Raw genomic sequence first — 72089 nt, forward strand, 5'->3', positions numbered from 1 at the left:
CAGAATTTTGGCACAAAATGCTGTCGCATCTTAAAGGGTCATCTCCCCATTTTCACCCCTCCAACATTTCATGCTCCGATGCCCTCCCTTGTCCTGCGCTGTATAGAGCAGGGCAAGGGCTTTTTGTTTTCTTTGGTACACTGCTAGGTGGAGGCTTCCTCCTAGCAGTGAGCCTGGTGAGGTCACCGGCTCTGATGGGCGGACTTTAGCACTGCCCTAGCCGTTCTACATCCTGCCCATCATTGCAGGTGATGTCACCAGGCTCACTGCTAGGTTGAAGCCTCCGCCTAGCAGTCCCTATGGAGAGCCCAGTATGCCACCAGATCTCCATAAAAAGCCTGGGTGAAAATGGGGATATGTCCGGGTTCAGCTCTGACCCCTTTAAGCCAACCAATAGGTGATATGAAGTTGGACAAAAAAAAAAAAGTCTAGTCCTGCAGCAAATTTGCCGCAGACTTAGATGCTCTACATTCACGACGTCCACCTTTTAGACAGGATTCAGAAGTCGGCCATACTACACCTCATCTTCAGACACACTTCTTCCTCTGCTATAAATGTGGTCAACACCAAGTCATGGAAAAATTTTAATCAACTAAAAGTATAATACAAACAAATATATACAAAACCGCCAGATATCTGATGCGTGGGGGCTCAGTCACTGTCACTACCGTCACTAGATGCTGAGCCCTGCTCGCTGCCGCTCTGTTCCTCGTTATCTTGCTGGGAACGGTCGCTCCCGAAAGGACTACTGCTGGCACTGCGGCTCCTTCTGTTTTTCTCTTCTTCCTCCTCTTCGCTGCCGCTGTCCTCTGCCTCACCGCCACTCTCATTCTGGGCATCCTCATCACTGTCGTCATCATCGCTTCCAAAGATCTCCTCCTTGTCTCGAGCAGCTCTGTCCTCCTCACTGCTTTCCTTATCCTCCTCCTTCTCCTCCGGCACGTCTTCCCGCTCGCTTTCGCTGCCAGAAGCCTCGCCGGCACTCCCCTCCTTCTCGCTCTCACTGCCCTTCTCTCCATCTTCTGCATCTGTGAAAGAACGAGGCAAGAATCAGGTTAAGTAAAGTTTCAAAGCAGATGAAAATCTACCTACAATGTGCTAACTTATCGCCCTCTTGTGGCAAAAAGATATAACTGTAAGGAATATTCAGAGCAACATAAAACATAAGATTTTCCTGGTAGATCTGACAATTTAAGGTATGTGGGGGACTGGGCAATGTTATCCTGACACCTCCTGTAGCAGGGAAAACAAGGATCCAGCAGGCTGTTTTCCCAGAGATAAGCGGCATCAGGTGTATCTGTCAACTGCTTGCTTCCTGCCCTTTTAAATTAACACACACACTCCTGGCATGTTATCACAACGCTATTGCCTGTTTGAAGGGTTTCCTTGACATACCCTTAGGGTAAGGTCATCAATATCAGATCATCTGGGAGTCCGACTCCCAGCAATCAGCTATTTTCCTATAGAAGCAGTTACCAGCCTGAGCGGCCACTATATAGAGTACAGAGTTGTGTAACACCGGTATCCGAGCCTGTGATAACAGCTGATTGGCAGGGGTGCCAGGAGTCGAACCCATGCCAATCTGATATGGAAGACCTATACTACGCATAGGGCATTCATAAGTCCTGGAAAACCACTTTAAAAACAGGAAGAGAGGATTTGGATACAAAGCCCCAAACATGGAAAGTCGGGATAATAAATGAGAGAATAGTTGGAGATGTGTTGGGTTATCACTTACCTGATCCTGGAATTTCATGATCCACCTCAATCTCCTCTTCTTCCTCCTCAGGCTCATGGTTCTCCAGCTGAGCTCTGCGGGCTTCCTGCAAGTCCAGAGAAGATGATCAGAACCCCCCCGAAACACAGACTAATATCATATCAGAACTTTCACATGTTTGCATACATGGAGGGTGTCAAGGCATACTAGGAGTTTTATCTGAAGAGCCACAGGCTTCCGACCATTGCTCTACAGCATTTTTCCTTTTGAGCCCCTATTAGTACCTGAGCCTCCAACTCCTTCTCATTCATGTCTCTGTGTTTCACCACCAGTACAGCATTTGTTCCAGACTGGACGCCGGCCTTCACCCTCCTCTTGCTGAGACGCACTCTGCAAAATTGAAAGAAGCCTCCAGGTTTAACCACATACAGTCCCCAAACAAAACAGCCAAACATGAGCACCAAGAACCTACGCTTACCAATATCTCGACATGTCTGAGAAGAGGATGAGCAGCGGCGCAAGTAGGTAAGTCCAGATGTGTGGTATCTTTAAAATTTCTTTAATAAAGTTGTTTCTTTACAGGTGACGCGTTTCGGGGCCGAACCCGCCCCTTCATCAGACTAATCCGGGTATTTGGTCTGATGAAGGGGCCAGTCCGGCCTCGAAATGAGTTATCTGTAAAGATACAGCTTCAATAAAGACATATTTTAAAGATACTACGCATCTTGACTCACCTGGTTGTGCCGCAGCTCATCCCAAATCCTCTTCTCTGATCTCCTGAACCTCACACAGCGTGCCTGGCTGCACCAGCATCTGTATACAAACTATATACAGGCCTGCAGAGCGAAATCTGTGCTGTGGCCCCTTTAAAAAGGGATTTCTGGGATTTTAATATTGATGACCTATCCTCAGGGTAGGTCATCAATATCAGATTGGCGGGTGGTCCGACACCCAGCAACACCGCCGATCAGCTGAGGATTGGTAATCAATATTAAAATCTCAGAAAACCCTTTTAATTCTCAGGATCGGGGGGGGGGGGGGGGTAACAGATGTCCCCTCCTTAGCGATATACCATCCTCTTGTAAGATGGGGGATAACCATTTAAGGGGAAATAAACCCATATCTCCATTTGCTCGGCAGTTAAATGTAATTTATTGCTCCCTGGTTTCAGCTGTACAGGAGAATGAGCAGAGTGTTGTCAGTGCGATTATTAAAGTACAACTGTCGTATATTTTTTTTGGAGTATTGGATTGTGGTGATTAATCTCCTTGGTGGCCCTATTTCAACTTTTCACTGTGTATTCAATTACCCCTTAATTCCACATTTTTGTTCCCTGTACTGCCTACTTTTACCGGTGCTTAAAATAGGGTTGTTAGGCATGGTCCGTCTATGTGTTGCTAGGCAGGTCCGTCTATGTGTTGAAGGACGGAGGACGCAGAAGCACGCAGCCTGCAAGGTCAGATTACAGACAGCCAGGGACTGTAAGTAAATGATTAAAGCCAGGTCCTCCCCAGCAGCTGATAACAGTGCCTGGGCTGTGTGCACTTCTCCCTGTCCCTGCGCTTGGCAGACGCTCCCTCACTCAGCAGAGCTGGAGAATGCAGAGTGGAAGCAGCGCAGACCAGGGAAGGGAGGTCTGCCGTCTGCTCAGTGTATAGATGAAAGCAACATGTGGTAAGAAGACCCCTTTGTGCTGCAGGAGATTAACCATTTAGGGGGGAGGGCTCTGGTTACTGACACTTTTGGGGGGCTATTGTTACTGGCTAGTGAGGGCAGGCGGGATTAGCCTCAGGGTGAGGGCAGTGGCGGCCATCTTAACTGAATAGTGAAATTGCAGTTTTATGCAGACGGGTTGCTAAGGGCTGAATCTTATTAAATATGGGGCAAGTCAGTCTAATAGTAACTGATTCTGGAATATCATGTTATTAGTAACTACATATATGAAAATTGAAATTAGGGTCTAAGTGTGACAGTTAACCTTTAACATACTGCCATCCAGAAAAATGTCTATCATGATCTATGATTTTCTGCAGTGCGCAGACTGCTGCTCTTAAAATAAAAAAGTGGCGCAAAGTTTTACTGAAATGTACTAGAAATATAAGTTTTGTTGGTGTTTCTTTGGAAACTATTTGGTTAATACTTGCAGCTTTCAGGGCGACACCTGGCGGTAACTAAAGCTCTGTGGTTATGAAGTGCACCATAACAGCTGTGCAGCTGAAAAAGGTTTCCTCTACTGCAGGATCTTTGAGCAGGCTGAAAATCAGTATTACCCTGGGTTCACACCTGAGCGCTTCTCAAACGCGCGTTTTACGCGCGTTTTTTGTAATAGTAAACGCGCGTTTGACGCTCGTTTGTGTCATTGACTGCAGTGTCCTATGGCCACAAACGCGCGTCAAAACGCCCCAAAGAAGCTCAAGTACTTGTTTGAGCGTCGGGCGTTTTACAGCGCGTTCGTACGCGCTGTAAAACGCCCAGGTGTGAACCATTCCCATAGGGAAGCATTGGTTTTCATGTCTTGAGCGTTTTACAGCGCGTTTGAACGCGCTGTAAAACGCTCAGGTGTGAACCCAGCGTTAGGGATCTTTCACAGGAGCGGATCCCGTGCGTGGAATCCGCTGCGTGAAGGCGTGCCAAGCCGCACTCTGGACAGCAGAGACATGGAGCATTAACATGATTGATAATGCTCTTTGCCTATGTGATCTTTTTACTACAAAATCACTGTGACAACTTTATCTCGCTGTGATTTTGTAGTAAAAAGGTCACATAGCGGCACGGAGCATTATCAATCATGTTAGTGCTCTGTGTCTCTGCTGTCCGGAGCAGGGCTTGGCTCTCTTTCATGCAGCGGATTACCCGCACGGCGTCTGCTCGTGTGAAAAAAAGCCCTTATCCTCTCTTTCTGGGGAACGTATGATTAAGGGACCCTATGTGCATTTATGCATGTGTGGATTTCAGCAGCTCTTTACTTGCTTTAGCCTTAAAGCGTTTTTTCCGAGACCTAAACACAGATGACCTCTCCCCTGGATTGGTCATCAGTATCTGATCGGTGGGGGTCCAACACCCAGAACCCCTGCAGATTAGCCGATTGAGAAGGCAGCAGAGCTTGCAGTAGTCCTGCGGCCTTCTCGATGCTATCCCTAGACCAAGTGAGGACCCACGGCCTAGGTGTGAATGGGGCTGAGCTGCGATACCAAGCACAGCCACTATGCAATGTACGGCGCTGTGCTTGGCGACCCCCGCCGACCAGAAGATAGGTCATCAGTATATAAAATTCTTTTTTAATGCACCTTTAAAGTATAAATGTTCCCCACCTGGTCTCCAGCTCATTGTAGTAAACGCCGTCACCTTCACGGAAGATGAAGAAGTAGTTCTCTTCGTATCCCTTGCTGGCCTTGTTTTTGACGTTCCAGTTGTACTCTCTGGCGATCTTGTAATCATATCTGTAGAGAAAACGTTATCTGGTGAATGAGAGGCAAAGAAGATCTAACCACAAGACCATCACTGCCAGGCTAAAGCCAGCCATACACATTAAAGATCGTCTAAACCCAACGATCTCAGGTGACCGGCCCTCCAGCTGTTGTGAATTTACAAGTCTTAGCATGTTCCATTCACTTTTATGGAAGTTCTCAGAACAGCCAAGCAAGTGTGCATATTGGGGGCTGAAGTTTCACAACAGCTGGAGTGATGGAGGTTGCTGAACCCTGATCCAATCTGTATGGGGGGCCTCCAAACCCCCTTCCGACAGCAGATTTTAGAGTAAAGAAGGATTGGCATGATGGATTTCAACACGCCCAATCCATTTTTTCCCCTCAGTTGAGACAGCAGTTTACTCCACTCTGTTAAGAGAGCCAAGCCGAGTGTGCATGTGTACAAGGTCAGGAGGAATAGAGGTCGGCCAACTGAAGCGTAAGGCCAGATTACCACGTGAATGCCGTTCACTTACATATCTTCTGCCATGTAGTCCAGACCCTCATCTTGGTCTCTCTTCCTCTTCCGCATGGTTTCCTCACCTGGAAGAAAGTAGGCCACAAACTGGTTTCCTTCTTCATCCATCATACCCCTGTGGATACAGAAAGAAAAAAAAACACATGAATGATCTCATCTCACAAAGCCGCCTACAGACAATCCCAGCGTTATATGGCGGTAGTCTTCACCTGATCATGGCTTGAGACATCATATCCAGCGCCGCTGAGCCGGTCGCCTCCTTAGGAGCAGGATCAGAGTCAAAGATGACCTGAGCGCACGGATTGATCCACATCTGGAAACAGAGGGAGTCGGGGGATGAGCATCACATTTGCACATATGAGGGGGAAGCATGCAGACATAAGCAAACATCTGAATACCTTGAAATCAGGGAAGGCCGGCATGACCTCCACAGGGGTGACACGTGGCTTGCTGTAATGTTGAGTAATCTGATGGAGGGAAGTAAAGAGTTAATAGGATCACGATCACAAATATATGGGGGGCAGCCTTCCCATCTTGGGTTCTGTTCCTTTGCGCTTACAGCTTTCTGAGCGTCTTCAAAGGTTTTCTCGATAGCAGAGATCTGACTGTCCCTGTCCTTGTAGATGTCGTCCTCTGTGAACTGCTGCTTGACGGACACGCCAATCCTGGGCACAAGAAAATACCAAATATTAGTACAGATCCAATCACAGTGAACCCCAGGAAGACTAATGCCTCATCGAAACCAAAGATTTGGGGCGTTGACTGTGAAAAGAAGCCCAAAAGCAACCAAGTCAGAGCCCTCAGCCCTGGGAAGGGTTATTGCACCTGTGCTGCCAAGAGTGGGGATCAGTCACCAGGTCAGAGATTCATGGCAAATTCTATTAATATGCCATAAATCTCTCTTTAGGACCACTGCTGAGCTGCACATTAAGCTCTTGGGGCTCGGAGGTGCGCACCCACACAATGGCCGACTTAGAGATGTGGGGTCTGCGCATGAAAACATCAGCCATGTCACTTACTTGACCTCAGGCTTCTCATTGGAGATGCCGTATCTGTTGAACTCTGTGGAGATATACTCAGTCTTCCTCATCCACGGGACGACTTTAGCATGCTGCTGAGATCTGCGAGAAGAACAGAGGGTGAACACGGAAACAGGCAATGGAACACAGCCAGCCAGTCCTCTAGATTTAAAAAGGCACCCAAAACAAGGGAATCCTACTGAAGAAGTGCTTAACTTCCATTAAAAAGGGTGCCCCACCGTAAGCCAGGTGGCAGTGGGTCTGGGTGAACAGTGTGAAATGATCAGCATCCCCCCTCCTCCACACTATCACACAGGCAGATGTGTCACCAAGCATTGGCATCACCCTGATCTTCTAAAGCTGGCACCATAGGCATTGGATCCTTCAGACAAGGCTGTGCCTGCCACAGAAAAAGAACCAGCTTCCCCGATCACCGTTAGGGGCAGCTGTGCCAGCATCGAGAGCGCAATGCTCTTGGGTTTCCAGCGCTCAGATGCGTCGGTCACATTTGATCACAGCATCTGAGGGGCTTAAATGTCTGCCATCGGCGTTATTGCCAATCTCAGACATTAGCCCCTTAGTGAAACAGCAAGCACCCGCCAGCTATTGCGCTCACTCCGCTCTGGAGTGGGCGCCATCTTTAAAGAGATGACATCCACTGTACATGTCAAGGGGTTAAAGGAGCTCTCCGGGATATGAATATTGATGAACTGTCCTCAGGATAGGGCATCAATATCAGACTGACTCCGCCTCTCCACCTATGATGTCACGTCCATCGGCCACATGGCCTTTTATGCAGCTCAGACCCGAGTGGCACAGAGCTGCAGTACCAAGCACAGCCACTATACAATAGATGGCGCTGTGCTTGCTAAACTGTCCATTGGGTGCAGCGCTTGTCCAAGTACCACAAGCTCTTTAAACATCTGATTTTGTGGGTGGTGCGAGTCACATCCACACCTGTCTGATATTGATGACCTGAGGACAGGGCAACACATTAGTGTTCTTTCCCTCCTGCTAAAAACTCAGGGTAAGGCCTCATGCACACGACCGTTGTTTGTCTCCGTTCCGCCGATTTTAGCGTTTCAGATGCGGACCTATTCATTTCTATGGAGCCGTTGAAAATAGTCCACCGTTTGCCATCCGCGTCTGTGGTTCCAGTCCGTCAAAAAAATATAACCTGTCCTATTCTTGTCCGCGGAAAACCGTTTGCGGATCCATTCAAGCCAGTAGGACTGCTAAAAAACGCGGAGGCACACAAGATTGTCACCCATGTCCGCTTTATTCCTATCATTTGCATGGAAAACGGTCACACTTTCTTTTACCTTTCTTTATGTCTGGTGATCCTCCAAAAATAAAGGAAGACACACGGAAACGGATCACGGAACAACGGAACCCCATTTTGCGGAACGGAACACAACAACGGTCGCATGCATGAGGCCTAAGGCTGGATTCACACGTCCGTGGAACACGGTCTGTGTGATACCGGCCTGGATTTCTTCTGAGTGCAGGAGCGCACGGTGTCATTGGTTGCTATGACGCCGTGCGCTTCCTGCTGCCGCAATACAGTAATGCACTGTTATAGATCATACCAGTGCATTACTGTACTGCGGCGGCAGCAGGAAGCGCACGGCGTCATAGCAACCAATGACACCGTGCGCTCCTGCACTCAGAAGAAATCCAGGCCGGTATCGCACAGACAGTGTTCCACGGACGTGTGAATCCGCAATACACTCGGCCGGCACCCCCCATAGAACTGCCTATTCTTGTCCGCAATTGCGGACAAGAATAGGACATGTTCTATTTTTTTGCGGAGCAGTGGCCCGGAAATTCAGGGGCCGAAGCCCAGACGTTCGGGGGCCACGCTCCGGAAATGTGGAGAGCACGTAGTGTGCTCTCCGCATCCATTCCACTCCCATTGAGAATGAATGGGTCCGCACCCGTTCCCGATATTGCAAAACGGGTGCGGACCCATTTGCGGACGTGTGAACGGACCCTTACCAGTAGGGGGCCCATGTAATCTCTTATCTGCATGGCAGGACTTACCTCTTGGAGCTGCTGGGGGCTTGAATTTCCTCCTCAAGAAGTTTCTCATCGGCAATATCCAGAAGAACTGCAATCACAAAGAGGACAATGTGAGAGTCCATCACACGACCTCCGCCCAGCTCCGCTCCCGGCCTTACCATTTGTGTCGATACGGTAAGTATCAGGGTTGATGAGGTCGATGGTGACCCCCAGGTCCGGCTCCGTCAGCAGGTCATGTTTGTGCTGCTTCTCCAAGGAGGTGGCTTTATACTGCACAAACCTAGGAGAAGACGTGGACTGTGGTGAGAGGAGGCGACCTTCACCCCAAATATACAATTCTTCCGCTGACACTTACCTGTTCTGGTCAAAGGGGTAAGTGATAAACTTGGGGTCAAAGGGGATATCTGGGAGACTGTTGCAAAACTTCACTCGACAAACCACTCCCGACCTGCAGGACAAACGGGGGGGGGAAAGAAGGAAATGTCAACTCCAGGAACCAGAATAGATGTTCAGTTACGACTTTCTTCTCCATTCACATCTAAAGCTGCTTCCAGAGTCCTGCTGGTTTCCTGTTACCAGACAGCAGTCGCACATTTGCAACTCAGCGGTTCGGTTACACGAGGGGCGGAGCCAGATGTCCATGTTTCTGACAGCGGTCAACGGAATTCTGGAAACTGCTTTGGAAGTGACTGGAGACAACAATGTCAAATTACAGAATCGGTGCAACTTTGACAGTCCTGGTGCACTGCAGCCGGTCTATGTGCACGTCATCTACCTAGTGTCCCATTCACGCGGCCAAAAAAAAAAGCTGTAATGGCCGGAACCACCACCGTCAGTGTGCACGGAGATGAAGGCGTCTCAGTGATTGCATGACCGCCATGGCCTCTTCAAAAAGCTGAGGGTGGACCCCCACCCAGCCAATCCTGGGCACCCCTTTAAGAAGGATCTGTCCCCTCTCCTGACATGTCTGTTTTAGTAACTACTTGCATCCCCCATGTAATACCAACTGTGGAGCGTCTATTCTTATGACGATATGATGTGCCATACCTTTATTATTCCTACTAGAAATGTATGAATGAATGGTCAGCGGATGCTCCTGGGTGTTACCAGTAGTGGGTGTGCCCCTGCACACCGACACTATCCAATCAGCGCTGTCAGACTGTGCAAGGACCCACCCCTAACTGGTAACACCTAGCTTGGACCAGCTGGCAATTCATTAATAAATTTCTAGCAGGAGTAATAGAGGAACACCAAAAGTACATGGGGAATGCAAGTAGTTACTAAGACATGTATAAAGTAAAGCGGTGGCTCACTGTGGACGAAACTCAGGAACAGGTGCTGCTAGCCCAAAATGAGGGACACCCACCCTCTGAAGCAAAATGGATTTAAATAGTTAAAGTGATGGGCGAGCACACTTCATTTGGATCATAGAATAAAATTTAATTAAATCACAATGTTCAAACGTATCGGTCCAATTAAATAAAATACAATAAAATACGATATTAATAACAATTCAATCATACACGAATGAGGATAATGAAAGGGGCAATTGATTCATATGAACCCAATAGGTCTGGTATGACCAGAGTGCTAGACAGCATTAATGTCTTTTCAAATCCACAGATGTTCTAATAGTTTGGATAACGTTATTCCAGCATCAATATAGATGAATATGTAAAGATGTACAGAACAGTTCAGTCTCTGGTCAACTGGATAACTCAGATTGGTTCAAAAAACACATGTAGAATCGTTGGGTGCAGATCTTATGCACCTATTATTATATGGTGATAAACAGTCCCGTAGCTACTGTACTGATTTGGCTTGTGAGTTAAATAACTCCTTACCTCCCTCGTTGTATGCGGTCGCTTGTGGTCGCTTTCGAGCGTGAGTCGGGCAGCGCGGGATGCTTCCGGCGTCTTACTTCATTCAGCTGCAGCTGGCTTACCCGAAATCTCACGAGATTTCCAAGCGAAATTACAGTCCTCGAGGGAATACAGTATGCCTTTGGTATCGTCGCAATGAATATCAAAGTCCTGTGATCTAGTTGTATAGCATGGCCATGCTTAAGGTGCTTTTCTTACAGGTGTGCGATCCGGCCCATACGCGTTTCGGGAACACTCTTTCCCTTCATCAGTGGTCACGCCTCACCTGTTGACCTCCTCCTTATATATCCTGGATAGCACCAAGAAATGGACAACTGGATTTCTTATTTCCTGAATTTTCATGCGTTTTAATACATGCGTTTTTTGATGCGGTTTTTTTCTACTTATGCGTTTTTCGGCCCATACATTCAGATTATCAATCTAAACATAACTATGTAATCAGAATTAATAAAATCGATTGCATATGTAAGTTATAGAATTATTAAGTTCTCTTTGTCTGTGGGATCATTCCCATACCATTCTATATTCCTCTGCTTCGGGTTCTATCCCTTTCATCATAAATGAATAATGATAAAATATTAAGATTAGACCTTTTGTTAAAAATAATAAAATAGAATATCAGATAACTCCGTAATGTATTAACAAATTGTCAATATTTTCCATTTTCATTCTTTACTAAGGGTTTCAAGTGAGAAAACTGGACATAGGGATTGCCATTTTTCTAATGATTGATATCATGTGAGGGTCTGTGTAGTAAAGGGCTGGGGGCCCCCGTCCGAGTACAGGACGCGGTGCCGATCAACGGCCAAACAGCGGTCTGCAGTCAGTTCAGGGGCACCCAGCCTACAAAAACCCGAACAATTCCAATTCTGCATTTAGACCTGCTGGTATCATTGTTCCAAATTCATATATGCGTCTCGATTCTAGTTTCGACATTTGTTTGATATAGTTGCCTCCTCGCCAATGTCTCTCTACCTTTTCCAGTGCCATGAAGATTAATTTGGAGGGGTCTTTATTATGTACGTCCCTGAAGTGTCTCGATAGACAATGTTTGTCATACCCCTTTCTTATGTTGGCTACATCTGATTACATAGTTATGTTTAGATTGATAATCTGAATGTATGGGCCGAAAAACGCATAAGTAGAAAAAAACCGCATCAAAAAACGCATGTATTAAAACGCATGAAAATTCAGGAAATAAGAAATCCAGTTGTCCATTTCTTGGTGCTATCCAGGATATATAAGGAGGAGGTCAACAGGTGAGGCGTGACCACTGATGAAGGGAAAGAGTGTTCCCGAAACGCGTATGGGCCGGATCGCACACCTGTAAGAAAAGCACCTTAAGCATGGCCATGCTATACAACTAGATCACAGGACTTTGATATTCATTGCGACGATACCAAAGGCATACTGTATTCCCTCGAGGACGGTAATTTCGCTTGGAAATCTCGTGAGATTTCGGGTAAGCCAGCTGCAGCTGAATGAAGTAAGACGCCGGAAGCATCCCGCGCTGCCCGACTCACGCTCGAAAGCGACCACAAGCGACCTCATACAACGAGGGAGGTAAGGAGTTATTTAACTCACAAGCCAAATCAGTACAGTAGCTACGGGACTGTTTATCACCATATAATAATAGGTGCATAAGATCTGCACCCAACGATTCTACATGTGTTTTTTGAACCAATCTGAGTTATCCAGTTGACCAGAGACTGAACTGTTCTGTACATCTTTACATATTCATCTATATTGATGCTGGAATAACGTTATCCAAACTATTAGAACATCTGTGGATTTGAAAAGACATTAATGCTGTCTAGCACTCTGGTCATACCAGACCTATTGGGTTCATATGAATCAATTGCCCCTTTCATTATCCTCATTCGTGTATGATTGAATTGTTATTAATATCGTATTTTATTGTATTTTATTTAATTGGACCGATACATTTGAACATTGTGATTTAATTAAATTTTATTCTATGATCCAAATGAAGTGTGCTCGCCCATCACTTTAACTATTTAAATCCAAGTTACTAAGACATGTAGGGATAGGGGACAGCTCCTCTTCAAAGGAGATCAATGGCATATCACTAGGATTTGCCATCATTGTCAGGAGTGGGTCCCGCTCCTATTTCCAGAATGGGCCCCTCAAAAGTGAAGAAGGGCACACTGCGCATGTGCGGGTACTCTCCATTCACTGAACAATAGCCGAGCCAGTGAATCGGAGGGTGGCCGTGCAGGGTGTCCTCCTTCACTTCGGAGGGGCCCGTTCTGGAGATGGTCCTATCCGATAATGATGACAATTCCTAACATCATGGATCTTAAAGGGGTCGTCTCCTCTGGAACATTGATGGCAACTGGTGACTGAAGGGGTTAAACGTCACTCACCGTTCTGGGACTGTCCGGTGGGAATTGGACCTGGAAGACAGAAGATGACAAGATGAGAAAACAGAAAACGTGCCTGTATAAAGCAGGGAGGGGACTACAACTCCCAGCATGCTCCAAAAGCCTGCGGTGGACCACAGAGACATTACTGAGCTGTTCTTGTTCTAATGAAGCAGTCCCCAACCTCTCCAGCTGCAGCGAAACTACAACTCCCAGCATGCACTGATGCCAGTGACTACTGCTCTAGTCCAGGATAAGTAAACATCCTGAGCCTTGTCTGAATACGGGCTGAGACCACAAAGTCCAAACACCGGTAAGGGGCACATACCGTAACTACCGACATGATCTCACGTCATTACTCACCGGTGACCATCCTCCCGCTGGGCCTGAGTCTGTATAGTGGGCGCCATGTTACGTTACAGCACGGAGCCACCAACCGTGCGCAACTCCGGGATTTGGGGTCCTCACTAGCTCCGCCCTCCTCTAATTTTAGACCAGGCATTCGCAAAAGACAGCTCTAAAGGCCCCACGCCTACAGAGGCATGACGGGATATGTAGTCTCGGCAGAAGCACGTGATCTATTGTGGCTTAACATAGAAGGAGCGTAAGGGAGGGACTATGCTAATCCAACAGTGACGCCATCAGCCGTTTGAGTGGCAGTAAGAGCGTCCTATCAGTTGCCGGCGCTTTGAGTTACGGAATAGTGGTTCAGTGATGGCGGCGCCCATGAGTCAGTCTCTAGGGCCTCAAAATCCGGGTCCTAGCGGAGCTCCCGGACCCCAGCTTGTCCCTGGAGGAAGCCAACAGCAGCAGCAACTTGGTCTCGCCCAGCAACAACAGGAATTCGATCCGGTGCAGAGATACAGGATGCTTATCCCGCAGCTGAAAGAAAGCCTTCAGGTAAGAGGGAGGGAGGGGCGCAGGTTCTCCCGATCAGCCAATCAGATCACTGCTTTTATTAGCACACCATTTTAGGAAAACGAAAGCTGCCGTCTTATTGGTTGCTGTGAAAAGCAGCAGGCGTGGTCCATAGCAACCAATTAGATTTCCGCTCTTATTTTTCTAAGGGGCTTGGAAATGAAAGCAGTAATTTGATTGGAAGAGTGGATCTTATAAGCAGCCAGCTGATTCATGGGGGGGGGGGGGGGTCAGAATTATTCTTATTGACTTTTTTCTTTTTCTATCCGTCGTTCCAAAAAGTTGTATAATTTCCTGAGGTACTTTGCTGGTCTCTTCCAGTTTATACAATCTCTGCTTGCAGTCATTGAATGGCCCTAGACAGCTCTTTCCTGGCCCGGTGATGTGGCTCTTCACATGACCAGCAAAGACTTGGGGCGTGTGGGGGAAACCAGGCAGGGCCGTTCATGCGGATGAGCCTCTGTGCAGAATTGCCCTGGCCCCTGCCTTGTGCTGATCAGTTGGGGGGCCCCGAGGGGGTTCTCTGGGTGTTTAGTCTAATTAACCTATGATGCTAACCTGAGGAGGGACGCCTTTTTACATGGTCTTCATGTCTTCTGGTTCTCAACTTCCAAACTGATGGGGTGACCTGTCCCTGAGCGGACACTGCTGCGTCATGTGATGCTTGGGGTGACACGTCACAGCTGAGGCCATTCATTGGCTGCAGCAGCGCCAGGAGTGGATTGGCCATAGACCTTACAGGGAAATTTCCCGGTGGGCCGATGCCCAGGGGGCCGCCTGAGCCCTCCTCATGGCCAGTCAGTGGAAGTTTTTGGGGATGTATTTTGTGCTCCTGGCAGTATTTTGTGATGGACTGTGGTATTTGGCTCTGTAGGGGCGGTATAATGTGCCACAATAGGGTATTGCTGTCCCTGCCTTCCGTCAATTTGACCTGACTACAAAACGGGGCCACTAGTTAGTGTTTTTTCCAGGGCCCCTTTAAGTTCCCAGCGCACAGGACCTCTCCCATGCAGGAAGTAGACTGACAGGTGGGGAACAGAAGTTCAGTGAAGGGAGTCAAGATAAAAAAAAAAATATATATATATATATATAGTTTTCCAGGATAATAAAATAATAATAATAAAAAAAAATTTTTTATGTATGTTTTTTTTTTTTTTTTTTTTTTACGCATGGTGATTCTTTTTTTGTCCCTCCCCAATTAAACACTTACATTATATGCACCACATATTGTCACGTGTAGAAATAAATTGCCCCTCAGGTGCCAGCACCCCGTATTGCTGCGTTGGTGTAAAAAAAAAAAAAAAAAAAAAAAATAGATAAAAGAGTTCAAGAGGGGCCTGGATGTATTTCTGGAGTGTAATAATATTACAGGATATAGCTACTAGAGAGGGGCCGCTGATCCAGGGAGTTAGTCTGATTGCCTGATTGGAGTCGGGAAGGAATTTTTTATTCCCCTAAAGTGGGGAAAATTGGCTTCTACCTCACAGGGGTTTTTGCCTTCCTCTGGATCAACTTGCAGGATGAGAGGCCGAACTGGATGGACAAATGTCTTTTTTCGGCCTCATGTACTATGTTACTATGGAGAATGCCAACATTTTACATTATCCTAAAGGGGTTAAAGCTCCCGTGTTACATTGTTTAATTTTTTTATTAATTTTTTGTTCTCCATTTTTCCAGAATCTCATGAAAATTGCGGCTCTGAATCTGGCCCAGAACACCAACATTGATAACGGGCAGTAAGTATCGTCATCCGTCAGCGGCTGTAAAATTGGCTTTGTTGCCCCTAGCAACCAATCGGATGCCACCTTTCATTTTTCAGAGCTTGTTTGCAAAATGAAAGGTGGAATCTGGTTGCTAAGCCAGTTCTCCTTTACACCAGTTTTGATAAATCCCCCCCCCCCCCCCCAGTGTTCAGCGGAGCTCACAATGTCGTAGACCTGGACCGCTTTTAGGGGTGCACGATCCACAATTTGGGGAATTCATTGAGTTTTTCCTATTTGATGTATTTTTTTATTTATTAATAAAAAAATTTCAGTTCTGTCACAGAAGCGAACAAGGACTAAACATGGCGTACGCCTGTTACATAGCCAGAGCCTTCTGTTACGTAGCCATATATCCCAATGTTAAATTCTGGCTGCCACTAGTGGGCGCTCACTACATACGGTAGATGTTTCTACAGCTTCCATGAAAGTCAATGGGAGCAGGATGTGACGGCTCCCCCTAGTGGCAGTGGCTCACTTGCTCTGCCCTCTATTTTGGGAGACTCCCAAGCAATCTGATAGATTAGGCTCAAGGCTTGGGGCCGAGCTACAGGACTCCTGATGTCTGTGCTTTTTATGACATACAGGTAATCCGGCACAGCCAGGCGTGGGATGTTCTGCGTTGGGTCCAGATTTATGCCCAAAAATACCTGTGTCTGTAGTTTTGGCGTTAACCCTTTCCCACCCTAGTTCGTTGCTGTGAGTGGCTTATGACGGGGCAGTGACTGTGCAGCCTCAGGAGCTGTACCCGTGGCAAGGGTGGGTCAAGTTCTAATCTGATGACCAGGTTTGGAGGTGACAGTGACCTTCGCCATTTAAACCCCTAGATACTGCAGTCAGCAGCAAACATGACACTTACGTGGTTTTAAAGATGGAGGGGGCCCGCTCTGTAAGCACACAGTGCGATGGTGAGGGTGCCAACGGGTTGCCTTGGCAGCTGGCTTCTATATATGTAAAAAAAGCTCTTTTTCCCTTTACCATGTACTCTAAAGGAATAAAAGTGAATCACTCTGACTATAAGGGCTCATGCACACGAACGTATTTTCTTTCAGTGTTCGTTCCGTTTTTTTTTGCGGACCGTATATGGAACCATTTATTTCAATGGGTCCACAAAAAAAACGAAAGTTACTCCGTGTGCATTCTGTTTCCGTATGTCCGTATTTCTGTTCCGCAAAAAAAATTGAACATGTCCTATTATTGTCCGTATTACGGATAAGGATAGGACTGTTCTATTAGGGGCCAGCTGTTTTGTTCCGCAAAATACGAAATGCACACGGATGTCATACGTATTTTTTTGCGGACCACAAAATGCATACGGTCGTGTGCATGAGGCCTAAGACATGGTTTTTATCAAGAATAAAAACTTTCCTAAAAAGTCGCCTGTGTCTTACAGTCCAAAGTCACTCAGTGGAGACCAGAAGATACTAAAGGGCTCTATCTCCAGCTGTATGGCAGCTAGAGCTGTGAAATAGGGGTTGTCTCACTGCCGCAAATGGCATTTATCGTGTAGAGAAAGTAAATACAAGGCATTTACTAATGTATGGTGATTCTCCATATTGCCTTCTTTGCTGGCTGGATTAATTTTTTTCCCTTCACCCATGACAGCACCATTGAAAGAGATGGATCCGCCCCCTCAATTGGACAGAAAGCAATCAAAAAGGGAACACCCACTTCCTCCCTCAGTGTGGTTTCCTGTCCTCCGGACAGAGGAGCCTGGAGCATGCAGCCGCCAGGGCTGTGAAACAAGGAACACCTTATGATGGATTGAACTTGGGTTATACAGCAAATATTTGTGTTATGTGGTTGGTATGAATCTGGTTGGCTGCCTCATGGCTTCGGGGCCTGGTTGGCTCCGAGTGGGTGTCTGTGACCAGCTGTGCCTGAGGTGTTGCCATGTCTCGGTGGCGGTCTATCTTGGTGGCCATGCATGCAGGGTGAACTAGTTCTGTGGCTATGTCTGGTTGTCAATTTGTAGTTTAATGGTCTACAACAGGGATGTCAAACTCGTGGCCCTCCAGCTGTTGCAAAACTACAACTCCCATCATGCCTGGGCATACTACAGCTATCAGGGAATGATGGGAGTTGTAGTTTTGCAACATCTGGAGGGCCATGAGTTTGACATCCATGGTCTACAATAAGCATAGCACTCCAACAAAGCCCTATAATGCTCCTGTTGGGGAGTGAGAAGATGGGCCGGACCATATTGTTTGGATGGCCTACAGGACATATGGCATACCAACAAAGCCCTATATGGCTCCTGGTTGGGAGTAAGAAGATGGGCCGGAACGTTTAGTCTGGATGGCCTACAGGAGGTATGGCGCACCAGCAAAACCCTATAAATATTTGCCGCCAATCTAGAACTTCCCAGGGAGGCCCTGGAGGGTCGGCAGTTATCTGCTGGGGTCCTTTTATGCAGTAGTTCTGGCGGTGGGGACTTTATTTTTATTTATTTTTTAGTTCGGACCTTTTGTTAGCCTTTGGGTTCCATATGCTTCCATATTCTTAGCTTAGATTACTTTTCAAGCACGGTCCCGCCCGAGGGGTGTTTTTATATCTCTGCTATTCGGTCTCTCTATGGTGCTGTCATCGGTGAAAGGAAAACTGATCATTACACTTACCGGTATTTACATTTTCCAGAACCCATGACAGCACCCCTCTAATTCCCAACCTGCTGCTTATGGTTGATGAGAATTGTTTCTGTCTTTCAAGTAAAAAGGTAAAAAAATAAAAATAAAAAGGAAGAATGAAGTAATAGGAATTCTATTTGTACGGCTCCTACTGATCTACTCTGGAATCAACACTGAGGGAGGAAGTGGGTGTTCCCTTTTTGATTGCTCTGAGGCTTCCTGTCCAATTGTGGGGGCGGACCCATCTCTCTTTATGGTGGTGCTGTCATGGGTTCTGGAAAATCCAATTACCAGTAAGTGTAATTATCATTTTCCATCACATTATAGACTGCTCATATCCAGGAGTTACGACCACCCTGTAATTGTCACGGCTTAGGATGGGGGAAACCCTCAGCCGTGCGATGTTACACGTATGTGGAAGCTGCTTGGCCAGGACAAGAGAATTAGGGAGCAGGTCACCTCCTACAGCGTCCCTAACTCTGACCCTGACTCCTAGCTGTATGAGCCGACCCTGATGGTAGGAGGGCTCATACTCAAGAACCTCGGGTCCCTACTAGCCCTCAGCAGATCCCTGAGCTAGGAGCTGGGTAAGACAACCTGTTCCTCCTAGACACGGAGTAACAGGAGTCTAAACTGGCCAAACTGCAGGGAAGGGGAGACATAAACAACCTATGGATATGGCAGGTGAGTGAAACCACTTCCACACCTACCTGCCACAGACACACTGACTGGATCCTGTGCTCACATGCTGGTGTCCACACCAAACATAAAAAGGACACAGCACACACACACATAAACACGCAGGAAACCAGATCCATAGCTGCAGTGATAATAAACACCAAACATACATAAAATAAAGATCACGCATAACTTTCGTTTTATGACCACAAGGGTGGTCCTCACTGGCAGATGGTATAAGACCAGGAGGATGACTCCAGCTTACCACAAGGCTGGAGTACCCCCCCAGCTTCAGGTCTCAACTGAGGCTAAATAGCCCAAGTAGCCACAGACACACCCAGTGTTCACACACTAAGGGGGTTAACCCTTCCTACACCAGGCAAGGAACAGAAACCACTTAGGGCCGCTTCACACGAGCGGATGCCGTGCGTGGCATCCGCTCCGTGACAGAGTGCCAAGACCCGCTGCAGACTGCAGAGGCACGGAGCAGTAACATGACTGTTAATGCTCCGTGCCTCTCTGTGATCTCTTTACTACGAAATCACAGTGACAACTGTGATTTCGTAGTAAAGAGATCACAGAGAGGCACGGAGCATTAACAGTCATGTTACTGCTCCGTGCCTCTGCAGTCTGCAGCGGGTCTTGGCACTCTGTCACGGAGCGGATGCCACGCACGGCATCCGCTCGTGTGAAGCGGCCCTTAAAGGGAAATACACACATAAACATCACACTCCACCTGTTACCACCGGCAACGGCATGCGTGCCAACCATGTCCTGGGAATTGGCCAGAAGGCCGAGACACTGCCACCACATGCACACAAACACGTTGCCGCACACAACTGCAAGTGAAGGGAAAATGTCACAGTGCACACCATAGGCCGTGACAGTAATCCATTAGCGGTGGTCGCGCTTGTATACTTTACGAATAATTGCCGCCTCTCTGGTGGCTGGGAATGTGGGAATGCTAATAGGCATGCATGTGCAGCAGATGGCATCCCAACCACCTCATATCTGCACTGCAGCGGTGGTCATAACCATGGACACGAGCAGTGTATAATGTGATGGAAAATGAATCCAGCCAGCAAAGGAAGCAATATGGACAATCGCAATACATTAGTAAGTGCTTTTAACTTTCTCTACATGATAAATGCCATGTTCTGAAGCGAGACAACCCCTTCATAAGAATCTAGCGGTGCTAGCCACCATATAGCCTGAGATTTAGAAACCAGGTCGGTTTCTAAAACTTTGTATTGTGCAGCAGTAGTAAAACATAAAAACCCTATACATCTATGGGACAATCGTACTAACCCCATAGAATGTAGGTGTCGTGTACACTGTAAAAACATGGCTGGGGGGAGGTTTGGCCCCCTTCCCAAATTAACAAAAGTTATTCAATACATTAGATGCTTCTAAAAATGGCGTCGGCAGAAGTATAACGTTCTGCATAAAACGAGCTTTTGGTCGGGTCATCCGAAAAATGGGCATGGCTATTGTGTACTGTAATAGGGAATGAAAATAATGAAATCTGCGTGCCCTTAAAGGGGCTGTCCAGGATATTGATGGTGTACCCTCAGGATAGGCCAGCAGTCCGACTCCCCTCACCCATACGCAGCCCCATCTATTGTGCAGAGGAGGGAGCTGGTTACTGCAATGCTGCTCCCATTTGCTGCAGTAGCCAGCTATCCTGAGGATAGGCTATCGATTATTAAATGGGTTGTCCAGCCATTAGTATTGATCACCTATTATCAGGATAGGTCATCAATACCTAATCGGCAGGGGTCCAACACCCAGCACACCCGGGGGGGGGGTGCCAGGTGTCGGTCCCCTGTAAATCAGATATGGATGACCTATCTTTTGACAATAGGTCATCAATATTAACAGCTGGAAACCCCTTTAAGGCTTAGTCTCGGCCACATCCTTAAAGGGGTTGTGCAGTGTAAAGATATTGATGACCTATACTCGGGGATAGGTCATCATTATCACATCCGGGGGGGTCCAACTCCCAGCACCCTTGCCGATGAGCTGTCTGAAGGGGTATCTGCACTTGTGTGACTCGCAGCGGACGCGCAGTGTAATTACTTGTATGGGACGAGCAGTTGTACTTGCACTGTGCCGCCTGTACAGGTAAGACGATGCGCAGGTAATTTTAAAGCAGAAGCTGGTTAGGAGGGAGTGCTGGGAGTTGGACCCCTGAAGATCTGATATTGATGACTTGTCCTTGGGATAGGTCATCGATATCCTTGCCCTACACAACCCCTTTAAGGGTTTAAAGGGTCCTATGCTGTATGTGCAATGCATTTAGACGTGTAGATTATAATCTGTTCCACCAGGTGGCGCTGCAGGCTAAAGAATCGGCAGCACAACCTGTTTGGTTGGTGATCAGCACCAGGGAAGAGCAGGGTCGGTTCTAACAAGGAAGAGTCCCGTATATGGAGGGCCCTACACCTGCGATCGTGTTCAGGGGGAAGATCTTGTGACCCGCACTAAAGAAAGGAACGTTCCATTTTATAGCAAAATAAGAGGGTGATGATGAGACGGGCCCAAATTCGTAATGAGGCCATGTCACAGGCTTCCTTGTGAGGCTAACCGAGGTCACATGGGCGGATTAAAGGGGCTGTATGGGAACAGAAAAACACGGCAGCTTCATTCCAAAAAAATAGCACCACCCTAGTCTATTGCATCCCAGCCCTATTCACTTCAGTGGAGCTCGGATGCGACGCCAGACACTACCTGCGGACAGGAGCGGCAATATTGCTGGAAGAAGAGAAACCATGTCTTTTTAACAGCGCCACTCTCGTCAATAGGCAGAGTCTGGTATTGCAGCTTGAACGGTGCAGTACCAGGCGCGACCTATGGATAAGAGTGGCGCTGTTTTTAGAAAATGGCCATATGTAGAGTGTTTCTCGCAGAGAGCAGCGTAGGTATTGTACGCCGGGTGTTTCAGTCAGTGGCCGGGGGTTTACCGGAGCCGCCAAGATCAACACGTTTTTATTTTTGAGTGGTTCTCTATGGCTTCTGTTTTATGGCAGCCTGTGTCTGGGGCGGTCGGTATATGGTAACCCCATATTGTCCTGATGGATTTTCAGGGCTGTTAGATTCTCGCTGCACTTCCGTTGCCTGTTCTTATGAATGACCTAGAGCAGGACGTGCAATTTACGTTTTTTTTTTTTTTTTTTGTTTTGTTTAATTGGATTATGCTGTTTTTAGCTAGAAATTCCTGTTGACTTCTGCGGCGGCTCATTTACGGCAGCTGATCGCATCTATCAAGGCTCCATTGGCCGCTGACTAAATGGATCTCCGTGGGGGGGGCGATGACTCCACTTCTCGAGAAATTCATGGAGAAAATAATTTTCTGATGCAACCAAAGCGACACGGACGCTTTGTCGCTGACAACATATTGTTTTTCCTCTTTTAACCCTTTGCTGCACCAGGATGTATCAGTATCTCAGGAGCTGAAACACATGGGAAATATCCTGCGGGACCCTTTTAACGGTCAAAACTCGCCAAACAATTTTCATCCGAGTAAACAAAAAATATGTATTTTTTTTTTTTTTAACAGTGGATTTAGACAGTTTGGGTTTCTTTTTTCTATTTTTTATTTATTTTTTATTGGCTGCCCACCCTGTTGCTGGATGTTTTTGATCCGCGGGACGAGGAGATACAGCGGCAGGCAGCAGGAGAGACGCGGGTGTTGGGGAGCAAGGCATGTACAATCTGTGTGAGGCGTCCGGGCATTAAAGGGGACATTATAGGGTTTGGATACGCCTTTAAATAAGGCCCCTTTCACACAAGCGAGAATTCCAGTGCGGGTGCAATGCGTGATGCGAACGCACGGAATCCTGACCCATTCATTTAAATGGGGCTGTGTACATGAGCGGTGCTTTTCACGCATCACTTTTGCGTTGCGTGAAAATCGCAGCATGTTCTATATTCTGCAACTTTTCACACAGCGCAGGCCCCATAGAAGTTAATGGGGCTGCGTGAAAATCGCATCCGCAAGCAAGTGCGGCTGTGATGCTATTTTTACGGATGGTTGCTAAGAGATGTTTGTGAACATTTTATCATGCGTGAGCAAAACGCAGTAAATCAAATCGCAATGCACCGGCGCGATAAAAACTGAACGCGATTGCAAACAAAACTAAATTGCTTTGTTTGTGAAATCGCGCAGTTTTCACTGAACGCATCCGGACCTAATCCGGACACTCATCTGCAAGGGGCCTTATTCTTTTATTTTCTTATTTTCTTGTTTTCTTGCTTATTGTGTTTTTTTAAATCTTAGCGTTCCCTTGTGTTCCCCCCCCCCCCCCCCCCCCCGCCCCCCATGGGTTTTCCATTTGACTTTAAAGTTCCTGAAAAGAAAATTCATGTAAAAAATGTGTTACAAGAGAAAGCCATGTACCATATTCCCCCCCCCCCCCCTCCCCCTGTCCTTTTTTTCTCTCGTAGGCTTCTTTATAGGACCTAGATAAAGCAATTAAAAAAAGTTCCAAAATAAAACATAAAATGGGTAAAAAACATTTTTTCAGGTGGTCTTTATTTACAAATTCCCAGCAGTTTCTGAGCGACGGGGGTTAAAAATCTGTCTGTTTGCAAGCTGTCACAGTCTGTTTTCTTTGAATCCTGTCAGCTGACAGCTCATGTAGCTCTTAAAGGGAACCTGTCACCTCTACTATGCTACCCTCACTGAGCGTTTCTAAATGTTCATTGTGTTACCCTAAACATATAAATTACACTTTTAATTTCATTTGCAGACAAAATCAATAAGTATTAGGCATCTTTGTACTTCCTGCCTTTTATGCAAATTACCATAAGAGTCATATCTTACTTGTGTGACCAGAGAAGAGTCATATTTACAAGCTCCGACTCATCTCAGGTTAATTTGCATATGTATCAAATCAGTTGTTATACACAGTAAAAGCACACAGAGCTATTGGGACTGGGTATTGCGGATGTGCTAGCAGCCATCTAGCAGCCCATGTCCTCGGCTCTATACACAAAATCCCGGTGACAGGTTCCCTTTAACTTCTGACCTGATAAACAGGCCCCTTGCAGACGAGCGTGTGCGGATTAGGTCCGGATGCGTTCAGTGAAAAATGCGCGATTTCGCAAACAAAGGCATGCACAGGTGCAATGCGATTTAATGCGTTTTGCACGCGCGTGATAAAAAAAAACAATGTATACAAACATCTCTTAGCAACCATCCGTGAAAAACGCATCGCATCCGCGTGTCCGTTTTTAGCCTCCGTGTCATCCGCAATCCACGGATGTTGCTCAGCTGAAAATTAATTTCCAGAGCATCTCCTGTTAGTCTTCAGTGAAAAACGGACACCACACGGATGCCATCTGTCTGTCATTTTTCACGGACCCATAGACTTTCAATGGGCGTGTTTGGTCCGCATCATGGACCAGAGTAGTGCATGTCTCCATGAGTTTTTCTTTCACTGACCCGTGGTACTGAGGTGTGAACAGACAGTGATGTCAATGGGTACGTGTGCTGTCAGACATTATACGTCGGTGAAAAACGGAAACGTGGACGAGGCCTGATGAGAATTAAGCTATAATGACTGTTTATGAGGTAATGGGATCAGAGATGAGAGCTACACGAGCCGTCAGATGACAGGATTCCAAGAAAGCAGACTGTGACTGCCTGCAAACAGACTGATTATTATTTTTTACACTTTTTTTTTTTTGTAACCCTTGTATTTCAGAAACGTCTGAATGTTTTTTTTATTTTATAAAGACTGAGTGAAAATAATTATTTTAGCCTAAAATGAGTAAAATTAAATCATAAAAAAATTGTCCTGAAAGTGTCCCTCGGTCACTGTAGTCTGGCATTTTCACTGCAACTTATGTGCATCACCTCGAAGGGAGTTATTATTATTATTATTATTATTATTATTATTATTATTATTATTATTATTATTATTATTTATTTATTTTCCCCACGAGCAGAATACAGAATGAAAGCTGCACAGTGATTGGTTGCTATGGGCAACAAAGACCGGTGTCTACATTTCTCCCTCCGTTTTCCGTTTCGGAGAGCTGGGTGACAACCCGTAGGACTCCTGTTGGGTATCGCGGGCCGATCTAACTAGTCATGCGGCCAGGCTTCCCCCTGCTCCCACAATGCTGCATAAGTAAGGGGAGTCTGGGTGACAACACCTGGGGTCCTCGTCGCCGTGTCCTTCCAGGTTGTCACAGAGCATAGAGGAGAAACGAGCGAAGCTGCTGTATTTCGGAGGTCAGGGCCGCGGCGCTGACGGCTGTGACTACTGGGTGAGTCAGCCGTGGTTTCATTCTTCGTCAGTATGCAGATTACACGTCTGACACCTGATAGGTTTACCGCGTCTTGACTCATTCTGCTACTGGCAGCCACTTTCCTGCATAGTCTGAGAAACGCTATTGTCCCACGCCTATCATGGAGCAGATGTAGGGCGGCTCGACCGCAGAGCTGACCCTCCTGTAGTCATCCGCAAGGAGAAAATTCAAAATTCAAAGAATCAGGAATTTGTATGAACTGGACCCGTCCCCTCTCCTGACATGTCCGGTTTAGTGACATCCTTTCCTGTAGCGGCTGCGTCTGACTTCGCCCAATCAGTGCTGCTGGTGTCAGACTGTACAGGGAACTTCTAGCAGGAATAACAGAGGAAAGGTACAACATAGAGACATAAGAATAGATGCTCCAGAGTTGGTATTATTACATATGGGGGGGGGGGGCAAGTAGTTACCAAAACAGACCCATCAGTAGAGGTGAGAGTTCCTCTTTAACTATTCCCAGCCATCAGGAACCCCCCCCAGTAGTCGCAGCTGCCTCCTTCCCCCTACGGCCTGCAGCAGGCACAGACGTCACTGTCTCATTATAATGGGATCTGGGATCTGTAATACTGTATTACCACTAGATAGGGGGGGGGGGGGGGGCACCACCAGCGATCACCACGGTGCTCGTCCAAGCGCTGCAGCTTCTTCAATGTTTTTCATATTTTCATCTGAATGGAGCCCGCAGTGTCCTTGTGCCGGCCGCCAGAATCATGAATGGACACCTTTTTTTTTTTTTTTTGAGAAATTTCTGCAATGAAGTCTGCTGCGTGTGAATTCACCCTAAATCTTATTTTTAGTCGGCTGACTACAAGAATCTAAACCTCCGGCACTCCAGCTGTTCTGAACTACAACTCCCAGAATCTTCCTTTCACTTCTATGGGAGCCGAACAAGTGTGCATGCTGGGAGTTGTAGTTTCAGGGCAGCTGCTATATTCTGGGTAGCTGCTGCTTCACATTCAGGGCTGTTGGGTTCCCGTCTTGTGTGGTCGTACAGCCGCTCACTACTGCCCTCTTGTGTCTCTCCCACAGGAAGATTGGGGACGGCAGCGTGCAGAGGTTTGACAAGAGTCTGGAGGAGTTCTATGCCCTGTGTGACCAGCTGGAGCTGTGTCTGGTAGGTATCATGCTGGTGCCGGGAAGGACCCCGCAGGTGCTATCAATACCCAGCTAGCGGGTGCTGTCCTAGTACCAGGATAATGTGGAGAGTGCTGGCAGTGGGCGGGCACAGCAGGAAGTCTGCGAGGTGCAATCTCAGCCAATAGCTGCAGAGCAGGAAGTGATGTCATCTGCAGTCCTCATATTACTTCCTGTGGCCCTGAAGGGGTAGTCTGGTCAGAAGCTGTCATCTCCTATACACCAGATAAATGCTAGATTGGTGGGGGCGACGTCTGCTCCGCATGAATCTCGCTGCTCTGTTCAAAGTCTTCAGCGCTGACAAAAACAGCCAAGCGGTCGGACCCCCACCAGTCTAGACCTTCTAAAAGGGTTGGCCACCATTTAAGGTTTTGGCAACCCCCCCTCCCTCCTGGCCAGACTTGCAAAGGGAAGCCTACTTGCCTGCTCCCTGTTCCTTCGCTTCCTCTCTCAGGCGGTCGGCATCCTTTTTGGTGATGTTGCAGCCGTGACCTGCCCTCCTTGCGTCGCATGACCAAGGGGTGCAGGTCAAGCCTGCAGTGGCATCAAAGCAGATGTTGACAGCGGGGTACTGTCGCTCCCCAGCCTTGGCTGCCACGCTTGGGTCCTCTAACGTTCACATCCTTTTCTGGGGCTGCTGCATCCAATGACTGGCCGCAGTGGCGCCAAAACGCATGTTGTCAGCAGAGGACAAAAGCGCAGCAGCCGTGGCTTTGAAGTGAAGGAGCCGGGACCCAGCAGCAGGGAGCAGGTAAGTGTGCTTTTCTTTTGCAGGTTTGGCCAGAAGGGAATTGGGGGACATGCCCTTCCCCCGCCCAACAAAAAGGTGACCAACCCCTTTTAAGGACCTAGAGCAGGGATCAGCAACCTCCGGCGCTCCAGCTGTTCTGAAACCACAACTCCCAGAGTGCTCCATTACCTTCTATGGGAGTTAGAAGAACAGCCAAGCATGTTTGCATGCTGGGAGTTGTAGTTTCACAGCAGCTGGAGTGCGGAAAGTTGCTGTTTCTTTTTTACCTAGAGCGCAAAGAGCACCTTGGAAACGTGACTCTTCTTCTAAAAGTGCATCTGTTGAATGCAGTTTACAAAATCTCTGCTTGCTGTCAGTGAATGGACTTCCATCTTTTACACCGAAAGACTGATATTCTGTCCAGTGTAGAGCGGGTTATAAGAGAGGGTGCTGTAACAACCGCTGCACAGTTGAGGTTTTCAACTTCCGGATCTAAAAATGACTGCCACTGACAGCAAGCAGAGCTTTTCTTTTTAAATTCTTGACCTAATACCAGAAAATCCTTTTAAAGTGTGAGTTTTCTGTGCAGTGAGGCTGGTATTATGGAGGAATGCCAGGAATGTAAATGTGATACGGCTCCGCCAGCCCCTCTCCCCCCAGCCGGGGGTTCGTATTCTGAGCTGGGACGTGCTTAGGATTCCTTGTTGCTCACATTCGGTGGATGGGAGGTGTCGCTGTGGTAGCAGAGTCATACGAGTGGGCTGTGGGCTGCGGAAGTTGGGGGTGTGGGAAGGATCGGCAGATTAGGATTACAGGAATTTGGGAAGCGCTCTCTCGCTGTGTGCTGACTTTTTTTTTTGTCCCTTTACCCTTTACCCAGCGGCTGGCCTACGAGTGCCTCTCTCAGAGCTACGACAGTGCCAAGCATTCGCCAACCCTGGTGCCTACAGCTACCAAACCAGACGCCGTTCAGACGGAGAGCCTGCCCTACACCCAGTACCTGAGCATGATCAAGTCTCAGATCGCGTGCGCCAAGGACATCCATAACGCTCTTCTGGAGTGTTCCAAAAAGATCACCGGGAAGACTCCGACCACACAGGGCGTCTTGTGACCCTCGCCCAGAGCACCCTCAGACCAGGCTGGCACGCCCCTGGGATCGTGGTCTCACAGGGACAGACTCTAATACGTGACTTGGCCTCCATCTTTTCTACACAAATAAAACAGCGCTCCTCCCAGAGGATGCCTGCCTTCTCGGAGGGACCCCCACCCTAACTGTAGGCTCCCTCCACGTCAGGTGGACCGGCAGCAATCGACATGGCTCTCGGACAGGACCTTGTCATAGCTGTCTAACATACTTTCAGTTCCTTATTTTTCACATCTCTGCTTGCTGGCAATCATTGTTTCCATCCAGTGCCTGAAAAGGGTGCTCTGATACAATTACCAAACTGTGCACCTGTGCGAGCGGAACGCTGGGCGTAAACTGCATACATTCATTAACTGACAGCAAGCAGAGATGTTAAAAATGGTGTGGAATTGAAACACACAGGGAGATTTATCCTCTCCCTGAGGTGTAAAAGAAAAAACACAGTCCTTGCAAAAACCTTTTTTTTTTTTTTTTTTTAAAGTGGCATTTCTCCACCTCTCTCTTCCCGTATTATGAAAAGTGGGAGTGGTTGGCGCCAGTGGGCCCGGCTCGCCCCTCGTCATAATTTAGGTGCGTTGTCCGGCAGCACAGGAGATTTTAAAGACCAGGGTAAAACGCCGTCTATGATAAATCTGTTATAGAATTATAGAAGATCCTCTGTTATTCCTCCTGTATACGAAGAAATTAACAACTGGGCGTTACCTTTCCCGTCTGTCGTAGAGGTGTGGCCCAGCGCAGGCTGGCACCGTCAGCACTTATTGGCCGGTGTTAGGCCACTTTCACACGACCAGGTTTTTTTTTTTTTTTTTTTTTTTTTTTTTTTTCAATGGTTCCGCAAAAAAAACCAGAATGTACTCCGCATGCATTCCATTTTTCCGTTCTGTTGAAAGATAGAACATGTCCTATTATTGCCCGCAAATCACGCGGCTTCATTCAAGTCAATGGGTCTGCAAAAAAAACTGAACACATACGGAAATGCATCCGTATGTCTTCCGTATCCGTTCTGTTTTTGCGGAACCATCTATTGAAAATTTTATTGCCCAGCCCAATTTTTTTTTCTATGTAATTACTGTATATGCCAAACGGAACGGAAACGCAACGGGAAAAAAAAACAAAAAACGAACAACGGATCCATTTAAAACGGACCGCAAAACACTGAAGAAGCCATACAGTCGGGGTATGAATCGGCCCGGTTACATTTTTGTTACTCACTATTGGTCAAATCACTTTGGGGGGAGATTTATCCAACCAGATCAGATGCCACTTTTCATTTTTCAGCGCTCCTTTGGAAAATGTGTAATTTGATTGGTTGCTATGGGCAACTAAACCAGATTTCCTTTACGCCCTTCTGTGTTTCCCATATAAGAAGCATCGCAAGGTTTGATGAAGAAGACTGCAAAATGTTACTGGTGGTGTTTTCCCAGAAACGGCGCCACCCTTGTCCATAGGTTGTATCTGGTATTGCAACTCTGTCCCATTAATATATATATATTTTTTTTCCTAGTCTCCAGCGCCCACTTCTTATAGAGAAACCTTGGACTACGATCTAATCAATCTGATTCCATTTTTTTTAAATGAGGAATTGGACATGGATAAGGCCCCTTTCACACAGGCGCGTTCCGCGCATTGGACTCACTGCGTGAATATGCGGCAGCTCCCATCCTGACCTCCCAGCACCGCCGGGGTCGCATAGCATTATATTGGTTTATGATGCTACGTAACCCTTACAGTTCTGGAATGTATTAGATAACACTGACGGCATTATTCCAGACCTCGAAGGGTTACATAGCATCATAAATCAGTCTACTCCTATGGGATCCGTCAGGCCGGGAGCTGCCGCATACTCACGCAGTAAGTCCAATGCGTGGACCTCGCCCGTGTGAAGGGGGCCTAACGGATACTTTCTGTCCGTGTAAGTGAAGTGCCATACAAATGTCACTATGGGGGAGATTCAGCAAAACTGGCTTAGTTGCCAATAGCAACCAGATTGATCCTTTCCTTTTCCAAGTGAGGTCTGAAAAAGTGAAAGGTGGAATCTGATTGGTTGCTATGGGCAACTAAGCCCGTTTTCCTTTGCACCAGTTTTGATAAATCTCCCCCTATAACTTAATGCCGTGTACAATAAAACTGAATGAGTTTCCAGCTTTTTAGATTTTAAATGCATTTATTCCTCAGAGCCGTGTTCCCCGGTGATGATGTCATCGCTGCCTTCATAATTGAGAAGGATCCAATAATCCCCTTACAGCGCCGCAGGTTAGAAGATTCCTCGTAATTGTCCTTCAGGACGAGTTCACAGGTCGGTTGTGGTCTCTGCGTGGAGTCAGCCGCAGGGACTCTCTAGGTGACGTCTTCAGGAAACCACCTGATCTTTAAAGGTTTATTCCCATCTTGGGATCCATCCTAGCTCTAGAACGGGGCCTGTAAAGTGACAGAGCGCGCACCGCGCATGTGCGGCCGCCGCTGCATTCACTTACGGAAAATACTGAGCCGGTGCTTTCATAGAAATGAACGGAGGGCGGCCGCAATCTGCCCCAAATGTCTTAGGTGAGACAACCCCCTTAAGTGCAGATTACGTGTGGAAAAACCACAGAGGTAGACCCCATTCACATGACCGTATAGGACACTGTGTTGCGGACCACACACTGGAAGCCCCCGGAGGCCTTTCTATGCAAAGGAAAGGACATGTCGTATCTTCCAGATCACGAATCCATTCAAGTCAATGGGTCCACACGGCGATGCAGAGTTCAGGCGGCCGGTGCCCATGTTTTGCGGACCCACGGCCATATGGTTGTGTGAATGGGGGCTAATACAGAACCAGCAAAGTGTACGAGACTAGACAAATCTCACGTACACTTCGCTTTTTTCCTTAGACATGGACATTGACCCCCAGTGCGGATTTTGAAATCTGCAGCATGTCAACTGTTGGTGCGCTTTCCTTTGCGGATTTCACTTTTTTCAATGGAGGGATGAGATCTGCGGAAAATCGGCACAAAAATGCATCAAAACTGCGATAAATGGTGTCTGCACACAAACCTGCAGTGTGTGCACATAGCCTAATAGAGACCGCATCTAAAACAGAAGAACTCCACCCTGCTTTCTGAAGCATGAGCCCCCCGCACTCCTGTACCACCGAGCAGTGGCGGTCTCCTCTTGTACCATCCCTGATGCAGCAGGAGGAGAACAGACCGGCTCTCGGACAATGTCCCCAATGGTTTCTGGGATGTAGACCGGCTCTCGGACAATGGTTTCTGGGATGTAGACCGGCTCTCGGACAATGGTTTCTGGGATGTAGACCGGCTCTCGGACAATGGTTTCTGGGATGTAGACCGGCTCTCGGACAATGTCCCCAATGGTTTCTGGGATGTAGACCGGCTCTCGGACAATGTCCCCAATGGTTTCTGGGATGTAGACTGGCTCTCGGACAATGTCCCCAATGGTTTCTGGGATGTAGACCAGCTCTCGGACAATGTCACCAATGGTTTCTGGGATGTAGACCGGCTCTCGGACAATGTCCCCAATGGTTTCTGGGATGTAGACCGGCTCTCAGACAATGTCCCCAATGGTTTCTGGGATGACATTAGCCTTTAAGAGGTCGTTTGGGATTATCAAGACATGACTGATTTCTTCCACAAACAGCACCACCCCTGTCCTCTGGCTGCGTCTGGTATTGCAGCTCTGTCCCACAGGGGTGTTGCTGTTTGGAAGAAAGCAGCCGTGTGTTTTTTTTTTTTTTTTTTTTTAACCCGTATGCGTAACCGTTCACTTCAACGGAAATGACTGTGTTCATTCCCTATCTGTATGGCCGGATAGAACATGTCCTATTCTTGTCCGTTTTGCGGCATTGTTAGAGAAGCAGTCCTGTTTCGTTTTTAATCCTGATGAAGGCAGTTCACCCGATTCATCTGCTTCCTGCTGGGACCTGGACAACACAGGCCACGTGGTGCCACCAGTTGGACATCAGTGTATCGGTTAGTGCTATTATAGACCTGCAAGCTGCGGTAACCTTTGCCCAACTTTCCCCCCATGCAAATTTCAATTACTCTGGAGTTTTAAGCCCCTGCATACACTTGACATCTATCTACTGTGTATGGGGGGCTCCCAACTGTTCCCCGACAGACAATGCCAGGCGAGAGAAGGATTGGGAACTTTGAATTTCAGAGTTGCCTGGCAGCGGCTTTCTCCTCTCTTGGCACAGCAAACACGTGCATATGTGGCCGGACCAAGCATACATGTGTATAGCTAACGGCCAGCCTTTTCAGAGGTATGGTCAGGTATAGTCTATGGAATAACAGGCATCTGCTACAGACACCCCTATAGGAGCCCTTCTTATAATAGTTATGTTAGGGAATTGTCCTTCAGGCAGTTGCCCTCTGCTAGGTGCCGCGGGGCCATGGACATCTCACCTGCTGTGTGCGATGGAGCGGAGTACAGACATGTTGTGATATGCAAAGGGACTATTCAAACCGCCGACCGCTGCTTTGTTTAAATCTCCGAAATACAACCCCCCCCCTCCCCATTCACCTGTGAGCGAACTTAACCCTTTAGTTTCCACCTATACCGTAAAATGACCCTGCAGCCGGAGGAGCTGATATTCTGGATTATCGGTGTAAAAACAGTTGCCGATTGAAATATAAACTATGTTGAGGTTTTGTAATCGGGGATTTCTCAGCTCCGTCTTCTCCTCCGCTCTTGTGAAATTTCACGTTATATGACAGATCTGTGGTGTTTGTCACATTTACTGGATTATCAGATTAAAGAGACGTCATTGCACCCGGGACTATACAGCAGGTCCGGCATTTTGGTCCATTCTAGGGTTTTTGCACTCGGCCGGCATCTGTGTTTTGCAGATCCATGATTTGTTGACCGCAAAACACGGCCGTGTTGTTCACATAGGAAGATGAGCTGTCGATAATGATTTTTACGTCTACAGAAAAAGACCCCCCGTTCACGCTGTATCCTCCGCGTACATGTCGTGGCCGCACCGCACCGCAATGTGCTAAACGGCAAACTAACATATTTACACGGAGCATTTCTCAGGAATGATTATTCATTCAGCAGGTCATCGACCGTGTCAAAGTGCCTATGCTCCTCTGCGTATTGAAAGCACATGCATGCTTGGTTGGGCAGAGGGTGCATGTGTATGGAGGATTCGGGAACTATAGGGTGTATGAACGCTACGTGTTCTGCATTTTCAATGAAGTACATTTCAACTGAACGAACCCTGTTTACACACTGCAGAGCTTGATGCCTATGAATTTTACACAGTTTTACCGTATGACAGCCACTGGAACTCATGGATGAGCCAGATCCACATTGTGGCTGATAGAAGAGGTCCCATGTCTGAGAGGGTTGTCTCCATAATATAGCATCCCTACAATTATGTGGCCCCATAATACACTGCCGTGAACCTCTGATTTTACATGGAGAATGCATGGAAAGTTGTTCTCCAGTGTGCAAAGCTAGTGTTCTGTTCATGAAACAGGAAGATCAGGATAAACCGTGTCTACCACTATTGCCACTTTACAAAGCGTTGGTGCGGCCTCATCTGGAATATGCAGTTCAGTTCTGGGCACCAGTCCATAGAAAGGACGCACTGCAGCTGGAAAAAGTACAGAGGAGAGCGACTAAACTGATAAGGGGCATGGGGGGTCTTAGTTATAAAGAAAGATTAAAAGAATTACATTTATTTAGTCTTGAGAAGAGACGTCTAAGGGGGACATGGTTAACCTATACAAATACAGATGAAACCAGAAGTTTACATACACTATATAAAAGACACATATACATGTTTTTCTCAATATCTGACATGAAATCTGAATAAACCTTTCCTGTTTTTGGTCAATGAGGATTACCATAATTAATATTATTTGCCAAATGCCAGAATAATGAAGAGACAATGTTTTAAGGCATTTTTATTACTTTCTGCAAAATCAAAAGTTTACATACATTTCATTAATATTTGGTACCATTGCCATTAAACTGTATGACTTGGGTCCAACGTTTTGGATATCCTTCCACAAGCTTCTCCCATGTTTGTTGGTCGCCTTGCTCGCTCCTGCCTTTTCAGCTTTGCCCATAAATTTTCAATAGGATTGAGATCAGGGTTTTCTGAAGGCCGCTCCAAAACACAGACTTTGTTATCCTTAAGCCACTTTGTAACCAGTTTGGCAGTATGCTTCGGGTCATTGTCTATTTGGAAGACCCCTTTCCGCCCAAACTTTAACTTCCTGACTGATGTCTGGAGATGTTGCTTCAGTATTTCCACATAATCTTCTTTTCTCACGATGCCACTATTTTGTGAAGTGCACCAGGTCCTCCTACAGCAGAACAACCCCACAACATGATGCTGCCACCCCCGTGTTTCTCAGTTGGGATGGTGTTTTTAGGCTTCCAAGCTTCTCCATTTTTCCTCCAATAATTATGGCCAAAAAGTTGAGATTTAGTTTCGTCAGACCACAGGACATGTCTCCAGAAATGTAGGTCTTTGTTCCTGTGTGCATTTGCGAACATTAATCTGGCTTTTTTATGTTTCTTTTGGAGTAATGTCTTCTTCCTGGCAGAGTAGCCTTTCAGCCCATGTTGATACAGCACTCGTTTAACTGTGGACATTGACACAATCTTACCAGCTTCCGCCATCATCTTCACAAGGTATTTTGCTTTTGCTCTTGGGTTGATATGCACATGTCTGACCAAAGCACGTTCATCTCTGGGACACAGAACCCGTCTCCTTCCTGAACGGCATGATGGCCGGACATTCCCATCTTCTTTGTACTTGTGTATAATTGTTTGGACAGATGAACGAGGCACCTTCAGGTATCTTGAAATTGCACCCAAGGTTGAGCCAGACTTGTGCAAGTCCACAATTCTTTTTGTGATATCTTGGCTGATTTCTTTAGACTTTCCCATGATGCTACACAAAGAAGCAGTATGTTTCAGGTGTGCATTTAAATACGTCCACAGGTGTGTCTCTAACTTTGATGTTGCCAACAAACCTAACAAATGACATCATCATATGGGCAGTCCAGAATTGTTTAAAGGCATAGTAATTTTAGTGTATGTAAACTTTTGACATTGCAGAAAGTAATAAAAATGCCTTAAAACATTCTCTCCATTATTCTGGCATTTGGCAAATAATAATAGTAATAATTCTAGTAATCCTAATTGACCAAAAACAGGAAAGGTCTATTGTGATTTCATGTCAGATATTGAGAAAAACATGCATATGTGTCTTGTTATTATATAGTGTGTGTAAACTTCTGGTTTCAACTGGACATAAATGGGCCATACAAAAAATACGGCGAAAAACAGTTCCCAAAAGACAAGGGGGCGCTGCCTCCGACTGGAGAAGAAAAAGTTCAGTCTCCAGAAGCGTCAAAACTTCTTTACTGTAAGAACTGTGACTCTGTGGAATAGACTTCCTCAGGACGTGGTCACAGCAGGAACAGCGGACGGTTTTAAAAGGGTTTAGATGAATTCTTAAAAGTAAACGACATTAATCGCTCCCTTTTCTAAAATTCCGTTCCCACCTATCACTTGGTTGGACTTGTGTCCTCATTTTATTTAGAAGCCATTTATGTTTCGCCACACTTTTATTATCGTCACGTGAAGGCAGGTTCCTTCTTCTGTTCATCTTGTCCGAAATTTTTGTACTTGTGAAAAAGGAAGGAACACGTGTAATGCTGCCCTTTTACGAAGAAGGAGAACTGGAAGCCGATCAATAAAAGAGAAATTATACAAAATCTGAAAAATCCCCAGAGTTATGATGCAAATGCCCAAAACTATTTTGAGCATGCGTCCGTTTGTGTGTGTGTGCGGGGGCAGGACTGGCAATGACAACATGCACAGTCCAACTTGGCTTTATTTGGTCCGGCATCAGAGATCTTTAGCCACATTTATCATTTACCTATGAATGCAAAAAAATCAAAAACTGAATTAATAAAGAAGTTCTCCCCAGTCAAGATCCTCATTTAACTCCAGGAACAGCTAGTGTCTCGCTGAGCAGGGACTTAGCATGTCTATTACATGGAAAGCCCATCGGTTTAAATGTGTAATTCTTTGCTTCCCCTGTGGAGGCGCTGCAGGAAAACTGTACACTTGCTACCATGATCCTCCACACCTTACAGATGATTGTAGAGGGTACCCTGTGATCAGCTCATCGTGGGAGAACCTAACAAAAACTGACTGCGAGGTGGATAACCATAAGTGGAAAAATTTAAGGGTTTGTCAGTCTGATGACATCAGGGCCTTGAAAAGTGGAAATAACTTTTGTGTGCCAGGAACATGCAGTTACCATTAGTCTTCACTTTACAATACAAATGACATAACTGAGATAGCAACCAATCAGATTCCACCTTTCATTTTTCAGAGCTCCTTTGAAAAATAAAAGGCTCAATCTGATAGGTTGCTATAGGCAACTAAATAAAACCTCCCACATAATTTTGCTCCAAGGCATCTGAAATGAAAAAAAAAAAAACAACTTTGCTAATGTGTTGTCATGGTGACAGACTACAAACCCCATGTAGTCTGATCCTGCAGCCATACTCCTTCCCATAGTTTGCTCCACTACATCTGAAATGGAAAATGAACCAACTTTGTAAATGTGTCTCCATGGTGACAGACTACAAACCCCATGTAGTCTGATCCTGCAGCCATACTCCTTCCCATAGTTTGCTCCACTACATCTGAAATGGAAAATGAACCAACTTTGTAAATGTGTCTCCATGGTTACAGACTACAAACCCCATGTAGTCTGATCCTGCAGCCATACTTCCTCCCATCTGCCATCGGTTTCTTGCTACCATCCAGTTTGCTATGGGTAGCTAAGCCAGTTTTGATTTTTTAAAAATCTCCCCCATAATTTTGCTCCACTCCATCTGAAATGGAAAAGGAACCAACTTTGCAAATGTGTTGTCATGGTGACAGACTACAAACCCCATGTAGTCTGATCCTGCAGCCATACTCCCATCCATCCTCTACTTCTTACTACCATCCAGTTTGTAGGTCTGCAAGAAGTAAAGGGCGAATGGACAGACAAATGACTGCAGAATCGGACGTCACGAGGTTCATTTGTAGTTTTTGTACCGCAGAGACACATAGTTCTGCATAGAAGCTTTGCACGGATAAGGCCCCTTTCACACGAGCGAGTTGCAATGCGTGACGTAAACGCATAGCACCCGCACTGAATCCTGACCCATTCATTTCAATGGCTCTGTGCACATGAGCGTTTTTTTTTTCACGCATCAGTTCTGCGTTGCGTGAAAAACGCAGCATGTTCTATATTCCGCGTTTTTCACGCAGCCCTTGCCCCATATAAGTGAATGGGGCTTCGGTGAAAAACGCATTGCATTCGCAAGAAAGTGCAGATGCAATGCGTTTTTCACTGATGGTCGCTAGGAGATGTTGTTTGTAAACCTTCCGTTTTTTATCACGCGCGTGAAAAACGCATCAAAACGCATTGCACTCGCGTGACCTAATCCGTCACGCTCGTGTGAAAGAGGCCTATTAGCACCGTTTGCCAAGTTGCGCCATTTTTCATGGCAGCTGCACCTGAAAAATAAAACTGATTGCGACAGTGGATCTTCCCTTCAATATCACTCATGAGTGTAACGGCCCTTTAAGAAGCCGCTTCGGCATTGTTTATAGTGACGCCCCTGACAAGCTTCTCCTGATGGAACGCGTCCTGGGGATTTTCCACGCTTTACAGCTTGTCTGTTTTACACTTCTCTGTTCCAGCTGCCGTGATTCAGTCCTAGAACACTCAGTTCCTACTAGAAAACCGCGGCGTGAGGGAAGGAAGAAACGAGTTGCTAAATATTATGTTCCTTAAAGAACAAAAAAAAAAAAAAAACAGCAACAACTTTGTGCCCCCAGGGTCAGTGTGTGCTGCCGTGTAGCAGATCTCGGAGTACATCCTTGTTGATACAGTCCTGGACTGTACGTTTTCATCCGATTAAACGGGTTTTCCAACCTCTAAAAATAGAATTTAATTGACCCCTAGAAAGTTTGTAATATGCTTTCCCGATTCCGCTCCAGTCCCACGTGGCAGTCCCCCACTTCTTGTGTGGTGAGCTGGTCATGTCAACACACCGTGGTACCACGATCGTGAGAATAGAGGCTGTGGTGCTTTCAAAAAATTGGTAGCTGCAGCAGGAGACGGGTAAGTATGTAAGAATTTTCTAGGTTTGCAATTTTTTACATTTTGGCCAAAAAAGACTCTTTCACATCTATGGAGCTGCACTGGGATCAGACTGGCCCTCTATAGAGCTGGAGGATCCTCCAGTGGGCCACAGATCTGAGACAATCAAGGTCCCAAAGCTGGAGCAGAAGACAAGCTGTTTTGGAGGTGACTTTGTGGCTAGTCGCTTGTCTCTAGAGTGACTGACAAATGACCTGTTAGATCTGATGGATGATATGTCCCTTGTGTAGAGATGAGCGAACCCGTGGAAGTTCGGGTTCGGCCGAACTTCAGGTCAAAGTTGGGGTTCGGGACCCGAAGACCCCGAACCACATTGAAGTCAATGGGTGCCTGAACTTCATTTTTATTATTTTCCGTTATAACATGGTTAAATCGGAAAATACAGTAATGGCATTCCAAAAGAATAAGGCCATGTAGGGGTTAAAAAAAACACCACACAACTCGCCTCATCCACTTGATCGCGCTGCAGGACCTGCCAAAGGACCTGCGATATGCGTGATGACCACGTGGGAGAGCGCGGTGACGGCATTACGCATATCGCAGGTCCTGTTCAGTGAAAATAGAAGAAACTGCTGCAGCGCGATCAAGTGGATAACTCATCCACTTGAGCGCTGACACTCGTTCTGCACGGAAACGCCCCCAGTGGGGTCTGTCTGGCTGTTATTTACTAGCCAGTAAAAAACGTCCATGTGAATAATAGTCCCGTAGACTTTAGCTGGTTCTGAAACAGCAGTGGACGCTGTAATAGTACAAACACTGTACCTTCCACTAAATTTGAGTAAGCCAATAGCATAAGAGAATATCTGTTAGAGAAAAATGCCTCTTTTTCCACTTATCAGTTACTTCTCCTCCCCTTGCCTCCTACACTGATCATTCACCTTCAATTCACTGCTAAAATCTGTCTTGACAGAGGACATGGCCTATCAGCTGAGGGATCAGGTTACATGCTGCCCATACCATTGCCTGTTAAAGGGGTTGTCAAGGATTTTGATATTGATGGAATCCTTCCTGCTGCAACTCTCTCTCTCTATCACAGCTCAGGGGTGTGTGTCCTTTCTGCTGCAGTTCTCCCCCAGCACAGCTTAGGGTGTGCCCTTTCTGCTGCAGCTCTCTCACTAATCACAGCTCGAGGGAGGGGGGATGTATGTTTTTCTGCTGAAGCTCTTTCCCTGTAACTGTCACAGCGTCTAACATTAGATACCGCTGGGGGCATTTGAAGGATGGAACTGAGCATGTGTGACCACCTCAGTAGGTGAGACATGCAAATTACTATACAAATTAAGCACCAGGTGGCGCCATTCTAATGAAGTAACTGGATAATTTTTCTAACCGAAAGTAAATGACAAAAGTCACTAGTTTTTCATGCTGAATTATAGTATTAAAGTAACATTTAAGGCTGGCACAACCCCTTTAATGCCTTTAATTTTACATGGGCTAGCATTTAAAGGAATGCTCATGTCCGATAAATGCTCTGTGTAAAGGTACTGGCGATCACCTGACTAATCTGCAAACATTCGTTTGGCAAGTGATCGCATCTTTTATGCGGCGCATAGAAATTTTTGTTTGCCGTCAGCACATTGTTCTGTGTAAACCGGGATGTACTGATGAGAATTCTTTGTGGGGAGGAGCGATCACAGCAGCAATCGTTCATCCCCATACAAAGGAGGCGATTGATGCATTTAATGGCGATTCCTTTTTTTTTTTTTTTTTATGCATATTTATCTTTTTTTTGCTTTTATGCTAAAAATACCATAAAACTCATGCATTTTTTTAAAGTTTTTTTTGAGATGGTGTTTTTTAGTTACACCTGCTTTACCTTTTTTCTTTTTTTGCTTACAGAGAAGTCTATGCGAAAAATGCCTGGAAAAAAAAAATGCCAGTGTTTTTTAAAAGTTCCCATTGAGTAACATCTGGCCACGGCGTTCTTTGCTAAAAGAAAAAAACAACCAAAGACAAAAAACACCTACCTGTGCAACCACCCTGAATGCACCAATCAGCTCAGCTCAGCAATCAGGCTATTATTGGGAATGTTTGTTCAGTTCCTATAATTGCCTGTGTTAAGGGGCTTTGTTCATCCTTGGGTTGTGGTTACCATAGCATGCAGCAGTATTAGAAGTATTTAAGGGGTTGTCCACCAATGTCCACCATCACTAGCTGATCAGCAGAGGTCTGATATCCTACACTCCTGCAGGCAGTGGTACGTTGAAGGGGCTGTCGCCCCGGGTGCGAAACTGGCAGAGGGGTGTCTGGCTGCCGGGGCACTGTTTGTAGACAATGCCACTCACTCTCTAGCAGGCTGCGCCCCGAGTGCATACGGCCATCCAGTGAATCATTAACAAATGGCGCCATCAGGATGAGCGCAATGACGAGTCATCACAGCGCACGTGTCTGGCTTTCTTGTAGGCCGCGCTACCTTCTATTCCTTGAAAACTACTCTGCTCGCTGCCTTCTACTCTCTCTGTGGGGCTGGCTGGGGGCCGCATGGGGCCTAAAAGGGGATTGGGAATTAATTAAAGGGGTTGTACCAAGTTTTGAAGTTATCCCTATTTCACAGGATAGGGGATAACTAACTGAGCAGTAGTGGGCCGACCGCTGGGACCCCCACTGATTCTGAAAACCAGTGTCCCGTTCCTCTGATCTGATGGAGTCACAGGTTAGACATGTGCCCTGCATCTCCACCCATTCTCCATGGGACCATCGGAAATAGCCAAGCAATGTACTCAACTATCTTCGGCAGTCCCATGGCGAATGAATGAAGTGGCCGCTCCATCAGATTGCGAAAAATAGGGCCCTCAATATCATGGTATAATATGCAATCGGCGGTAATACGTGTTCATGGTTTTGACCGTAATATTTGTTATAGTACTATACTTTTTTTATATTCAGTATCAGTGGGGTGTCACAACCAGACAGCTGAGAAGCTCTGACAGAAGCCTTTCAGAACCTCCTCCTTGAGTTTTCTTTGTTTTGAATTTCAGTTCCTCATCTCGTTAGCCTCTCTCAGCTGTCATGTAGTTGGATGATTGCATCCCTTTAAATTCCTCCCCATAATGCATTAGTGTGCGGCTTATACAACTTCCTGGAGTGTGTGTGCATGCTGATCCTGTTTTCCAGTCTGCTACAAAGTTAAGTGCTGTACATTTATTTGTGATTTTCTGTTTGCTGGATCCCAGGTGACCCTGACTCCCTCCGTGTCTAGTGTAGGGAGCCGGTGGTCGTGTCCCCTCACTATTGTAGGGTGTTCAGGTGGTATATAGTTGAGGTACGTGGATATGCGATCATCCACCATTGGGATTTTCGCATAGGCTGAGCAGATAGGGAGAGAGCCAGGTCTGATGCAGGGGTCTCCCTTTTGTTCCTTAGTTTTGGATCCAGTGAGTCATATATTCATTTTGCATTGTCTTGTTTCCTGTACACCTTCCGTGACATGGGGTTGGACTGGCCCAGAAGATCCTCCAGTGGGCCCACACTCAATAATAGACTGTCCGCATCCGTTGCTCCGTTCCGTGGTCCACATCCTCCAGTGGGCCCACACTCAATAATAGACTGTCCTCATCCGTTGCTCCGTTCCGTGGTCCACATAAAAAATATGTTTTGCGGACAAGAATAGGCAGTTATATTAATGGCTGTCCGTGCCGTTACGCAAATTTCGGAACGCACACGGACACCATCTTTGTTTTGCAATACACACAACGGTTGTGTGCATGTAGCCTCAATCAGATTTTTCAGTATGCCACCACACACCGCCACAAGCTGAGACACCGTGTATGGAGGACACCAGCCCACAAAAGACATTGAGCAAAAAAACTAGGTTGACTCACGTGTCATGTCAAATAGGGTGAAAATGGAACATTATTGCTTTATTTTTGAAATCTAGAACAGAAGTTCATACTGTATAAACCACAACCTGGTGGCGGGACATTAACATCCGTGTGATTTCATGAAATGTCACCACTCTGTTCTATATGTCGGTGGTGACACATGTTCCAGTGGGGGAAAAAAGAATGAGATACATAATTTAGATGAAAAACATGCAAATTGATGTTTTATTTCAAACCAATGAAGTCTTCCAGCTAAATGTATTCTTTTGAAAAATCTGAATAAAAATGCAATCTTAGGCTTAGAGTGGATATAAAAAGTCTACACACCCCTGTTATAATGTCAGGTTTCTGTGATTGTAAAAAAATGAGACAAAGATAAATCATTTCAGAACTTTTTCCACCTTTTAATGTGACCTATAAACTGTAGCACTCAATTGAAAAACAAACGGAAATATTTTGGGTGGAGGGAAGAAAAAATAAAAATATAATAATATGGTTGCATAAGCGTGCACATTGAATCAAATCTAACGCCCTAATAGGGACCCTCGGGATATGATAATCAATGTAATATACGGTCAATAGACAAAAAAAAAATCCCTTTAGGGGTCTCTAACTGATACTAAATTATACCTTTATTTCTACAATATTAAAATCGTGATTCAGAAAAGGAACACCTAATGTTAAAATTTTCAGTGTACAGTCGTGGCCAAAAGTTTTGAGAATGACACAAATATTAGTTTTCACAAAGTTTGCTGCTAAACTGCTTTTAGATCTTTGTTTCAGTTGTTTCTGTGATGTAGTGAAATATAATTACACGCACTTCATACGTTTCAGAGGCTTTTATCGACAATTACATGACATTTATGCAAAGAGTCAGTATTTGCAGTGTTGGCCCTTCTTTTTCAGGACCTCTGCAATTCGACTGGGCATGCTCTCAATCCACTTCTGGGCCAATTCCTGACTGATAGCAACCCATTCTTTCATAATCACTTCTTGGAGTTTGTCAGAATTAGTGGGTTTTTGTTTGTCCACCCGCCTCTTGAGGATTGACCACAAGTTCTCAATGGGATTAAGACCTGGGGAGTTTCCAGGTCATGGACCCAAAATGTCAACGTTTTGGTCCCCGAGCCACTTAGTTATCACTTTTGCCTTATGGCACGGTGCTCCATCGTGCTGGAAAATGCATTGTTCTTCACCAAACTGTTGTTGGATTGTTGGAAGAAGTTGCTGTTGGAGGGTGTTTTGGTACCATTCTTTATTCATTGCTGTGTTTTTGGGCAAAATTGGGAGTGAGCCCACTCCCTTGGATGAGAAGCAACCTCACACATGAATGGTCTCAGGATGCTTTACTGTTGGCATGACACAGGACTGATGGTAGCGCTCACCTTTTCTTCTCCGGACAAGCCTTTTTCCTGATGCCCCAAACAATCGGAAAGAGGCTTCATCAGAGAATATGACTTTGCCCCAGTCCTCAGCAGTCCATTCACCATATTTTTTGGGGAGAGAAGTGGCTTCTTTGCTGCCCTTCTTGACACCAGGCCATCTTCCAAAAGTCTTTGCCTCACTGTGCGTGCAGATGCGCTCACACCTGTCCTGCTGCCATTCCTGAGCAAGCTCTGCACTGGTGGCACTCCGATCCCGCAGCTGAATCCTCTTTAGGAGACGATCCTGGCGCTTGCTGGACTTTCTTGGATGCCCTGAAGCCTTCTTAACAAGAATTAAACCTCTTTCCTTGAAGTTCTTGATGATCCTATAAATTGTTGATTGAGGTGCAATCTTAGTAGCCACAATATCCTTGCCTGTGAAGCCATTTTTATGCAACGCAATGATGGCTGCACACGTTTCTTTGCAGGTCACCATGGTTAACAATGGAAGAACAATGATTTCAAGCATCACCCTCCTTTTAACAGGTCAAGTCTGCCATTTTAACCCAATCAGCCTGACATAATGATCTCCAGCCTTGTGCTCGTCAACATTCTCACCTGAGTTAACAAGACGATTACTGAAATTATCTCAGCAGGTCCTTTAATGACCGCAATGAAATGCAGTGGAAAGGTTTTTTTGGGATTAAGTTAATTTTCATGGCAAAGAAGGACTATGCAATTCATCTGATCACTCTTCATAACATTCTGGAGTATATGCAAATTGCTATTATAAAAACTTAAGCAGCAACTTTTCCAATTTCCAATATTTATGTAATTCTCAAAACTTTTGGTCACCACTGTACAGTGAGGTGTCATATATATTAAACTCTCATATATATTAAACTTTCCACTGCTGGTTGTTGCTACCGGCAACTCGGGGATTTTGTCCCAATCAGCATTTATTTTTATATGCACCTATCATGGTGCATCAACCTGAAGGTGCTGGGAGCACGGAGACAATTGTGTATGTTGGTGTATCGCTGGTTTATGACAGAGATTGATGTAACTATCACTATCTTCGCACCACAATGGGGTGTTGGCAGGGTATGAGTTTGTGATTTTTATTTTTATTTTTTTATAAATTTGGGAAGGCCCCAAAACATTGGGAAATGGAAAAGAGAACGCAAAGAGAAAGTGAGCTGGAGTGTAACAATGGCTGGGTGCGGCCGGTATACTTGTCTACTGAGCACAAGGTACGGACAAGTCCTGTGGGATCCAGGCCTGGTTTATTTTAATGAACATGAGCTTGTCCACGTTGGCTGTGGACAGGCGGCTGCGCTCGTCTGTGATTACCCCCACCCACCGATCTAACAGACGGATTAACTATATTAATTTCCCTGTCATATATTGTCACGAGGGTGTCATGGCCTATCGCTGACCCTGTTGTGCCTGGGGTCAGAAGGTCGCAGCGGGTGGCTACTCGCTTGGTTTCAAGGGATCGCTCCATGACCTAGTGGTGGGAATGGATTCCGGTCCAGGTTTTTCCTGCTTAGGTTTGCGATCCTTTTTGTCCCATTTAGGAATCTGTAGCTTTCCCTTTCAGCTGTTCTCTGTCAGCCCCTCCCAGCTACTATATATTCTCCCTTTCTGTTTCCCTTGTTGCCAGATATAGACCTTCCTTCCAGATCTTCTAGTCTGACCTCAGGTGGACAACTGTTGCTGTGGAGCCGTTGGATCTCCGGGTCACTCCTGTTATTGTCTCCCTTCGGGGATTGTTTGTGCTGTTCGTCCTTTCCCTGTTGTTACCCTAGGTCAGTGGTCGGCAAAGTGCGGCTCGCGAGCCACAAGCGGCTCTTTAGAACCTTCAATGCGGCTCTTTGGTGCGGGCTGCATGCAAAGTGTCCGTCATGCGCCTCCTGCCCATTCCACTTTATGAATGAAGCAGGCAGGCGGGTCAGGAGGCGCATGACAGAGGGTGAGATGTCACGCTGCGCACAGCAGCAGAAGGGCGGGCAGCGGCGCGCTAGTTCGGCTGCCCACTGCCGGCAATGTGAGGAGTGGTGAAGAGGCCGCCGCTCAGGAGGAGCAAAATGTCCTGCAGCAGAAAGGTAGGAGCTGCCCCGGTGTGTGCACAGCGCCAGGCACTGCACCGGCCCCGCCGCAAGTGTCCCTGCCTCCTCCCTTCCCCCCACTAATACATTACTTTACTTACTAGAAGGCACTTATGGGGGATATCTGTGGAGGGCACATATAGCATCTTATGCTATATATGTGTCCTCCACAGATATACCCCATAATTGCCCTCCACAGATATCCCCAATAAGTGCGTCATCCACAGATATCCCCCATAAGTGCGTCATCCACAGATATCCCCCATAAGTGCGTCATCCACAGATATTCCCCATATGTGCGTCATCCACAGATATCCCCCATAAGTGCGTCATCCACAGATATCCCCCATAAGGCTACTTTCACACTTGCGGCAGGACGGATCCGACAGGCTGTTCACCATGTCGGATCCGTCCTGCGGCTATTTCGCCGTGCCCGCGGACCGCCGCTCCGTCCCCATTGACTATAATGGGGACGGGGGCGGAGCTCCGGCGCAGCACGGTGGTGCACGGAGAAAGCCGCCGGACTAAAAAGCCTGACATGCAGTAATTTTAGTCCGGCGGCCTTTCTCCGTGCACCGCCGTGCTGCGCCGGAGCTCCGCCCCCGTCCCCATTATAGTCAATGGGGACGGAGCAGCGGTCCAGCGGCACGGCGAAATAGCCGCAGGACGGATCCGACATGGTGAACAGCCTGTCGGATCCGTCCTGCCGCAAGTGTGAAAGTAGCCTAAGTGCGTCATCCACAGATATCCCCCATAAGTGCATCATTCACATTACATCCACATCTGCAGACAAGTTTAATAAAAGTAAAAAATGATAAAGATAGAATAAAATAATAATCAAGATCCAAATAAAAGAAAGTACATATAAAAGTATGTAAAAACACACTCTGGGCTCATGCCCACAAATGTAAGGGCGCCGTGCCTCTGCTGCGGACCGCAAATAGCGGTACGCAATGCACGGACACAGAACATGGGGCAGCTGCATGAGGATCACGGACCCATTCACTTGAATGGGGTTCGCGATCTGCATCCGACTCCCCGCACCGCAAAAAAGTAGCTCATGCTGAAGTGAATGGGTCCATGATGCGGGCTGCACACGGCCAGTGCCCGTGTATTGCGGACTCGCCGTATGCGGCCTGCAATATGGCAACGGCGGGCACACGGTCATGTGCATGAGCCCTAATAGTCCTCACTGGTACTGTTGACGCAATATTTTAGGTTTTAAAAATGTGGCTCTCGAAAGAAATTTCAATCGTGGTTTTGGCGATATTTGGCTCAGTTGACAAAAAAGTTTGCCCACCACTGCCCTAGGTGTCAGTGGTCAAGAATAGTGCTCCCACCGCCCTATTCACTACCTAGGGCTTATTTCAGGGTAAGCCAGGGACGAGGCACGTGATCGGCGTACGGGTTAGCAGCCCGTCTAGGGACGTCAGGGCAGGCAGGTGCCAGGTGAGCTCGAGGTCACCACTCCTCCCTCTCCCTAGTGGAAGGGTACTCCTCTTCCCTCCCCTTTGTGCCACACGTCAAAACAAACGTGATACGAATGCAGTGCAGGAGTACCTCACACCAAAAATGGGTATATGTCACCCACCGAACTAATTAGGCTGGTAATATGGGCAGCATCCAAAACCAGTCCCAGATGCTTTTCAGATATTAATGTAAATCCTCATGGAACGCTCCACTATATTGATTCCTCCAGTGCGGTCAACAAATATATCATCATAAGGAGGTCCCAGACTATACCGGGAAATTAATATATAGTTAGGCTCCATTCACACGTCCGCAGAATGGGTCCGCATCCGTTCCGCAATTTTGCGGAACGGGTGCGGACCCATTCATTCTCTATGGGGACGGAATGGATGCGGACAGCACACAGTGTGCTGTCTGCATCCGCATTTGCGGTGCGCGGCCCCGATCTTTAGGTCCGCAACTCCGCAACAAGATAGAGCATGTCCTATTCTTGTCCGCAGCTTGCGGACAAGAATAGGCATTTCTATGGGGGTGACGGGCTGGTGTGTTGCGGACCCGCAATTTGCGGGTCCGCAACACACCACGGACGTGTGAATGCAGCTTAACATCGCCTGCGCTGACCTCAGATCACGCGGGACGCCGTATTCTTGAGCCACAACACAGAAGCAGCGGGCTGAACATTACACCCGCGGCAGAAGAGACATCTGTGCCGGTGACCACGTGGGACGCCACGCCGAGGCACAGCACCCCACTCCTTGTATTTAAACTACGGAACTGTGAGTAACAGCCTGAAAAGATAGGAGTGGTTAAATACAATACCGATCTAAAAGAGGGCTCTTTCATTTACTTAGCCTACACTATTTTCCAGGCGAATGTAAGATAATATGAAATGATGAGCCAACATATGATTTTCTAACTGCGACTTGATTATTAACTTATATATATCTAAGCGGACCGTACTCTTTTACCCTATATATTGGGATACAAAAGATCCAACTACATATATGAAATGATGAACCACCGTGCGTTTTCCTAACCTCTATGTGAACACGCATGTACAGTACAGACCAAAAGTTTGGACACACCTTCTCATTCAAAGAGTTTTCTTTATTTTCATGACTATGAAAATTGTAGATTCACACTGAAGGCATCAAAACTATGAATTGACACATGTGGAATTATATACATAACAAAAAAGTGTGAAACAACTGAAAATATGTCATATTCTAGGTTCTTCAAAGTAGCCACCTTTTGCTTTGATTACTGCTTTGCACACTCTTGGCATTCTCTTGATGAGCTTCAAGAGGTAGTCACCTGAAATGGTTTTCACTTCACAGGTGTGCCCTGTCAGGTTTAATAAGTGGGATTTCTTGCCTTATAAATGGGGTTGGGACCATCAGTTGCGTTGTGGAGAAGTCAGGTGGATACACAGCTGATAGTCCTACTGAATAGACTGTTAGAATTTGTATTATGGCAAGAAAAAAGCAGCTAAGTAAAGAAAAACGAGTGGCCACCGCATTCCAGGCCAGATTGCTCATACTCAGGCAATGGATAAAAGTAGATTTACCGACAGTGGGACAGTGGAGAAAAATGATAGACAATTTAATTAAAGAAGAACGAGTGATGGAGAATCACATAAAAAGGTTGCTAAATCTCGACCAGGTCTGGAAAAATTGGTTACTTTAGTGTTGGAGGATGTTTTTTTTTTTTTTTTTTTTTTTTTTTTTCCTCACGTCCCCACGTGGAGGGAGGGGGGGGGGGGAGGAGGGTGGGAAACGGGAGAAGGAAGGGAAAGGAAAAGGAACTGTAGTCATTAATTGTGAATGGTTGATCTTTGCTTATTTTTTTATGGATCTGTTCCTTGTGTGAAATTCAAATAAAGACTAATTAAAAAAAAAAAAAAAAAGAAATGGTCTTCACTTCACAGGTGTGCCCTGTCAGGTTTAATAAGTGGGATTTCTTGCCTTATAAATGGGGTTGGGACCATCAGTTGCGTTGTGGAGAAGTCAGGTGGATACGCAGCTGATAGTCCTACTGAATAGACTGTTAGAATTTGTATTATGGCAAGAAAAAAGCAGCTAAGTAAAGAAAAACGAGTGGCCATCATTACTTTAAGAAATGAAGGTCAGTCAGTCCGAAAAAATTGGGAAAACTTTGAAAGTGTCCCCAAGTGCAGTCACAAAAACCATCAAGCGCTACAAAGAAACTGGCTCACGTGCGGACCGCCCCAGGAAAGCAAGACCAAGAGTCACCTCTGCTGCGGAGGATAAGTTCCTCCGAGTCACCAGCCTCAGAAATCGCAGGTTAACAGCAGCTCAGATTAGAGACCAGGTCAATGCCACACAGAGTTCTAGCAGCAGACACATCTCTAGAACAACTGTTAAGAGGAGACTGTGTGAATCAGTCCTTCATGGTAGAATATCTGCTAGAAAACCACTGCTAAGGACAGGCAACAAGCAGAAGAGACTTGTTTGGGCTAAAGAACACAAGGAATGGACATTAGACCAGTAGAAATCTGTGCTTTGGTCTGATGAGTCCAAATTTGAGATCTTTGGTTCCAACCACCGTGTCTTTGTGCGACGCAGAAAAGGTGAACGGATGGACTCTACATGCCTGGTTCCCACCGTGAAGCATGGAGGAGGAGGTGTGATGGTGTGGGGGTGCTTTGCTGGTGACACTCTTGGGGATTTATTCAAAATTGAAGGCATACTGAACCAGCATGGCTACCACAGCATCTTGTAGCGGCATGCTATTCCATCCGGTTTGTGTTTAGTTGGACCAGCATTTACTTTTCAACAGGACAATGACCCCAAACACACCTCCAGGCTGTGTAAGGGCTATTTGACCATGAAGGAGAGTGATGGGGTGCTGCGCCAGATGACCCGGCCTCCACAGTCATTGGACCTGAACCCAATTGAGATGGTTTGGGGTGAGCTGGACCGCAGAGTGAAGGCAAAAGGGCCAACAAGTGCTAAGCATTTCTGGAAACTCCTTCAAGACTGTTGGAAGACCATTTCAGGTGACTACCTCTTGAAGTTCATCATTTTATTTTACTCTATTTGATCTATTTTGCATTGCATTTTAGTATAATAAATACTTTTGCCTCCACATGTATCCGAGGGAGTGAGTGAGTGCCTGTCAACTATTAGATAACTATATTAATTTCCCTGTCACGTATAGAGTGCAGGGTATCTCACACCAAAAATGGGTATATGTCACCCACCAATCTAACAGCCAGATTAATTTTTTTTTTTTGTTCTAAATTCTTTATTTATGACTTTTCAATAAAATACATAGACAGAAAAAACAAAGGCAGGTACAGTCATCCAAGGCAAGCAAACCCAAGGGTATGACTTACAGCTGTTGAGACGATGATCACCAGTCGAACCATCTTATATGCAACACTAATGTGACACATAGGTGTCACTAGTACAGGCAGTATAAAGTGGCAGTTAAAACAAAGCTTTATATGCAGGAAGTTAGTTGTGTATTGATATATGATCACATAAACTGGTGTACGATAAAAATCCCCCATGGCTTATCTTGTCTAAAACACCCGCACTGTCCAACATATAGAACAGGGAACATATAAGTAACAAAACAGATGGGTAAATCCAGGTTAAGAATGTATAGCATGGTAGCAATCTCATACTGCATAGAAGTAGGTAGATAAGAGAAGCAAATAACCATTAGCACATTCGGGCATGGTTAATGGAGCAAGAGTGGTTTATAATACGGCATTAAACGTATTACAAATGGGGTGCTATGTAGGAGTTCCACTTAATATTAAGACTAAGGAGGCCACCTTAGTAGCTAAGTTAATGAAGATAGGAAGATGTGTTTATTCAGGGTGGGGGGAGGAGAAGGAGAGGGTTTGATTTAAACGTGAGACCTATAAAAGTCCAACCATGGTTGCCAAATTTTCAAGTAGGCTTTTCTATTGCCTTTTTCCCATCCCACCAATTCTTCCATAAGGCAAATTTAAAGTATCTTCTCTAGCCATTCTTTAATGGTAGGTGGTTCAGGGCTTTTCCATTTGGTGGGAATAATACATTTGGCAGCCGTGATCATATGTGTGATTAGGTTATTAAGGGAAGGTTTGAAACTACACTGCGGCAACCATAAAAGTACCAGAGCTGGTTTCAGTGAAATTTTAGAGCTGCAGACTTTGTTAATGATAAGTTCCACTTCTGACCAAAAGTTAGAAATATTTTTGCAGGACCACCAAATATGTGTGATGGAACCTCGTTCCTCTTGACAACGCCAACACTTATCTGAGGGGGACAGATTGGCCCTGTACAAGAAGTCTGGAGTTTTATACCATCTAGATAAAATTTTAAAGGAGTTTTCCTGTATGCGGATGCATCTCGAGAACCCATCTCGAGTGTTTAAATATGGTTTTAACCTCTTCATCTGATAGAGAGATCTGCAGTTCTTTTTCCCATGATCTCAAGTAAAGGGGTTTCCCACCTGAGGAATCTAATTAGAGTTGGGAATATAGTTTGGAAAGGATTTTGGGTGGGCAGTTCGGTAGCAAGGTATAATTCTCAAGCCAAGTGGGGTCATTATGAGGGTTTGTGCATAACTTCCTGTATTTTTTGCAACTGAGTTCCAGATCTAACTCAACTAGCCTGGAACTCAAGGACTTAGGTATACTAGTATAGACTTCCTTTAGGAATTCTGAGAGGTTAGTGGTTTTAACCAGATCAGAAATTTTATAGTCAGAAAGAAGCTCTGGATGAGCGGCCCGTACATCTGGGGGTCTCCTCAGGAGGGCCTGGGGTCATTCAGCCAGGACCCCCCACCTCAGCCCGGGCCTCCACGGACAAGGACGGCCTGTAAATGGAGGAGCTGGCGTCCCCGGGCCGCGGCCTGTCCTCCTCCGATCCCTCCGGTTACCTGCCAGGGTCCGGGCGTCCTCTCTCCGCCGGGGTCTCGGGTCTACGGATCAGGGGGCTGCGGGGGCCTCGGCCAATGAGCGAGGGGAGCGGGCGCGGCCTTCTCCTCCTCACCTCACGTCACTGGCGGCGGCGGAGAAGCAGGGAGGGAGCTGAGAACCGGCGGCTCCAGGCCGCACCGCCCCCACTCTCTGAAGAGCCCGGACTGACAGTCACCTCATCCTCCTTCACAGCCGGGTCTGGGGGGTTCGCTCGTCGTCACGGGGGCGCGTCGTACTACAACTCCCAGCATGGCCACTCCTCGTCAGGCCGTGGGCTGGTGCCGCTGTAATGTGAACTGGGCCTCCATTATCTGGTCATAAGGTGCGAAATGACGGACGACAAAGGTTTCTCCGTGACGGAAAACCGGCGCAAGCAGTCAACGGAGCTGTTGCCCCTAGCAACCAGTGAGCTCGCTGCTCTCATATTAAAACCTTCATGTGATTGGTTAACCTCAGCTCCAAAAACTGATCTCATTGGTTGCTGTGGCCGCCTTAGTACAGTTTAAAGCAGTGATCTGATTGGCTGCTATAAGCAGCGCAGGGATTCCATTGGTTGGCCTTCTACATAAGCTGTCAGTTCTTCTATTCAAGCTTTCACGTGATTGGCTGCTACTGACCGCTTCTCTAAAGAGTGATATGATTGGCTGCTCTTGCCGCCCTTCTAGAGAATAAAAGCAGTGCTTCAATTGGTTGCCGTGGCTGCAGTGATTTAATTGGCTACAATTAGAAGCAATGATCTGTCAAAGCCCTGATTTGATTGGTTGTTGGCAGCCACTCCTCTTCATTCCCCATATTTTGGTTGCTATGGACGATTTTATATATCTTAGTTGTGAGAAAAGGTGCACGCCCCACACACAGGATAACGCCCCCTCTTAGTGCCCCTCACACTGGATAACGCCCCCTCTTAGTGCCCCACACACAGGATAACGCCCCCTCTCAGTGCCCCCCACACAAGATAATGCCCCCCTCTCAGTGCCCCCCACACAGGATAACGCCCCCTCTCAGTGCCCCACACACAGGATAACGCCCCCTCTCTGTGCCCCCCACACAGGATAATGCCCCCTCTTAGTGCCCCCCACACAAGATAATGCCCCCCTCTCAGTGCCCCCCACACAAGATAATGGCCCCTCTCAGTGCCCCCACACAGGATTACACCCCCTCTCAGTGCCCCCCACACAAGATAATGCCCCCTCTCAGTGCCCCCCACACAAGATAATGGCCCCTCTCAGTGCCCCCACACAGGATTACATCCCCTCTCAGTGCCCCCCACACAAGATAATGGCCCCTCTCAGTGCCCCCACACAGGATTACGCCCCCTCTCAGTGCCCCCCACACAGGATAATGCCCCCTCTCAGTGCCCCCCACACAAGATAATGCCCCCTCTCAGTGCCCCCACACAGGATTACGCCCCCTCTCAGTGCCCCCCACACAAGATAATGCCCCCACACAGGATAACGCCCCCTCTCAGTGCCCCCCACACAGGATAACGCCCCCTCTCAGTGCCCCCACACAAGATAATGCACCCTCTCAGAAGCTCTATGGAAATCTCTCCCTCCTTTATTGAGATAGTATGGGAGAACAGATAGAGGGGCTATGGGGGATAATTTATTAGTGGACATTGACAGGGACTCGGTTCTGCTGCAGAATTGGAACAGACAGCGTGTTAAGGCACTAAGAGGATTTTTCTTCTTTTTGGTGGGGGGGAGAACCCATAAGTTGTGGAGAGCATTTTCTCCCAACAGGGCTTTTTCCAACTCAACATGTAGAGAACTGTTATGGGATCTAGATAGTTCAATCCATCTTTCCAATTGTATGGCATGGAGGTAGGTCTTTAAGTCGGGCAGGGATAGCCCCCCTCTATTAATCTTCCTAATAAGTAAAGGGTATGCTAGGCGTGTTTTTTTGTTGGACCAAAGAAAATTGCTAAATAAGACACGGAAGTCAGTGAAATACTTTTGCCAATGGAATAGGTAGGCATCTCAAAGTATAGAGGATCTGGGGCAGAACGTAGGTGGAGAGTAGATTTTTCCTACCCAACCATGAAAGGAAGGGAAGTTTAATTGAGGTCAAAAAGGTCTTAATTTTACCAAATAGAGGGACATAATTAAGCCTAAATAAATGTAAAGGGTTCGCTGGAATCATGATCCCTAAATGTTTTATGGCTTCTTTTGGCCATTGAAAGGAAGTGTCTTTCTTGATTTTCAACAACTAGTGCTCTGGGGCTGATATATTAAGAATTTCAGATTTGTCATAGTTGACCTTGAAATTGGAGACTTCTCCAAAGTTTGATAAGATTTTGATCACCTCTGGGATTGCAACCTCTGGATTCGTAATAAAAAGAAGCAGATCGTCCGCAAAGGCTGCCAAGGAATGAGTCCTCCCCTTCACTTGAAGGCCTGTAATAGCTGCTGAGGCTCTCAGTTTGCATAGCAGCAATTCAAGAGTCAGAATGAATAACGCTGGAGAGAGAGGGCAGCCCTGCCTTGTTCCATTGGAAATTTGGAAGGGTGTTGATAGGGAACCATTGATAAGGACTCTAGCAGATGGCTTCGAGTAAAGTAAAAAAATAGCAGAAACGAACATAGGTGGGAAACCAAAATGGCGCAGAGCACCTTCTATAAAAGCCCAGTTAACCCTATCGAATGCTTTTTCAGCATCAGTTCCCAATAGTGTTAATGGAATTTTGTGTTGCTTTGCATAATAAATGGCGTGTAGAACTCTACTGACGTTCTGCTTGCCTTCACGCCCCTTCACAAATCCCACTTGTTCCTCACCAATGAGCTTAGGTAACAATTTCCCTACTCTATGGCTTAAAAGTTTGGCCCATAGTTTGACATCTACATTGAGAAGGGAGATTGGCCTATAGCTGCTGCATTTAGCGGGGTCTTTTCCCTTTTTGGGGATGACTGTTATATGGGCGATAAGTGATTGTGGTGGAAGGGTTTTTCCGTGTAGTAGGGAATTACATAACTCTACTAGCTGTGGGACAAGGACACTCTTAAACTTCTTATAATAGATTATTGGTAACCCATCTGGTCCAGGGCATTTTCCTGAAGGGATACTTGTTAGTACTTCTGATTCCTCTTCCAACGTCACCGGGGAAAGCAACATATCTTTTTCAGCAGAATTTAATGTTGGGACCTTAATCGCCTCCAGGAAGGTGTCTATTTTAGCTAATGTATGGCTTGGGTTGCTAGACTCTAAATTGTAAAGGGATGAATAGAATTGAGCAAATTCATCTGCTATCGCAGGGGTATTAGTAAGCTGATGTCCTTTTTCCGACTTAATACTGGAAATAAAAGTTTTTTCTCTTTGACCGTTAATCATCTGTGAGAGGAGTTTGGAACCTCTGTCTCCATGTATGTAAAGCTTGTATTTAGCTGATCTAAAAGCTTTTACCGAGTTAATGTTTAACATGTCCTTCAGTTGACTTCTGAGTTTAAGAATATCTTTATATTTGGTGTCTGAGGGATCTTTTTTAGTGATATTTTCCAAGACGGAAATCTGGGTCAAAATGGAGTCTACTTGAAGCGATCTTTGTTTACGTACCCAGGTGCCCAAGGATATGAGTTCCCCTCTCATGAACGCTTTATGGGCTTCCCAAATCATGGTTTTATCCATAAGGGGAGTACAGTTTGTTTTAAAGAAAGCTTCAAGTTTCTCTTCCAGTTTGAGTCTGTCTTTTTTGTTTTTCTGGAAGGGTTTCATTAAGTCTCCATGACCACATTTTAGGAGGAAGGCCCTCCAACCTAATCTCTAGGGAGACCGGTGCATGATCTGAAACAGTAATCTGTCCGATAGTTGAGGACTTAATTCCTTCCAAAATATGGTTGGAAATAAATAGGTAGTCTAAGCGCTGAAAGGATCCATGGACAGCTGAAAAATAGGTGTAGTCCCTATCACTAGGATGAGCTAGTCTCCAGGCGTCCGTAATTTGGTGAGCTGAAAGTGCCCTCCTTAATCTACGAAGTTGTGCGGCGGAGTATTTGGGGGATCCAGATGTGGAATCTATGGAGTGATCCAAGGCAAGATTTAGATCTCCACCTAAGATCAATATTCTAACCAACCAGGGTATTTGTTTAGAATTTGGAGCATATATATTGACCAAGGTCAGCTTGTTGCCAAAGAGCGTACCCTTCAGAAACAAGAATCTACTCTCCGGATCAATGTACTGCGCTTGAATTTGGATGGGGATATTGGCACTTATTCCAATAGACACCCCTCTAGAGGCTGAAGAGTGAGAACTATGGAACCACTTTGTATATTGTTTGGAGAAGAGGGTTGGGATACGGTTATGCCTAAAGTGTGTTTCCTGCAAGAACAGTAGGTCTGCCCTCTCTCTCCTCAGCATTTGGAAGACCTGACTTCTTTTTTGGGGAACATTAAGCCCATTTACGTTTAATGATGTTACCTTCAAGGAATCCATAAGGTGTGAATGGTTAAGTAGCAGCACCAGAAGTTGCATCCCAGAGAGTCAAATGTTACCGGAAATAGTACCCATCTTGAAAAACTATGTACAAGGTAGAAAAGAACAAAATTGAGCATGTTAGTACTCAATTATAAACAACAAAGTTGAGTCCTCCTACAAGGGAGGTTAGTATAATAAGTGAATAGTTAGGAAGGGGGTAGAGTAGCGTAAGGGAAGGTGGTAGAAGGAAAATTAGGAGAAATAGTAAGGGTAAAGATAGGAATGAGTATAAGAGTATTAGAGTAAGGGAGGGTCATACTGTGAGGTACACAAAGCCTGTGAAAGCTCCACAGCACTGGCATATTATTAGGACTATGGATTCCCACTTAGATGACAACTGAGAGAATCCATTAGGACCTAAATCCTCTCAATACTATCATGCCATGGGATGTATTACATAAGGAGGTAATAAACAAAACCTGTGGAACATTAGCATATAACACCATGAGTATTTTCCTGAGGAAATAAGGAGAAGCTTTACATCACCCCTGCCTCTTCAAACCAAGTGGATTTAGAATAAATAAACAGTCCGAAGTCAGAGAGACTGTACTCCACTGGTACTTGAAATTTGGAGAAAAGGAGAAGCAGACCCACCAATCTCCTATTTTATCATAAGAAGAGCGGTATAATTTGGGAGGAGAAAGGTAAGGGTTAAAGAGGCAGTGGTGCTGCTAAGGGTCATGGTGTTACAGCAATAAACTTGTATAATATGAAAGAGCCACAATACTAATATTGGGGCTAGGACCGATACCAGGTTATCGGCGATGGGCCTCCAGAGGGGGGTAGAAAATAAGATAAGATAAGGAGCTAAAGCATTTTTCAAGTGTCCTGGAGTTCCGCCTGTCGTTTCTTCGCTTCCGCGCGATTTGAACTTCTTAGCGACTCTCCAATCTTCTGTTGCAGGAAGGGTTGGCAGCTTCATTTTCGCCTGGCAAGGGTAGCTAGGAGGCGATATCAAGGGGTTCAATCTGCAGAGCGTCCCACATTTTAGTAAGGTCTTCTGGGTTTCAGACGGTGATCTGCTTCCCGTTTATAGTAGCGCTGAGTCCGAATGGAAAGAGCCAACGCAGAGGGTGTCTTCTCTCTCTAAGTAGATCTGTCAGCGGCTTGAGTTGTCTCCTCTTTGCTAAGGTGCTTGCTGCAAGATCTTGATATAGTTGTATTCTAGAGCCTTCAAGTAATATTTCGCCCCTGTGTCTGGCGGCAGTTAAGATGGCGGCCGTATCAACAAAGCTAAGCAAGCCACAAATAATATCACGTGGCGGTGCGTCTGGAGATGGTTTGGGCCTAAGGGCTCTATGGGCTCTCTCTATAACTACCTTTTCTGCTCTTTCTTGGCCAAGCAGAGAGGAGAAAATTTCACTGACCGTAGCTGGGATGTCGTCCCTCTGTACACTTTCGGGTACACCTCTGATGCGGACATTCTTTCTACGGCTTCTATTTTCCTGATCTTCTAGGTGCAGGTAAGTTGTATTCATTTGATCGCGGATCTCTTCAACTTTGTATTGCAGCGTCCGACTGTGTTTCGTTAGGGCGGCCTGAGAATCTTCTAAGGCTGCCACTCTATGCCCCGTTTGCTTAATCTCCGTTTTGATGGCGGAGAGTTCTTTCAGAACCGGTTCAAAAGCGAGGGCTAGAGACTCCTTGAGGAAGGCTCTGGTGATGGGTATCGAGCCTCGTTCACTGTGTGTCTCAGACATTGCGCAGGAGCCCTCGTCGTCGGAGTCTTCTGTAAAAGTCATAGCGGCGGCGGAATCCTGCGCCATTTTGGACCTTGCAGCCGGCGAAGACATCTTCTTTTTTAAGTATTTGTCCAGGTCAGATTGGCCTCTGGCTTGTTTAGGCGTCATCTGGGACTCCTTGGTCTTGTCTTTATTGAGTTTTCCCATAATAAAGCAGGGTGGAAACCCGTTAAATAGCTATAATCAGAGTGCTGCTGTGAGGAGCTCTCGGGTCAAGCAGCCATTTCCTGACGCGGCTAGCTCCGCCCCCAGCCAGATTAATTATTATATTTCTGTGTCAGGGGTGCAAAACTGGTGCACAAAAAAATCGCTATAGGTCACCCACAGAATAAATAGCCAGATAAGATTCTTAACTCTCTCCCTCGCTTCCTGTCCCGTCACTACTGAGAGCTGATGGGAGGTGCTTCACGTGATCCAGCTTATATATAGGCTGGGTCACATGATGCACCGGCCAATCATAGGCATGCCATTACTAGGCATGGCTGTGACGGCTTCTAAGTGCCCACAGCTTAAAATCTTGTTGATTGGCTGCCCTGCAGCCTTTCAACAAGCTTTATTAACCACCTCCCGACCGCTGTACGCAGATATGCGTCCGGGAGGTGGTTGCTTTACTCCTCCTGGACGCATATACGCGTCATCTCGCGAGACGCGAGATTTCCTGTGAACGCGCGCACACAGGCGCGCGCGCTCACAGGAACGGAAGGTAAGCGAGTGGATCTCCAGCCTGCCAGCGGCGATCGCTCGCTGGCATAACAGCGTCTAATATACCTCCTACCTGGTCCTCTGGTGGTCCCTTTTGTTAGGATCGACCACCAGAGGACACAGGTAGGTCAGTAAAGTCGCACCAAACGCTACACTACACTACACCCCCCCCCCGTCACTTATTAACCCTTTATGAACCCCTGATCACCCATAATCACCCCATATAAACTCCCTGATCACCCCCCTGTCATTGATCACCCCCCTGTCATTGATCACCCCCCTGTCAGGCTCCGTTCAGACGTCCGTATGATTTTTACGGATCCACGGATACATGGATCGGATCCGCAAAACGCATACGGACGTCTGAATGGAGCCTTACAGGGGGGTGATCAATGACAAGGGGGTGATCACCCATATACACTCCCTGATTACCCCCTGTCATTGATCACCCCCTGTCATTGATCACCCCCCTGTAAGGCTCCATTCAGACGTCCGCATGTGTTTTGTGGATCCGATCCATGTATCCATGGATCCGTAAAAATCATGCGGACATCTGAATGAACCCCTGATCACCCATAATCACCCCATATAAACTCCCTGATCACCCCCTGTCATTGATCACCCCCCTGTCATTGATCACCCCCCTGTCAGGCTCCATTCAGACGTCCGCATGATTTTTACGGATCCATGGATACATGGATTGGATCCGCAAAACACATGCGGACGTCTGAATGGAGCCTTACAGGGGGGTGATCAATGACAGGCGGGTGATCACCCATATACACTCCCTGATCACCCCCCTGTCATTGATCACCCCCTGTCATTGATCACCCCCCTGTAAGGCTCCATTCAGACGTCCGCATGTGTTTTGTGGATCCGATCCATGTATCCACGGATCCGTAAAAATCATGCGGACATCTGAATGGAGCCTTACAGGGGGGGTGATCAGTGACAGGGGGGTGATCATCCTGATCACCCCCTGTCATTGATAACCCCCCTGTAAGGCTCCATTCAGACGTCCGCATGTGTTTTGTGGATCCGATCCATGTATCCATGGATCCGTAAAAATCATGCGGACGTCTGAATGGAGCCTTACAGGGGGGGTGATCAGTGACAGGGGGGTGATCACCCTGATCACCCCCTGTCATTGATAACCCCTCTGTAAGGCTCCATTCAGACGTCCGCATGTGTTTTGTGGATCCGATCCATGTATCCATGGATCCGTAAAAATTATACGGACGTCTGAATGGAGCCTTACCAGGGGGGTGATCAATGACAGGGGGGTGATCAGGGAGTCTATATGGGTGATCACCCCCCTGTCATTGATCACCCCCCTGTCATTGATCACCCCCCTGTCATTGATCACCCCCTGTAAGGCTCCATTCAGACATTTTTTTGGCCCAAGTTAGCGGAAATTTTTTGTTTGTTTTTGTTTTTGTTTTTTCTTACTAAGTCTCATATTCCACTAACTTGTGTCAAAAAATAAAATCTCACATGGACGCACCATACCCCTCACGGAATCCAAATGTGTAAACATTTTTAGACATTTATATTCCAGACTTCTTCTCACGCTTTAGGGCCCCTAAAAAGCCAGGGCAGTATAAATACCCCACATGTGACCCCATTTTGGAAAGAAGACACCCCAAGGTATTCCGTGAGGGGCATATTGAGTCCATGAAAGATTGAAATTTTTGTCCTAAGTTAGCGGAAAGTGAGACTTTGTGAGAAAAAAACAAAAAAAAATCAATATCCGCTAACTTATGCAAAAAAAAAAAAATTTCTAGGAACTCGCCAGGCCCCTCATTGAATACCTTGGGGTGTCTTCTTTCCAAAGTGGGGTCACATGTGGGGTATTTATACTGCCCTGTCTTTTTAGGGGCCCGAAAGTGTGAGAAGAAGTCTGGGATCCAAATGTCTAAAAATGCCCTCCTAAAAGGAATTTGGGCCCCTTTGCGCATCTAGGCTGCAAAAAAGTGTCACACATGTGGTATCGCCGTACTCAGGAGAAGTTGGGGAATGTGTTTTGGGGTGTCATTTTACATATACCCATGCTGGGTGAGAAAAATATCTTGGTCAAATGCCAACTTTGTATAAAAAAATGGGAAAAGTTTTCTTTTGCCAAGATATTTCTCTCACCCAGCATGGGTATATGTAAAATGACACCCCAAAACACGTTCCCCAACTTCTCCTGAGTACGGCGATACCAGATGTGTGACACTTATTTGCAGCCAAGGTGGGCAAAGGGGCACACATTCCAAAGTGCACCTTTCGGATTTCACTGGTCATTGTTTACACATTTCGATTGCAAGGTACTTCTCACACATTTGGGCCCCTAAATTGCCAGGGCAGTATAACTACGCCACAAGTGACCCCATTTTGGAAAGAAGACACCCCAAGGTATTCCGTGAGGGGCATGGCGAGTTCCTAGAATTTTTTATTTTTTGTCGCAAGTTAGTGGAATATGAGACTTTGTAAGAAAAAAATAAAAATAAAAAATCATCATCATTTTCCGCTAACTTGTGACAAAAAATAAAAAGTTCTATGAACTCACTATGCCCCTCAGCGAATACCTTAGGGTGTCTACTTTCCGAAATGGGGTCATTTGTGGGGTTTTTCTACTGTCTGGGCATTGTAGAACCTCAGGAAACATGACAGGTGCTCAAAGTCAGAGCTGCTTCAAAAAGCGGAAATTCACATTTTTGTACCATAGTTTGTAAACGCTATAACTTTTACCCAAACCATTTTTTTTTTTTTGCCCAAACATTTTTTTTTAATCAAAGACATGTAGAACTATAAAAAGTTAGCGAAAAATTTATATATGGATGTCTTTTTTTTGCAAAATTTTACAGCTGAAAGTGAAAAATGTCATTTTTTTGCAAAAAAATCGTTACATTTCGATTAATAACAAAAAAAGTAAAAATGTCAGCAGCAATAAAATACCACCCAATGAAAGCTCTATTAGTGAGAAGAAAAGGAGGTAAAATTCATTTGGGTGGTAAGTTGCATGACCGAGCGATAAACGGTGAAAGGAGTGTAGTGCCGAAGTGTAAAAAGTGCTCTGGTCATGAAGGGGGTTTCAGCTAGCGGGGCTGAAGTGGTTAAATGCCCGAACACCAAACTCAAACCTGAACTTTTGCGGCAAGCAATAGTGTGCCTAGGGTGTTTGGCACCCGGCGCGGGTCCTTTCTCTGGCACCCCCCTCCCCCACATACCTCTTACATCCAGGGACATCTCTTGTCATGTAGACCTTCTCTTTCCTCTTCTCCTCCATTAGACCGCCATGACAAATTCTTTCAGCCGCATCTCGTCTCTACAGCGTTTGTAACAGACACTCTGTTTCTCAGTTTTTCCATCAACCTCCCCATCCTGGTGTCCCAACAATGTCATCCTGCTGCCACCCCCAATACTGTGCCAGTTGTGCCCCCTAATGCCCCAGGTCCTATACTGCTGAAATAATAGTGACCCCAGTAGACATAATTGGGGTCATTTATCAAACTCGTGTAAAGTAGAACTGGATTTCTAAAAGAGCTGTCAAATATTAAAGGTGGAATCTGATTGGTTGCTGTGGGCAACTAAGCCAGCTCTACTTTACACCAGTTTGATAAATTACCCCAAATGTCGCTATAGTGTCCACAGCAGTTATAATGACCCCTAGAGTGCCCCCAGTAATAATAACACCCTCTATTGTGCTCCAGGTAATAATCCCTGTATAGTGTCCCCAGAAATAATAGAATGGCCCCTACAGTGTCTCCCAATAGCAACGCCCCCATAGTAATCACCCCATAGTAATTTCCCCCACACACATAGTAATTTCCCCCACATTGCCCCATACAGTAAATTCCCCCACATTGCCCCATACAGTAAATTACCCCACATTGCCCCATACAGTGGTTTCCCCCACACTGCCCCCATACAGTAGTTTTCCCTACACAGTAACTTCCCCTACACTGCCCCATATAGTAATTTCCCCCACACTGCCCCCATATAGCTATTTGCCCCATACAGTAGTTTCCCCCACACTGACCCCACACAGTAGTTTCCCCCACACTGCCCCCATACAGTAGTTTCCCCCACACTGCCCCATACAGTAGTTTCCCCCACACTGCCCCCATACAGTAGTTTCCCCCACACTGCCCCCATACAGTAATTTCCCACACACTGCCCCCATACAGTAGTTTCTCCCACACTGCCCCCATACAGTAGTTTCCCCCACACTGCCCCCATACAGTAGTTTCCCTCACACTGCCCCCATACAGTAATTTCCCACACACTGCCCCCATACAGTAGTTTCCCCCACACTGCCCCCATACATTAATTTCCCCCACATTGCCCCCGCATGGTAATTTTCCCCACACTGCCCCCATATAGCTATTTGCCCCATACAGTAGTTTCCCCCCCACTGCCCCATACAGTAATTTCCCCCACACTGCCCCCCCAGTTTCCCCCACATTGCACCATATAGTAATTTCCCCCCACATAGTAATCCCTCCCATAATAATTTGCCCCCACACAGTATCCCACCATAATATTTTCCCCCCACATAGTAATTTGCCCCCATACTGCCCCCGATGTACTTCCCCCCCCCCCAATGTCCCCCAAAGTTGGCACATAAAATAAAATAAAAATAAATAAAAATAAAAGCTAAATACTCACCTCTGTTCAGGCGCGCACACTTCACTGTGCTGCGTCCCAGCACAGGCAAGCGCGATGACGTCATCACTCACGCCTGCGTCGGGATTTTACTACCTCATAGGCCTCAGGCCTACTAGGCCTGAAGCCTATGGTGGTGATCGGCGGCGGGGCAGGGAACTATGCGCTCCCGTGCCTCGCCGCAGTATGTGGGCGCAAGCGCTCCAGTAATGAGCGCTTCCATCTGTATTGATGGAAGTGCTTATTGCTTCTGGCATCCCCCTGAGAGCGAGCACCCGGGGCGGACCGCACCCCTCCCCGGCCCACCCCTAGGCTATGAAAGTAGAAGTAGAGATGAGTGAATGAAAGGCGTCTGAGACTTAACTGATGACCTATCCTGAGGACAGGTGATCAGTATTTAAAGGGGTTATCCAAGACCTATAATGCTCCCCCCCACCCAATGCTCAGGCCCCTAACACAGATTGTACTTACCTCGCTCCCGGTACCCACATTGCTTCGAGCGCCGTTGCATCTCCCCGTTGCGCGGATGAAAACATCCGGATTGGGTTGTGGGGCAGCCTATAGTGGGCCGCGACGAGAACGAGCCGCTAGGGAGGCTGCCCCAAAACCTGATGCTGGATGTTTTCATCGGCGCGATGGGGAGATGCAACGACGGCTAGAAGCGATGTGGGTACTGGGAGCGAGGTAAGTACAATCTGTGTAAGGAACCCAGGAATTTGGGGGGGGGGGGGGGCATTATAGGTCTTGGATAACCCGTTTAAATCTCAGAAAACCCTTATAACTTTACCTTTTATAAAACTTATAATTTTTTAATCCTTTAGTTTCCAGAGGCCATAACTGTTCAGTAAGTTCTAACTCATTGATCTCCAACTCTGCTAAAACTACAACTCCCAGCATGTCCTGCTGTAACCTCTAAACGCTCTAGATTCTCAGAACAAAAGTGGCAAATACAATAACAGCCGATGAGGCAGGAAAAACGCCATAAAACGAGGCTATCTGGAATCTCCAGGCCGCTGGGAATGAAGGACCTCTTTGTGTCCACGGATTATAAGGTTCCCACATTACAGATGCTTGTACAATTCGTCTTCTATCATATAATTTAATGCATGGTGTAAATGTCACAGGGAAACCCCAAGCTTTTCCTGTAAGTAAGCGATTTCCTGCCTGGATGCGAGGAGAGGGTGGAGGCAGAGCTGCAGGCATGGGAGGCAGGCAGCGCTCCTAATTACGTGTGTCAGAAGGAAGGGACTTAGGGGGTTTTCCCTTCTGATTCTGGGCATATCCCATGACGGATTCCCACATGTGTCCTCAGGATCCTTTTGAATGTTTCCAGGCAATGTGTATGGGATCTCAATCTGCATTTTCACCTCTAGCTTGCAAGAAATCTCCCCCTGAAAGGTTGAAGGTTGGTCCATACACTGGGGTAGGTGACCTCGATATAAGTCGGAGAGGTACCATAAGGTACCGATATAAGTCGGAGACGGCTTTTGCCCGTCCTACTGTGCCGCTGGGAGTCTTTAATAAACGACTGTCATGGCCTGCCCTATCTATATGCTGCTAGCGGGGTTGTACCTGTCACCCTGTATGGATGCTCCCTCCACCGCCATGGGCCCTCACTACCTGTTATGTACCCCTTTGGCTGCAAGCATGCACCATACGTATACACTGCACCCATAGGAGTATGTTCCCTAGACCATACGTATACACTGCACCCATAGGAGTATGTTCCCTAGACCATACGTATACACTGCACCCATAGGAGTATGTTCCCTAGACCATGCGTATACACTACTGCACCCAAAGGAGTATGTTCCCTAGACCATGCGTATACACTGCACCCATAGGAGTATGTTCCCTAGACCATGCGTATACACTGCACCCATAGGAGTATGTTCCCTAGACCATGCGTATACACTGCACCCATAGGGGTATGTTCCCTAGACCATGCGTATAGACTGCACCCATAGGAGTATGGTCCCTAGACCATGCGTATACACTACTGCACCCATAGGAGTGTGTTCCCTAGACCATGCGTATACTCTGCACCCATAGGAGTATGGTCCCTAGACCATACGTATACACTGCACCCATAGGAGTATGTTCCCTAGACCATGCGTATACACTGCACCCATAGGAGTATGGTCCCTAGACCATGCGTATACACTACTGCACCCATAGGAGTATGTTCCCTAGACCATGCGTATACTCTGCACCCATAGGAGTATGGTCCCTAGACCATGCGTATACACTGCACCCATAGGAGTATGTTCCCTAGACCATGCGTATACACTGCACCCATAGGAGTATGGTCCCTAGACCATGCGTATACACTGCACCCATAGGAGTATGGTCCCTAGACCATGCGTATACACTACTGCACCCATAGGAGTATGTTCCCTAGACCATGCGTATACTCTGCACCCATAGGAGTATGGTCCCTAGACCATGCGTATACACTGCACCCATAGGAGTATGGTCCCTAGACCATGCGTATACACTGACTGCACCCATAGGAGTATGTTCCCTAGACCCACACAGTAGCTATTGGTAGGTTCACACATCCGTTTAACTGATCAGAATGCCTGCCGGAGTTCACCGGATCTGGCCTAGCCAGATAATACTGCAGACGGGGATCTTGTTTTTGGCCAGACAAAAACTGTGAAAGCAACATTTTTTGTCTGGTTGCTTTCTAGTGTTTCACCGGAAAGAGGACGTTTCCGTGCCGGATCCCATTATAGTCAATGGAGTCTATCTGGCGAGGCCGGATCCGGTGAACTCCAGCAGTCTGTTCTCGGCTGAAACAGCAGGATGGATCAGTAAAAGTGTAACTATCATTCTTTTTTTTATTTGTGTAATGTATAGGGGCAGTGATACTGACCATTTTTGTAATATACTTTAATTACTGAAATTGTACGTTTCTATTAGAAAAATACCCCTAAAGTGGCCCATTTTGAGCCTTAGCAACGCTCCTCTGTCTTCTGTTTACATAACATTGGAGAATTGCTCAACACTGACCATGTTATGTAAACAGAAGACAGAGGAGCGTTGCTAAGGCTCAAAATGGGCCACTTTAGGGGTATTTTTCTAATAGAAATGTACAATTTCAGTAATTAAAGTATATTACAAAAATGGTTAGTATCACTGCCCCTATACATTACACACAAAAAAAAGAAAAAAAAAAAAAGAATGATAGTTACACTTTAAACAGAGATGTGAACCTAACCCTAACACAGTCCTTTTGAGAAAAAGGGTACCACTGCTTTAAAGGGGGTTTTCAGAATTCATATATTCATGATAGGTCATTAATATATGATCAATGGGGGGATCCAACTCCCGGGACCTCCACCAATCAGCTACTTGAAGAGGCCGGTGAGCACTGCAGCCTCTTCTTACTCTAGTGACAGCACGTTCACCGGTCACATGGCCTACGCACAGCTCAGACCCATTCATGTGAATAGAGCTGCAATACCAAGCACAGCCACTATCCAATGTGTGGTGCTGTGTCCGGCATGCTGTGAAGAGGCCGCAGAGCTCAACGAGACCGACGGCCTCTTCAAACAGCTGATCGGTGGTAGTGCTGGCGGTCAGATCCCCACCGATAAGACATTGGTGACCTGTCCTGGGGATAGGTGTATAGGAGTCCTGGAAAACCTTGATTCTGAATACAGTGATAACTTCCACACAGGTTCTCTTCTGCTTGAAGAGCAAAATGCAAGACTTGAAACTTCTCTTAAAGGAGTTCTCAGGGAATAAAATATTAATGTCCTAGTTTCAGGGTAGGTCAACAATATTCGATTGTCGAAGGCTTGACTTTCAATTTCCCCTCCGATCAGCTGTTCGAAAGAAGACGGTTGGTGCAATCTCTTCATAGTATACCCAGTACAGCGCCGTACATTATATAGTGGCTGTTCTTGATATTGCAGCTCCATCTCATTTACTTGAATGGAACTGAGCTGCATAAAGGCCATGTGACTCATGGATGTGACGTTACAGCCCCTTCCAACAGCTGATCGTCGGAGGTGCCAAGAGTCTGATTCCCACCAATCTGATATGGCCCATTCTGATGAGGCAGCCCCTTTTAAGCCCTAGACTTGGTTGGACAGGTCTCACAGTAGGCCTCAGGGCATTCAGACTCCCACCATCTGCTGGACACCCCAACTCTGGCCGAGTGCACACACAACCCACACTGTCCCAACAATGTCTCCCATGGTCTTCCAGCCTAAACACACCCTGTCTTTGGGGCTTTTAGCTTATTTTGTTGCACCTCTTCGTAACCTAGGGTGGTAGAGGAGGTAAGCTTCACCTGTTGTTGACTTTCCCATACCACGGAGAAGAGTGGAATAGTCTATCTAGACTATGATGATTTCAAATTGGCCCATTCCCTGAAGTAATGATCACAAGGCCCCAATGTTGGAATGACCTGAGCTTGGAGCCTTCATCCATAGACTTTGTCCAGTGGCAGGGTGGCCTCATTGGCTTTAGAATATACAGAACAAAATCTCTCCTGGCCTAAAGACATAATGTGCTCCTCAATAAACCACAATGCGTGGTTTATTAGTGTGAGACCAGCTTCTATTAAAACTAGGTCACACCAACCACAAGCCATAATTGCCATAATTAGGTCATTATTTTTTTTTGAAGACCGCTTGGCAACGGTGTGTAGATTTCTTCAGAGGCGTCATGCCCTACCTATACGGTGTTAGTCATGGAGCATCATTACTGATGTCTCTTGTGCAATCGCAGTGATTAATGGCTTGTGGCACCGCTGACTGGCGGATCTCCAAAAGGGGCTATTCTCCTGCTACCATTGAAATCCAGATGAATGAGAACATAGACGTTGTAATTCCCCGTATCGGACAATGTCATCCTGACTTGTCACTTACAAGGATTGTACGGAACCTCTGTAGACTGCTGCAGGTGACTTCGGAGTTTGAGTCATACAGACGGAGACAAATCTGAGAGATAAAACCGTGTGACGTAATAAAGAGATTCCAAATAAGTTATTACCTGTCAAAGAGATAAAAATAGACAGGAACCAGGGAGATATATCTATCTATCTAATATCTATTATCTATCTAATATCTGTCTATCTATCTAATATCTATCTTTCTAATATTTACCATCTATCTATCTATTAATTATCTATCCATCTCATATCTATCTATCTATCTATCTATCTATCTATCTATCTATCTATCTATCTATCTATCTATCACCTTATATCTATCTATCTATCTATCTATCCATCTATCTATTAATTATCTATCCATCTCATATCTATCTATCTATCTATCTATCTAACTTTTACCTTCTATCTATCTATCTATCTAATATTTATCTTTCTAATATTTACCATCTATCTATCTACGGTATCTATTTCTCTCTCTCTCTCATATCTATCTATCTATTATTTATCTGTCTGTCTATCTATTTACCTATGTATCTAATATCTATCTATCTTTCTAATATTTATCTTCTATCGATCCACCTAAGTATCTAATACCTATCTATCTATGCATCCATCTAATATCTATCTATCTATCTTAGGGTACTTTTACACTAGTGTTAGAAGAATGCGGCAGGCAGTTCCGTTGCCTGAACTGTCTGCCGGATACAGAAATCTGTATGCAAACAGATATCTTTTTTTTTCCGGATCCGGATCTGTACGCATTGAAATACCGAATCCGTCTTTCCAGTATCATCCGGAATAACGGATCCGGTATTTGAATTTTTCAAAGCTAGAAAGAACTGCGCATGTGCAGACCGGAAAACCGGATCCGGCGATGCAGCAATTTACGGAACACTTGGTACCGGATCTGGCATTAATACATTTCAATGGAAATTAATGCCGGATCCAGCAAGTGCGGTAGTGCTCCGAGATTTTGGCCGGATAAAATATCGCAGCATGCCGTACAAGGGACGGAACGGAAGACATCCTGATGCATACTGAACGGATTGCAGGCAGCGTTTTGCTGTCCGCCTCCAGAGCGGAATGATGACAGAACGGAGGCAAACTGTTGCATTCTGAGCGGATCCTTTTCCATTCAGAATGCATTAGGGCAAAACTGATCCGTTTTGGACCGCTTGCGAGAGCCCTGAACGGATCTCACAGACGGAAACCAAAAACGTCAGTGTGAAAGTAGCCTAAGATGCAAGGAAAACAATTAAATTCAATCAATATAAGGAACTAACCAGCATGGACCCCATGCCGTTCCCGGCGTTGAATGAGTCCAAATGCGCATGGATGTTACGTATTAGCTAAGTAACCTAGGGGCTGCATGCTCCAAGGTGGAACGCACACGTCCAGCCGAGGTCACGCGACCGTAACTCTCTGCTGGAGTCACAGCTCTCCGCAGCTCCCCGTCAGGGTGTCATGGAACCATGAACCAGACGTACAACAAGAGATAAGTGGAAAATAAGAAGGTTTTATTGAAGAGCAAGCCGTAAGCAAAGTCCAAACGGATGGCTAAACCGAAGCAGGGTCTTGCGGAGACAGAGGTCAGGAACCAGAAGGGTAGTCAGACGAAGCCAGGAACAGGAACCAACGGGGTAGTCAGACGAAGCCGGAATCAGGAACCAACGGGGTAGTCAGACGAAGCCGGAATCAGGAACCAACGGGGTAGTCAGACGAGGCCAGGATCAGGAACCAGAAGCAGCAGCAGTCTTAGAAGCATGTGAACACAGGAGGACCAAGCAAGGAACTGAAGCCACAGACCTCCTATATATATGAGCTAGGCATCCAGCTCCTCCCAGTGGGAAGGAGGAGCCGCAGGGTGGGAGGCTACAAGAAAACCCAGAAACCAAGATGGCCGCCAGCACATGTCAAACGAAGGGAACAGCAAGGAGGTAAGACCATGACAGTACCTCCCCCTCAAGGGCCCCTCCTCCGCGGAGTAAGGAACGGTTTCTGAGGGAAGCGTGCGTGGAAGGCTCGGAGCAAGACAGGAGCATGGACATCTGCGGAGGGAACCCAGGAACGCTCCTCTGGACCATAACCACGCCAATGGACCAAAAACTGCACCCGGCCGCGGACCAGGCGTGAGTCCAGGATATTGCTCACCTCATACTCCTCACGATTGCCCACTTGGACCGGACGAGGCCGAGGAATCGAGGAAGTGAAACGATTACACACCAGTGGCTTCAACAGGGAGACATGAAACACGTTGGAGATCCGCATGCCAGGAGGAAGCGCAAGGGCATAGGCTACCGGGTTTACCCTGCGAAGCACTCGGAAGGGACCAACAAAGCGAGGCGCCAGCTTGGGAGTGGGCACTCGAAGGTTGAGGTTGCGGGTGGACAACCATACGCGGTCTCCGACCTGGTAGGAAGGAGCGGGCGCTCGTCTGCGATCAGCCTGGAGTTTCTGGCGCTGCGCAGAGACCTCAAGGGACCTCTGGATCTGTACCCAAGAAGCACGTAGGACGGAAAGGTGATCCTCCACAGCCGGAATATCCTGGGGAGAGAATACCTCCGGTAACACGGCAGGTTGGAACCCATAATTGGCCATGAAGGGAGACGTCCCAGAGGAAGAGTTCACCGCCGTGTTCCTGGCAAACTCAGCCCAAGGCAGGAGGTCAACCCAATTGTCTTGGTGATCGGAGACATAGCAACGAAGGAATTGCTCCAAGGCCTGATTGGATCGTTCTGCGGCCCCATTGGACTGAGGGTGGTAGGCCGAGGAGAAAGAGAGATGAATCCCCAACTGGGAGCAAAAGGCGCGCCAGAACCTGGACACAAACTGACTCCCCCGATCCGACACAATCTCCTTGGGCAAACCGTGCAACCGGAAGACCTCCCTGGCAAAAATCGAGGCCAACTCTTGTGCAGAGGGTAACTTCTTGAGAGGAACACAGTGGCACATTTTGGAAAACCGATCCACAATCATGAGAATGACCGTATGGCCTCGGGATGCAGGGAGGTCCACAATGAAATCCATCCCCAGGTGTGACCATGGACGCTCCCCGGTGGCTATGGGTTGCAAAAGGCCCAACGGAAGGTGCCGAGGGGACTTACTCTGGGCACAAACGGAGCATGCCGCTACATATGCGGCGATGTCGGAACGTAGAGAAGGCCACCAGAACAGACGTGAAACCGCCCAGGACAGCTGATTCTTTCCAGGGTGCCCCGCGGCCTTGGAGTTATGGTAGGTTCGCAACAACCGAGTGCGCAACTCCTCAGGCACAAAACATCTGCCGTTGGGTCTCCCAGAGGGAGCACCAGATTGAGCCGCCAAAATCTGCTCACCCAGAGGAGAAGTCAGGCTGGTGCGAATAGCGGCCAGGATCTGATTCGGGGGTATGACCGTAGTCGGAATCGACTCCTCCCCGGACAGCTCGGAGTACTGCCGT

The 72089-nt window shown here is 46.6% G+C and overlaps 2 protein-coding genes across 2 annotated transcripts; one reads left to right on the plus strand and one right to left on the minus strand.

The window, feature by feature from the left end:
• Window positions 1-571: 571 nt before the first annotated feature.
• PAF1 (PAF1 homolog, Paf1/RNA polymerase II complex component) lies at window positions 572-13505 on the minus strand. Its single transcript, XM_044305618.1, has 14 exons — window positions 13334-13505; window positions 12974-13003; window positions 9059-9151; window positions 8862-8983; window positions 8725-8791; window positions 6682-6783; window positions 6222-6327; window positions 6061-6129; window positions 5872-5975; window positions 5661-5777; window positions 5029-5157; window positions 2002-2107; window positions 1739-1823; window positions 572-1028 (listed from the first exon to the last, which is right to left on the minus strand). Exons 1-14 carry the CDS (start codon window positions 13378-13380, stop codon window positions 652-654), a joined length of 1554 nt encoding a protein of 517 aa, XP_044161553.1. The 5' UTR covers window positions 13381-13505; the 3' UTR covers window positions 572-651.
• Window positions 13506-13641: 136 nt separating this feature from the next.
• Window positions 13642-29097, plus strand: MED29 (mediator complex subunit 29). The gene is made up of 4 exons (XM_044305619.1): window positions 13642-13870; window positions 15566-15624; window positions 26301-26385; window positions 28016-29097. The coding sequence occupies exons 1-4, from the start codon at window positions 13685-13687 to the stop codon at window positions 28244-28246; spliced, it is 561 nt and encodes a 186-aa protein (XP_044161554.1). The 5' UTR covers window positions 13642-13684; the 3' UTR covers window positions 28247-29097.
• Window positions 29098-72089: the final 42992 nt, after the last annotated feature.

Source organism: Bufo gargarizans, chromosome 9 (assembly GCF_014858855.1).
Source record: "Bufo gargarizans isolate SCDJY-AF-19 chromosome 9, ASM1485885v1, whole genome shotgun sequence".
Classification (NCBI taxonomy): Eukaryota; Metazoa; Chordata; class Amphibia; order Anura; family Bufonidae; genus Bufo; species Bufo gargarizans.

Bases quoted from the DNA above. Each gene is read 5' to 3' on its own strand.
- PAF1 (XM_044305618.1), bottom strand. From the start codon at position 13,380: ATGGCGCCCACTATACAGACTCAGGCCCAGCGGGAGGATGGTCACCG. The intron at 9,152-12,973 runs GTGAGTGACGTT...TTTGTCCTGCAG, and splicing joins CACCGGACAGTCCCAGAACG to GTCGGGAGTGGTTTGTCGAG. The intron at 6,328-6,681 runs GTAAGTGACATG...TCTTGTGCCCAG, and splicing joins AATGAGAAGCCTGAGGTCAA to GATTGGCGTGTCCGTCAAGC.
- MED29 (XM_044305619.1), top strand. From the start codon at position 13,685: ATGGCGGCGCCCATGAGTCAGTCTCTAGGGCCTCAAAATCCGGGTCCT. The intron at 13,871-15,565 runs GTAAGAGGGAGG...CCATTTTTCCAG, and splicing joins AGCTGAAAGAAAGCCTTCAG to AATCTCATGAAAATTGCGGC. The intron at 26,386-28,015 runs GTAGGTATCATG...CCCTTTACCCAG, and splicing joins ACCAGCTGGAGCTGTGTCTG to CGGCTGGCCTACGAGTGCCT.